The sequence below is a fragment of the Euprymna scolopes genome, chromosome 34 (genome assembly GCF_053919585.1).
Source record: "Euprymna scolopes isolate OS-2025 chromosome 34, ASM5391958v1, whole genome shotgun sequence".
NCBI lineage: Eukaryota > Metazoa > Mollusca > Cephalopoda > Sepiida > Sepiolidae > Euprymna > Euprymna scolopes.
In genome coordinates, this window is record NC_136515.1 from 77,120,506 (window position 1) to 77,183,112 (window position 62,607).

The 62,607-nt window shown below is 34.9% G+C and overlaps 3 protein-coding genes and 1 pseudogene across 4 annotated transcripts in view; 3 read left to right on the top strand and 1 right to left on the bottom strand.

The window, feature by feature from the left end:
* The window catches only part of LOC145259298 (uncharacterized), a 24,496-nt gene extending 23,399 nt beyond the window's left edge, over nt 1-1,097 (top strand). Inside the window, exon 3 of one of the 2 annotated variants that reach the window (XM_080117171.1) lies at nt 854-1,097. In XM_080117171.1, coding sequence (XP_079973297.1) covers nt 854-964 — 111 coding nt within the window. In that variant the 3' untranslated portion in view covers nt 965-1,097. Of the gene's footprint in view, nt 1-509; nt 817-853 lie in introns of those variants that run through there. The other variant, XM_080117170.1, reaches the window with a different exon arrangement.
* Nucleotides 1,098-14,715: 13,618 nt separating this feature from the next.
* LOC145259299 (uncharacterized) lies at nt 14,716-24,354 on the top strand. The gene is made up of 3 exons (XM_080117173.1): nt 14,716-15,366; nt 20,055-20,095; nt 23,998-24,354. The coding sequence occupies exons 1-3, from the start codon at nt 15,054-15,056 to the stop codon at nt 24,145-24,147; spliced, it is 504 nt and encodes a 167-aa protein (XP_079973299.1). The 5' UTR covers nt 14,716-15,053; the 3' UTR covers nt 24,148-24,354.
* An 841-nt stretch (nt 24,355-25,195) lies between these two features.
* On the bottom strand, nt 25,196-25,312 carry LOC145259433 (5S ribosomal RNA; annotated as a pseudogene).
* An 11,171-nt stretch (nt 25,313-36,483) lies between these two features.
* LOC145259300 (uncharacterized) lies at nt 36,484-46,165 on the top strand. Its single transcript, XM_080117174.1, has 3 exons — nt 36,484-37,285; nt 43,186-43,217; nt 45,841-46,165. The coding sequence occupies exons 1-3, from the start codon at nt 36,868-36,870 to the stop codon at nt 46,069-46,071; spliced, it is 681 nt and encodes a 226-aa protein (XP_079973300.1). The 5' UTR covers nt 36,484-36,867; the 3' UTR covers nt 46,072-46,165.
* Nucleotides 46,166-62,607: the final 16,442 nt, after the last annotated feature.

Here is a 62,607-nt window from a genome sequence, read left to right on the forward strand (position 1 = left end):
AGCCGATTTCGCAAAAGTCTTCAATTTTAAAACAGAATTTAACTACATAAGGATGAAAAGAGAAAACCTAAACTAATCTTTTTTTTTTTAAATAGAAAACGGGGATCATCAGTTGCTTACCATGTAGCTGTTTCGGAGATTTAAAAACAGGACAGCTGTTAAATACATGGCTCTCCAGTGGATAATACCACTTCCCCAATAAAAAATAAAATAATACGGTTACTATTTTTAATAATATATGAAAGAAAATATACGAATTAAATGAAAAATAAAAAGATGAACTATTAATAAGTAATAATATATATGTGAACAGACGGCTTGCTGTTAAACTCCATACAGTCCCTTGTTATACACGATCCCAAATAGTAGCTCTTTACTTTCTAAGTATCAGTACGCTTTGTTTCGTGTAAAAAGAAAACAGTAAAAACAAAAAGGAAGCGTTGTTAGTCGTAGTGGCAGTCTTCACTCTCTCTGAGTGCAGTTAACTTGTCTTTTTATTTGTTTTGTAGAGTGAAAACTCCGACAGTCCTTCATGTGGCAAGTCTTGCTGCAGTAAATGCAATCAGCCTTGCCAACTCTGCCCATCTTGTGCGTCGAATGATCAAGACGAGTTCAACAATTATATTCCAAACCTATCGACCCCGAACAAAATCGTAATGTCAGTAAAAAACACGGAATTATAGCCCAGGAAGAAGACTAGACAGAGGACAGCGCCCTCAGCTGATAGAGTCCAATAACAAATTTCGAATATCTAATGGCCAAGTGATTACTCTATTTTCAAACTTTTAAGCAAGAAATAAAGTTTGTAAAACCTAACACTTGTTTTTTTTTCTTTTATTTTTTCCCCTTACAGGAAAATGTCGACATGTTGACGTCGAATGATCAAGACGAGTTCAACAATGATATTCCAAACCTATCGACCCCGAACAAAATCGTAATGTCAGTAAATAACACGGAATTATAGCCCAGGAAGAAGACTAGACAGAGGACAGCGCCCTCAGCTGATAGAGTCCAATAACAAATTTCGAATATCTAATGGCCAAGTGATTACTCTGTTTTCAAACTTCTAAGCAAGAAATAAAGTTTGTAAAACCTAACACTTGTTTTTTTTTTCTTTTCTTTTTTTCCCCTTACAGGAACATGTCGACATGTTGACGACGGTATCGGGAGAGATAATATGTTAACGGAGATTGAGATATTTTTAGAACAGAAAAGGCAATGTCAAAATGATCCAGACAAAATGACGTTGTAATGGTATACAGATATAGATAGGTTGTAGAGTGATTGTAGATTGTAGATGAGTAGGGTTCAGGCAGTTGACATTTGGTGCAATCAACCGGCGTGGGAACGTTGATTTAAGGTAAAGTGACGTGGATCAACGGATATGAACGGGCGAAATCGGTCAGCACGAAGGAAACGTTCATAACTTTATTTTTAATTTTTTTAATTTTGGAATATATTGTGGTTTTAAATTTTGAAATCGTGTTTTTCGAAAATTCTATTTTGTAATCATTTTATTATATTATTACCCGGGCAACGTCGGATGTCTCGGGAAGAGAGGTGACTGACAGGCATTGGAACTGGTGGCAATGTTATGGAAATAAAAAAGTGTTTTGATAAAGTAAGAATGTTCTGAAATAGGACTTGGATTTAATGTAGAAATATGTAAATCAATAAATTGTTTAGAAAGATTCACCCTCAAGAACCATAAATTTCATTTTTATGACAACCCGCCCATCAGATTGATCTGCCCATCTAGCGCTGACTTAGGCGCGGTGAGCAAAAATATCCTTGATAGAATTATCCTTTCCATTAAGGAAAATGTTAACTTCTCTCTTTGGCAAAATTTAGATTCCGAAATTAATTGGTTTCTTTCCCCTAAAAAATAAACACTTCCTTAACTTCATAATTTTTAACATCAACAACTATTATCAATTAATTTCTCCGATTCTCTTAAATAAGGCTCTAATCTTCGCTAAAATAATTCTGACTCAAATTATTTAGAAATGAAAAAAATTCTCCTAGCTGTCATGGGATGATATATTCTCCACTTTGATTGAAGAAATTATGATTTGTTACACAAAAGGTAATATCAATTATCCAAATAATAGCATATAAAAATAAAATATAATAATAAGTAATTATTAATATAATTAATAATGATAATATTAATTATCAAAATAACAACATATAATGAAATAAAATATAATAAAAATAATTAATAATATTATTATTAATTATAACAAAATAAAAATACTTAACATATTATATGATAATAATAAAAATAATAAATTACTTAATTAAAAGGAAATAACAATAAAAGATTTTATAAAATAATATAAAAAGTATTATTTAAGAATTTGAATGTAAAACGTTGTTTAGCGTCTGTGGAGACTTTAAAAAAAAGAACAAAAAACATTTTACACCGTTTGTTCCCGAACCTTCTCTAGCGATAGTTATAAATAACGAAAGATCGTTATTTTTAACTTAGTTATAACACGACGTTGGGACGCAATGAGAGGCGACCACCTATTATAACTCCGACCGAAGGAAAACACAAGAAAACTCGAGTCGTTAAACTAACAGATGAACCAAACAAGATACAGAGAAAAATCTTTCATCAACAAACTGGTAAATATAGATTTTTCTCAATTATATTTGACCAAAAAGCATTTATGTCTAAAAGATCCAAAACAAACATTACTAAAAACCATTTACTTCTATCAAAAGGGAAATAACTAGAAAACAGAGTTACTTCCCTTATAATCAGCTTATTAGACATTCGTTTTTCTTTGTTATTTTTGATTTTGTTTCTCTTTTTCTTTGTTAATAAAAATTTGTTTTTCTTCTCAAATTATCTTTTTTTACTATTTTATTTTTTATTGATTTGTTTGCGGTTTTCCATTACCCCATAGACCAGGAACTAATTCGTAACACTAACAAAAAAAATCACTAATACAATTTAACAATAAATATTGGGCCAGATAAGGCACCCACAATAAGTTGGATATTTTAATGGGTATTGTACTCCGCAGAGGTCCAGATTTAGTGAGGATCTTCTTACTGAAAAAACTTAAATATCAATTTACACATATTCAAGGGGGCCTTTATAGAGAAGACGCACTATTCACGACAACAGTAAAGTCAAGCGAGTACAACAAAACATAAAAAAGAAAATTATATAATTTTTAAAAAATAACTTTGGCCTTTCCATAGTAATCAAACCCAACAAAAAACTTCAAACTTTTTAGACGCGACATTCAACCTTAACACCGAGACATATAGCCCCTATCATTTATCCAACCTTACACTTTTATACGTTCATAAGTCCACTAACCAACCCAATTCAATTATAAACTTTAAAGTACCATCCGTCTATTCTTTCCGTTGACAAAAAAAAAACTTTTAATCAAAATGCTACTTTCTTCAACAATGAATTCCGGATACAAAGAACATATTAAATATAGCCATTATACCTCCCCTGTTAGCTGTCTTAAATCTGCAATCACACACAATATGACTCGTAACAAACCAATTCAAATAACAAGATCTACCGCTACCGCTATCAATAACAATGAACCACACAATCACTATACTCCTAACAAACATGCTAATCGTAACACCTCTAACCCGCACAATCGCCTAAGCAGAAAGAAAAATATTTTGTTTAATCCTCCATTTAGCGAAAATGTCAAAACCTATGTACCCAAAGAATATTTTTTAAAATATTCTTTACTCTTTGCTTAATTCCTGAAGTCTCCGTTTGAGTGTTTGCGTGCGAATATAGTTTTCTATCTATCTATCTATCTATCTATCTATCTATCTATCTATCTATCTATGCAGTTATATTGTTGAATGGATGTTTGATTACATGTATATTTGTGTATGTATATGCATTTTTGTTTGCAATTTTTAATTTATGCGTTATAGTGGAGCCTATTGTTGGATGCCGGCAAATTCTTCCCTCTATCTGGTGTTTAAACCCACTTTAAATTTTTTTTTATAATCTCTCACCATTTTAAGTAGCCCTCCCTATCTATTAGATGGAGACATCTCCCCATTAAACTCATATCTTAGAAGCAATCTTTAATTTAAATCTACCCATTCCACAATGGATCCTGTGACACCTGCTGATAATTTCATCATGACTTGTCTAGTTTAACTTGACCCCTTTTTCTGCCTTAATACTTGCACCATTACAATGTCATTTTGTCTGGGTCATTGTGACATTGCCTTTTCTGTTCTAAAAATATCTCAATCTCCGTTAAATGTTACTGTTTTCGTTTCTAATTTTCAAATTAGCCTCGCCAGTAGCGTAGTGAAAAACCTCCACAAATCCATTCTCCATACAATTTATTTTCTTTTAATAATAATATACACTTTTTATACCCATTTGTGAATTATTTCACAGAATTCTGTTTTTTTTTTAATGAGATCTTAATATTTACCAGTAACAGGATGCTTTTGGATTCTTTATATCTGGCTATTCCAATTTTACGAACACTTTTGGATTTTACTGTTCCTGGATCTTCCACTTTTCAATCGAACATCCATTCACGTGAAATCATTTTTCATTTTTTCCCATTCCCTCTGCTTCACTGTTTTTTATTTTAAAACATTTAGCAAGTACGCCCTATAGCTCACTTGCAGTTTCATTAAATACTTTATCAGCAAAATCTGATTCCCCATTTTGCTAATTAATCCCCTCTGATGAGAAGAATAGTGTTTCTTTCGAAACTTCACGGATTAAGGACAATCATATGCCTTTGTGTTTTCGTTTTGGAAATTAAATATGTTTTTAACTCTTGTCAAAGTGATTTGTAACTTTTTATTAACTCTTTGTATATATATATATATATATATATATATATATATATATATATATATATATATATATATATATATAATAAATTCCACAGCCAAACAACGTCGCAGCCCACAAGAGCCATGACAGTCAAAGAACCGGAAGTCCAAGACTCGAGTTTCGCCCTCATTTGGGCTCATCAGTTAGACACATCCGAACTCAGGATTCGAAACCCGAGCCTCTTGCATGCAAGGCAAGCACTCTACCAACTGAGCAAACGCCCTGCACACAAGAATTCCAATTAACCAACACAGATCAAGCAAACCGCGCCGAAATCCGACTGTGAAATGAACCTACTTGGTTCTTTGACTGTCATGGCTCTTGTGGGCTGCGACGTTGTTTGGCTGTGGAATTTATTATATACAATCTCTCACATTCTGAAAAATCATATATATATATATATATATATATATATATATATATATATATATATATATATATATATATATATGTATATTCAACATTTATTTTAAATAAAAAATAACAATGGCTTATTACATTTAGAATACCCTTGAAAGGTTAATTTGATTAATGTTTGCAGATTGTTTTTTTTTATATTGCAAGCGAATGTTGCTCGTTTTTTGGTAATCTTCTCTTCTATCTTCTATTCTCTCTATATAAATAAAATGAAGTCATTTTTTCCCGTCTGATTTTGACATTAATAGGATTAAAAATCAAGATATTTCATGCAAATATAATATGCACAAACGGCAGAACAATATCTGAGGTGTGTTATAGGCTTATTATTTCTCAAATTCCTCGATAATCTTAGATTTCTATACTTTTTCTGCTGAGAAGTCACGGCCAAAATCGGTTAAGATCAATGGAAGTGGTAAAATATTTTCTCTCTTATAAATTCCTCCTCCCCCTGCCACCACTTAACACCGTTTGGGGATCGTTCACAAGGAACAGTTGAGAAGAGAACACCGGTTTGGATTCGTAGTTCTTTCATGTGAAGTTATTTAAAATCACTAAACTAAGCTGCAGTGCTCTGTGGCGTAGTGGTTAGCGTGCTGGACAATTCACATTATATTTTCACGTTCGCGCCGACCTACCGTAGTCTTTTTTTTTTTCCTAAACAACTGGAATGGACTTTTCTTTGTGGCCGAACTGTTAACGTTGCAGATGTTTTTTTTTTTTTTTTTCACACTTTATTTTCCTACTTTTACTCATGACTCCGGGTTTGATCTTTCCTACTTACCTACCATAACATTTTTTAAAACTCCTCCCCCCCGTCCCGGAAACAAACACTCGGGCAACGCCGGGTACCCCCGCTAGTAGTTGAATATTTTGATTTCTTCAGAATCTATTTGAAATAGATATCTCATTTAAAACAGAAGGGCTCAGCAAAAAAAGAAAAGTTTGAAGAAATTATTTTTAATCTGATTTAAGATTTTTTCGAGATGTGTGAATTTTGAGCGATTTATTTGAATACGGCAGACGATTTTTTTTGGGGGGGGGCCTTCTCCGTAGCTGTTTTGGGTGACGTGATGTAAACAAAGAAAACCGAAGTTTTCTTGTTGAGTAAAATTAACAAATATAATCAGATTGGAAAATTTTTTCCGAGCTGTTCAGTTCGGCTATTGTGTAGACTCCGGGGAAACATTTATACCTCTTTTAAAAAAGTTTTTTTTTTTTTTTTTTTTTTTTTTTACACAGTGATCACCACTTATCAAGGCCCGGAAGCCACTCAGGGATAAGGGTTATTGCAAGTACATTACGTTAGTGTGGAGATTTGATGAAGTGTTTACTTAAGGGGGCGGTTCATTAGGAATTTGTTAACATTGGACTTGAAGACATCCAAGTTGTAGTCCGGAGGAAAGCAGGTAGACGGAACAGAGTTCCACAGGCGTGCAGTTCTAAGAAAGAAGCTTTGTTCATGGAATCCGCGTTTTGATTTATGCACAGATATAGAGTGGGGGAAATTTTTCATAGTGGATTCAGCTAGACGGGTGTTTTTCGTGAAAGATTGGCGAGGGGGGACCAGAGATTGGAGTTCAGACGAGCACCTGCCATGAAAATAACGATAAAGCAAGGATAGGCTCGCAACGTCTCTTCTGTGGGAGAGGGGTTGCAGGGTAGAGAAAAGGGCTTCCCCCACTAAATCACGAAGTCTATTTTGTACTCTGTCAAGGCATGATAGGCTGTTTTTGGCAGCTCCTGCCCAGATATGGCAACAGTATTCCATCCTTGGACGTACTTGGCTTTTATATAGATAGAGAATTGCATCAGTAGTGAGATATTTTCTGGAGCGGTAGAAGGATCCCACCATCTTTCCAGCGACCTTGGCAACAGACTTGATGTACGTGTTCCATTTCAGATCAGGAGTAAAGGTCAAACCCAGAAGCTTGTGAAAACACGGGGCCTCACCCAGACGAGAGCCATCCATCACAATTGATGCCAGATGGGGATCAGAGCGTTGAAAATCTTCATAAGAATGTTGTAACAGGTCGAAACGATTGATCTAAAAATTTATTGAGCTTTGATATCCTTTCGTAAAGAAAACAACTTTCTACCGGGACGTGGACCTGGGTAAAAAATTAAACATTTTGACAAAGTCAAAATATTAAGAAGAATTGCTCTATTGCAATGTTTGTTTTAAAATATTTTGGAAGAGATCCAAAATATTGAAAATATTTTCAGTAAACTTTGAATGGAGGTTCTTTTGGATAGAAATTCGAAAGTTAATAGTCTGTGTGACTAAACTGTTAAAAACAATATTAATTATTTATCGTAAAGACAAATAATAATGATAAAAAAGAATATAAGATAATGAAGCAAGAAGATTGTTTCAGAATATTCTCTAAAAAGGGTTTCTTGAGCTCAAATGATTTTTAATTCATAATATGAATTCAAATGATTTTTAATTCATAATATAAATTCAAATGATTTTTAATTCATAATATAAATTCAAATGATTTTAAATTCAAAATATAAATTCAAACGATTTTTAATTCATAATATAAATTCAAATGATTTTTAATTAATAATATAAATTCAAATGATTTTTAATTCATAATATAAATTCAAATGATTAATTCATAATATAAATTTAAATGATTTTTAATTCATAATATAAATTCAAATGATTTTTAATTCATAATATGAATTCAAATGATTTTTAATTCATAATATAAATTCAAATGATTAATTCATAATATAAATTCAAATGATTTTTAATTCATAATATAAATTCAAATGATTTTTAATTTATAATATAAATTCAAATGATTTTTAATTCATAATATAAATTCAAATGATTTTTAATTCATAATATAAATTCAAATGATTTTTAATTCATAATATAAATTCAAATGATTTTTAATTCATAATATAAATTCAAATGATTTTTAAGTCATAATATAAATTTAAATGATTTTTAATTCATAATATTAATTCAAATGATTTTTAATTTATAATATAAATTTTAATGATTTTTAATTCATAATATAAATTCATATGATTTTTAATTCATAATATAAATTCAAATAATTTTTAATTCATAATATAAATTCAAATGATTTTTAATTCATAATATAAATTCAAATGATTTTTAATTCATAATATAAATTCAAATAATTTTTAATTTATAATATAAATTCAAATGATTTTTAATTTATAATATAAATTTAAATGATTTTTAATTTATAATATAAATTTAAATGATTTTTAATTCATAATATAAATTCAAATGATTTTTAATTCATAATATAAATTTAAATGATTTTTAATTCATAATATAAATTTAAATGATTTTTAATTTATAATATAAATTCAAATGATTTTTAATTCATAATATAAATTCAAATGATTTTTAATTTATAATATAAATTTAAATGATTTTTAATTCATAATATAAATTCAAATGATTTTTAATTCATAATATAAATTTAAATGATTTTTAATTCATAATATAAATTTAAATGATTTTTAATTTATAATATAAATTCAAATGATTTTTAATTTATAATATAAATTCAAATGATTTTTAATTCATAATATAAATTCAAATGATTTTTAATTTATAATATAAATTCAAATAATTTTTAATTTATAATATAAATTCAAATGATTTTTAATTCATAATATAAATTCAAATGATTTTTAATTCATAATATAAATTTAAATGATTTTTAATTCATAATATAAATTCAAATGATTTTTAATTTATAATATAAATTCAAATGATTTTTAATTTGTAATATAAATTAAAATGATTTTTAATTCATAATATAAATTCAAATGATTTTTAATTTATAATATAAATTCAAATGATTTTTAATTTATAATATAAATTCAAATGATTTTTAATTTACAATATAAATTCAAATGATTTTTAATTCATAATATAAATTCAAATAATTTTTAATTTATAATATAAATTTAAATGATTTTTAATTCATAATATAAATTCAAATGATTTTTAATTCATAATATAAATTCAAATGATTTTTAATTCATAATATAAATTCAAATGATTTTTAATTCATAATATAAATTCAAATGATTTTTAATTTATAATATAAATTCAAATGATTTTTAATTCATAATATAAATTTAAATGATTTTTAATTCAGAATATAAATTCAAATGATTTTTAATTTATAATATAAATTCAAATGATTTTTAATTCAGAATATAAATTCAAATGATTTTTAATTCATAATATAAATTCAAATGATTTTTAATTCATAATATAAATTCAAAGAAAAAGCTATATTTACTATATTTAGGCTATGTTTTTCAGCATTTTTCCCTTTTAGATTCTTGAGAAATTTTTTTCCCGAGAAAAGGGCGCCCCTGAATTGTTTTTCATAAAGTTTCCCCAGTCTGGCAAGATTGTCGAACAGAAGAAAAAAAAACCCAAAGAACTATTTTCAATAGACTTTCCGTCAAATTTGAAGAAGAAAAGAAAAAAAAAGTTTTTTATAAAAGAAATTGTTTGCGTCCGATACTGTAAAACCCAAAAAGATCTCTATGCAAAAAAGTCGTCTGCATCTTAAAAAAGAGAAAAGAACAATGCAAAGAAAATAAATAAACGTTCGCTGCATTGATCCAGAACTGTTTTTTCTTTCTGTAAAAAGCTCGAACTGTGAGTAGTATGTTTTTTTATGTTAAAAAGTTTTTTTTTATCGCATATGGACTTGTATGCATTGTCTTATTTATTTTTTGTTTTATTTATTTACTTATTTTTTAAAATAAATTTCCTGTTCAACTTTTGCAAGGATTATGTAATTATTTAAGGGAATATTTTTTTTAAAATTATAATTCAGAGAAACAATAAACGGACTTGTTTATTGCAGTAAAAAATAGTTTTCTCACTATTGTGTTTTTACAAAAAGGTAAAGGGCACAATAAAATCATTTTGTGACGTAAACCATTTTCGCGTAAATGCGTGAATGTATTATTGTATCATGACAATTCTTTAAAATTCCTATTTTGCTTGCCCTCCTCCCCAGGAGGAAAGTTTCACGTGAAGTATATATGAGTCCGTTTTCGGTATTAAAAGCTATTTATAAAACAGTATACGTTTTGTATACATTAGCCAAATTGTAAATAAATTAGACAGGAATACAACTTTATTATAATAAATTCGATTCCTTTGGCATTATTCTTTCATTTAGGCAGGTCTAGTTGAATGTTAACGATAAACGCTGCATTAACGTTTTTGTCTATTTGTTCAATATGTCTATATGTGCATCATCTGATTAATCATCTTACTAATGATTATCCACTATACCACAGTGTCTGAAGACTACCTGTGTGGGTTGAAAACGTTTGTACATTTGGTGAAAACACGAGAAAGTTAGCCCGCCATATTGAAAAAAAATATGCCGAGCTTAGCGATATTTAACTAGATCTATACACACACAGAAACACACACAAACACACGCGCGCGCATATATCAGAGAGGCGGTAGCACTCTCTATATAGGGATGGCCCGTACACGCTTATATACGCCTACAAAACAAAACTATCCAAATCTCAACTAAAATCAACTTATAAGTTTCAAAAAGCACATATTCTTACAGAGAAGCGTCTTACGAATCCAGCGAGTGTCAGAACGTCGGTTAAAATGTCAAAAGAGAGCAAAAAAGAAGGGTACAAAAATGGCCAATTGTTCTTCTTTCTTCTTTCTTCCTTCTTCTTCTTCTTTCTTCTTTCTTTTGAGACGATGTATCTCGGTGTACGAACGGTCTCTGACAACAGTTCAAGCATCAATCGACTGCTCTTTACACGGAGAAGTGCAGTGACCCATCGCTTTTTAGCTAACTCCATAATTAAATAAGATTACGTGTAATAACAAGTTTTAAACACTATATACCCAATGTAGACAGACCACTTCGAACACGGAACTTCTCTCAAAAGGGACAGCTCCAAATAATACACCGGATGATCACAGACGTTCCAGTTTGCCAGTGGCCTATATTTCTTGGACGTTGAATATTTGAGGTGAACGTTAAGGTTTTTTCTTTAAACAGTAACCCACCAGCGTTAATGAAACCACGAAATCTTTATCTCAGTTGATCAAAATTGTTATAAGAGTAACTTATCAGCAAGTACGACGTCAAAAAACAATGTTATAAAAACAAATAATTCTTCAGATTTTGGACTGTAAAATATGTACAAAATGTCAATGCTGTGACCAGGATTCGAACCTAGGTTAGCTCGGCCACAACGTGGGGTCCTAACCTCTAGACGATCACGGCTAACACTGACGTCTGTCGCTCTTGGCAGAAAGACACATGACTACTGTCAAACTATTGTAAAATAAGGAGGAAACTTGAAATTCTCACGCATGCGCAAAAATACACTATAGCAACCATTGTTAAATGCAGCTGAATCTCTTCGCTCGCTAAGAAAAGTAGATCAGACCAGTTCTTCTAAGAACTCACCAAACGCCAAAGGAAATAAGTTAAATTAACCGCAAAAGAAACTGCAAGAAAGTCATCTTCTAAGAACTCACTGGAAGCTGACCAAAAAGAATCAAAATCCAAGCCTTAGCCACAAAAATAACTAGATATTGTGGCTACTATACACAATCTACTAATAAAAACAAGTAAGTTTTCTAAAATAAACTACAATAAATTAACCAAGTAACCTCACACTGTCACTGATTAGGACTTCATATAAAGATAACAACTACACTATTGGTGTATATACCGTTCCACACTTTAACTATTGGTGACGGGGCAGTATCTCAATTCTACGAGAGTTATCTTGCTATAAGATAAGTGATATTATAGTAAGATACACATAAGTGTTATATGTTTACATTTAATAAAAAATGCCAAAGTCAGCACGTAGTAAAAAAGCTCAGAGAAATATAGACTATGAAAAAAACAAAGTCAAGGTATTATCTGAGCAAAAAGAATACTATCAGAAAAATGCTGAAATAATAAAAATTAAGTATCATGCAAATCCTGAGGCAAAGAAGGCTGCCTCACGTGCTGACTCAAAAGCACGGTATAACAGGGATCGTGAGGGGAAAAACTACCTCACGTGCTCTTTTTAACAAAGAACCAGAACAAAAGAAGGCTGTCTCACGTGCTGACTCAAAAGCACGGTATAACAGGGATTCTGAGGAGAAAAAAAGCTGCCTCACGTGCTTTTTATAACAAAGAACCAGAAAAAATAAGGCTGCCTCACGTGCTCTTTATAACAAAGAACCAGAAAAAAAGAAGGCTGCCTCACGTGCTGACTCAAAAGCACGGTATAACAGGAATCCTAAGGGGAAAAAGCTGCCTCATGCACAAACTATTATAAATATAAATATCAAAAACTGCCAAATCTTTGCCAAAACGCCAAAGAATGAACCAAGAAAAATTTAATAGTGAAGGTATGAACATTTTAGAACTTTATAATACTCTAACTGTTTTATCAGAGAGGCGGTAGCACTCCCTATGTAATATAGAACCGATGGAGGACCAAGAGGCAACTCCTAAGGCCCAAAACCCAAAGACCTAAAACCCAGCAGGAAGCGACCTGCTACTAATGGAGGCGGCAATGAGCCGCCTCCTAAAAAAGACAATACTATCACGAATGTAAGTTTAAAAATAAGACTGTAAGTAAAAATACTAATTAACAAGAATAAAAAAGCATTGGAAATGCAAAAGGATATAGGGATGGTATGCCAAAAAGTATACAAACAAGATAGCTATGAATGGCTAGACACATGGAAATAGAATTGCATCCAAAGTATAGCCCTATAGCTTTTTACAACCGTAATGATGGCACGGAATGAAGATTGGAGAAAAGCTATAGGGCTATACTTTGGATGCAATTCTATTTCCATGTGCCTAGCCATTCATAGCTATCTTGTTTGTATACTTTTTGGCATGCCATCCCTATATCCTTTTACATTTCCAATGCTTTTTTATTCTTGTAAATAACTACAGACACTAGTGTATTATCCTTTCGGGAATCATCGCTGCAGCGTGTCACCATAACCGCCAGTCGGGAGATTTGAACCCGGCGACGAAGTTATCTCTGACATCCATTAGCAAGGAGCAAACTCACACAGCCAACTTTAACCGCGAGAAATATCGTTGAAATTTAAACATTTATTCTTAAATGTCGTAACGTCTGTCAAGAGTGATCTAATGATTATAACCTCATGATCGACGCATGCGAGCTTAAGTGACCGACTTTCATTTAAACTGTGAAGTTCTCAACAGTGCTCGAGTTGCTACTATGATTTAAAATGATCTGAAATCATAGCAATGGGAGACTTGATTCCAAATATTTCTTATATGTTATATCTCTCCTCTTTTGGAAATTTCCAGTATCCAATACTTTTTATACACGGTGAAATTTACTTCATGTACGATAACTAAGGAGTGGAGACATAACACATGACAAATATTTGGAATCAAGTCTCCTCTTACTATTGTTTCAGATCATTTGAAACCATACCAGCAAGTTTTAGTCTCCCCTCCATCAATGACAGGTGTTTTGGGTATATATATATATATATATATATATATATATATATATATATATATAGAGAGAGAGAGAGAGAGAGAGAGAGAGAGACAGCTATCATTTTTTATTTTTATTACCTTGATTTTGTGAAAATATTATACATATGCGCGAACACACACACACACACACACACACATATATATATATATATATATATGGATATATGTATGTATGTATGTATATATATATATATATATATATATATATAATTATTTTCACAGATAAAGAACGCCGCAGCCCACAAGAGCCATAACAGCCAACGAACCGGAAGTCTAAGACTCGAGTTTTGCCCTCATTTGGGCTCATCAGTCAGACATATCCTGACGAGCCCAAATGAAGGCGAAACTCGAGTCTTAGACTTCCCGTTCGTTGGATGTTATGGATCGTGTTGGCTGCGGCGTTCTTTTGCTGTGAAAATAATTATATATAATATCTCATATTTTGAAAATTATATATATATATATATATATATATATATATATATATATATATATATATATATATATATATATATATATTGAATAGATTCTTTTTTGGTCTGATGAATTATTATCCTTGAATTGGATTCCACTTAAACATGTATGCACGTATGTAACCAATAATGTTTACGTCTGCCTAGCACTCTCTTCACCGGTATTTACTTGTTTCCCCACGAAAGGAAAATGTGACACTAGGTCATTTTTAATGTGGGGTAAAACAAGCTCCCAAAAAGGGACACTCTGCCAGTGTGCAAAAATGCGAACAGAAACGGTGAAATGTTCGAAGGCAAGGCGTACTCGATTTTTATAGTCAGTCTCTTATGACGTCATACGGTATGCATGGAAACGCATTTTTTAGATATAGATGATATTTCTTTTTTTTTTTTTTACTTTTGTAAAATTTTCGTTGCATTAAGCAGTTCTGTCCACCAAACCTTTATTTTTTATTTATTTATTTTTTTTTGTTAAGTTTTCGTGGATGTGGCTATCTAAAAAGGTTTTGCCCACATTCGCGACTTCCTGTTATAAACACCAAATGGACGCCGTCAAAGTAAAAACAAAAAAATAATACCCCCCCCCCAAAAAAAAAAACAAAACAAACAACAACAACAAAAAAGAAAAAGAAACAGGACGCGGGTAGTTTTGCGTTCTTCAAGATTTCGTGGTGTGTTGCCAATCTTCTGAACAATAACCCTACCCCCCCACTCCGCCCCCTAATAACAACAATGAAAGAGGAGACAGAAACCTTGCACGTCTGTTCAGGCAAATGCTTTTGTCACAAAACGAGGTCGCCGACTGGGCCTTGCTGCGACTGCAAACCGAAAACACCGTGTGCGCCCTGCACTTGCCCGAATCCAACGCCGTCGGGACCAAGCATGAACATCCTCCTGAAACAACAAGCGAAAACTTCTGCTAAGCAAGCGCACGTGTCGAGTAAGCAAGCCCTCGTGGCCGCAGAACAGGCGAGAATTGCGGTCCTTTTATCAGAGAAGTGTAAGAATCAACCACCAATATATCATTGTCAGAATTGTGAATGTGGTAAGTTTTTTTATATCACCACTTATTAAGCACGAGAGGCCACTCGAGGATAAGGGTTAAAGAGTGCACAGTATAAATTGGACAATATAGTAATCGTTAGTAATGGAAATTCGGTAAAATTTGTTAACTCATATGGAACGGCTCATCAAAAACTTGTCGACGTTAGACTTGAAGACAACCATATTGTAGTCAGCTGGAAAGCAGGAAAACGGAAGACAATTCCATAGGCGTGCAGTTCTAAGAAAAAAGCTTTGTTCATGGAATCTACGTTTAGGTTTAGGTACAGATAAAGAGTGGGGGAAATTAGTGATAGTGTTTTCAGCTAGACGGGTGTTTTTTGTGAAAGTTTGGTGAGGGGGGACCATAGATTAGAGCTCAGCCGAGCACCTGCCATGAAAATAACGATAAAGCAGTACATGTACAAGCAGTACAAGTAAAATCTATCTATCTATCTATCTATCTATCTATCTATCTATCTATCTATCTATCTATCTATCTATGGTACGCGTTAAAGATGCTGTATAGGCTTTAAAAATAGTTTTCTGTTGTTTTTGTGAAATATTAATGAATGATGAACCATTTCGAGTAAAAATTCAGTAAGTATTGCGCATGTAAAATTTAGTAAAATTTAGGAAAAAAACCGTTTGAAACGAGTCAACATTGTATATAAAACGAGATCGCATGACATCAGGTCAAATTCAGTCTTTTAAAATTTCATCATATCGACGCATTCAAGCGTGTTTTTCTAAATTTTACATGCGAATACGTAATGGATTTTAAATGGAAATGATTGCTCATTTAAAAATATTTACCCCCCCCCAAAAAGCAACAAGAGAAAACCATTTTTAACACCTATAGATTTTTTTTCGCATTCTGCTATAGCCGCAATTTTTAATAATTACCATATATATTTGTCTACGGACTACTGACTTCCTTGTGACACTGCATAACAGTTGTGGATATTGTTGTATAATGAAACGTGTAAATAACTTCATTGGACCATCTGTAAAAAAGTTGAATATCAAATGCAGCAGCAAGTCATGAGAACATGTTTACCAGAAACAATAGTTGGAAATAAGTTATACACCATTCACTATGACTATGCAATTCCTACAGCTATTAAACTTGACATAGTTATATGAGAAGAAATAGAAAGAAGTAACCTTAGTAGAAGTTAGTGTCCCCAATTATACTGAGTAAAATGGATCCGAGAGGGTAAATATAACGGAGTACCAAGCCCTTCTATACGACATGAAAAGAAACTGGAATCTCAGGAAGATTTCTATCATTCCAGTAATTATAAGGGCAATTGGATTCATGAAAAAAAGAATTTAAAAAAATATCTAGTAAATATACCCGTTGAACCAAGTGCAAGAGAGATTCAAACAATTACATTTAATGGTATGGTTAGAATCTTAAAAAGATCTCTTGGTTGCAATATATGAGATAGCGGATGAATGTCTGGGATCCGGTAGGATGTCCCATCCCCAGCTTGAACAAACTGAAAAGAAAATTGAAAAATTACAATAAAAAGTAACATTATTAGTAGAAGTCAGTGTCCCCAATGATGCTGGGTAAAACAGAGGTGAGAGGGAAAAGTTATATCCAGCGTGCAGATCGCCGAGTTCGACAGAATGATTCCCGAGTTCGACAAGATACGCTCGCGGATGATCAGTGGTTACATCGGCCAATAAAATTAAAGAAGTGTGAGTCCAAATAATCCAAATAATAGGCCCTTATGCACTTATGCACTTATGCTACCGTGCTGAAATAAGAAGGTTTTTTATTTAGAACGCCATTCTTAACAAGGGAACGAGAGGGTGTTTTGTAATTATTCTGTAAGGTTACCTTACAATTTAATAATAAAAAAGATATAATAAAACTTGAATTTAACTTGAAAATACTATTAACACAATAGCACGGTAACATAGGTGCATAAGCACCAAATAATGCAATGTAGTGAATTTCCATTTCACCCACTCCGTCCAGTTTCATGTAAATTCTTATTATGGTGTCATCTCATTATTGTTTAATGCCTGTCAATTCATTTAAATGCATCTCGACTTACGAGGGGCGTACAATAAGTAATGCCCCTGACCTACTTCCCATAGCAGTAGAGCAACGAAACTTGGCACAGTTATTAGTCTTTCTCTACATAGGAACAACCCAGAGTTATGCATTTCTCCCATCGTTTCATGCAGCTCTGGAGACCGTTTTGTAGAACACCCCAGGTTGGTCCTCCAACCACGACGTGACTTCAAAAACCAAGGCTGCATCATCTGGGAAACGCTTTCTTTTCAAAAACAACTTCATGGCTGGGAAGAGGTGAAAGTCAGAGGGTGCAAGGTAAGGAGAGTAGGGAGAATGGGGGAGAATTTCATAACCACACGGCCGTGCTTCTGATCTGACGACATGCGAGTTGTGGACCGGAGCGTTGTCCTGCAGGAGAAGGGTACCTTTGCTGATCTTGCCCCGCCTCTTGATTTTGATAGCTTCCCGTAATTTCCTCAAAAGTGAAGCATAATAGGCTCCTGTAATTGTGGTACCCTTTGCCAGGAAATCTGTCATCACTACTCCGTCCTGTTCCCAGAAGACTGTGAGCATGACCTTGCCAGCGGAGGGCTGCGCCCTTGCCTTCTTTGGAGATGGTGAGCCCAAGTGCTTCCAGTGCATTGACTGGGCTTTGGTCTCTGGATCATAGTGATGGACCCAAGTTTCGTCCTGTGTAATCAGTCTTTTGAAAAACTTTGACTCATCTTCTTGGCATATCTTCAAATTCATCCTCGAGCACTCGACGCGTTCTCGCTTCTGGAATGGTGTGAGCAACCTGGGAATCCATCTGGCAGACAACTTTTGCATATGCAAATGGTCATGAATGATAGTTTCCACAGACTCTGTACTAATCTTGACATCTTGGGCTATTTGGCGAATAGTAATGCGCCGATCTTCCTAAATGGCAGCCCCAACTTGACGGACAGATGTCTCATCAATGGCAGAACGGGGGCGACCAGGTCTGGGAGATGTTTCCACAGACTTCCGGCCATATTTGAATTCATGATGCCAGCGTTTTACAAGGTCATATGATGGGGCATTATCACCATAAGTTTCTTTCATTTCATCAAACGTTTCCTGTGGTGTGCGTCCTTTCAAATACAAAAACCGGATCACTGCTCGACATTCAACAGGCTCCATTTCACACCTGACTCAGTTCAAACATGTGTAAAACAAAAACCACAATTAGTTCAGAGCTGTAATTTGCCACATAACCCGTAGAGATATAAATCATTGCACTTGCAAATTTTCAGCCAGATCAGACGACTGGAAGTGGGTCAGGGGCATTACTTATTGCACGCCCCTCATATCAGGTTCTTTTTTTTTAATGAAGAAAGATTGCTTTTTATATGAAAAATTAATTACCAGACTAACATAAAATTATATTAGAAAAATGCGAGGATGAAAACTAATATGATTAAGTTTAAAAGTTTATGGTTAAGTAAAGGGCTAGTTGTTAAAACTGGAAAAGAAAAAGACCAGATATTCTAAAAAGTATATAATAAATTTATAACTTAAATATTGTAGCATTAAGAATTGATTATATAATGTTAAATTGAATTTAAGAAGAATCTTTATGCTGCAATATTTTAAGTTACAAATTTATTATATTTTAGTAGAATATCTTGTCCTTTTCTTTTCCATGTTTACGCTTAACCATATTACTTTTCATGCTCGCATTTTTATACTGTAAACCATGATTTTTCCAGGCTTTCAGTAAATTAACTTGTTCTTTGTTTAATTTCAGTCTTATTTTTTTTTTGCCTCCATAAACATAACATGTGTGCATATATGTATATAGATGCATATATATGTATATGTATATCTGTATATATATTTATATACATACACATATGTAATGAGAACTGCTTTCATTATCTCTGCTTCACATGTTACTTCTCTTTTCGCGAGAGCGGTGAATTAGTAGCAACACTAGTCACTGAAGCGACGTGGTTGCATTGGGAATCAGTCATAAAAACGTCGCTCACATTCTTACGAACTTTTACGATTTTGAACAATAGTAAATTCATCATAACTTTTGTTTTACTGAACGAAAATTGAAATTTTTTTCATAGTATAGCTGAGAAGGTGATGTAATAATTGTTTGAAATTTGGTCGAAAATTTGTAATAATTGTTTTAATTTGATTGAAAAAATGATAATAATTGTTTGAAATTTGGTCGAAAAATTGTAATAATTGTTTCAAATTTGGTCGAAAAATTGTAATAATTGTTTTAAATTTGGCCGAAAAATTGTAATAATTGTTTGAAATTTGGCCGAAAAATTGTAATTGTTTGAAATTTGGTCGAAAAATTGTAATAATTGTTTGAAATTTGGTTGAAGAATTGTAATAATTGTTTGAAATTTGGTCGAAAAATTGTAATAATTGTTTAGAATTTGGTCGAAAAATTGTAATAATTGTTTGACATTTGGTCGAAAAATGAGTGAGCGGTGAAGCTTTAAAGCAGTTCGAAATGACTAAAACTGCCACTTAGCCATATATTCAAACACGGTAGTGTTTGAATGATGCGAAACAAAATTAACTTTGTTAGGAGGTTATCTAAATTAATTTTCGTCTATTTAAACTTTACTATTGTTAATTTGAATGTTATAAGATTTTTTTCGTGCATTCCACAGATCTTAAAGAAAGCAAAAATAAGAAAAAAACAAAAACCCAGGTAAGAGATTTTATTTAACCCTTTCAACACCCGACAGCATCCTATATCTCTACAAAATGGAACGGATACGGCACTAACCCTAGGCGGGTTTAACCGGTTCCCTCCAAAGGATGAAGTTCCATGGGAATATGAAATTCACAAGCGGTCCCCAGTCGCATGTATATCCCTGTTAATCTGAAATTTAATCAAAGATCAAGAGTAATTAGTATCGTTAGAAACTTTGAGTGCCAACTATTAGGAAGGATAGGGAAGTTTGGGCGTTTAAAAAGTAAAAACTTGCCCATTAATTTATTTTATTGTGGACTATTATCCTCATCTTTCTTAGTTGTTGTTTCGTCAGGTGGTAACCGCGACGGGTTAGGAACTCCGAATCTCCTAACCGCATTCTCAGCAATTACTGACATCCATAGTTGTTGTCGTCTCACCACGTTTTGGCCAAGTAAGCCTCTGGCCGGCTTCGGGTAGGATTGAAACCGCTATCCTCAGACAATTCTCACCTGGAACTGTAGAGATTCAACATCTCCATCCACTGCGCCACGGGTCCCAAAAGCCGGATAGAGACTTACTTGGCCAAAGCGCGGTGAGACGACAACAACTATGGATGGCAGTAATTGCTGAAAAAGCAGTGAAGTAATTCGGAGTTCCTGTCCCATCGCGGTTACCACCTGACGAAGGCCAGAGGAATAGTTGGCCGAAAATTCGTGAAACAACAACTAAGAAACTAAGAAAGATGAGGATAATAGTCCGCAATAAATGAATTAATTCATCCTTTTGTCAGCAATATATATATATATATATATATATATATATATATATATATATATATATATTAATTTATTTATTTCGGACTATTATCCTCATCTTTCTGAGTGTTTGTTTCACGACGTTTCGGCCAACTATTCCTCTGGTCTTCGTCAGGTGGTAGCCGCGACAGGATAGGAACTCCGAATCACCTAACTGAATTCATCACGTTTTGACCAAGTAAGCCTCTCAATCCTACCTAAAAGCCGCCAAGAGGCTTACTTGGCCAAAACGTGGTGAGACGACGACAACTATGGATGGCAGTAATTGCTGAGGATGCAGTTAAGAGATTCGGAGTACCTATCCCGTCGCGGTTACCACCTGACGAAGGCCAGAGAAATAGTTGATCGAAAGGTCGTGAAACAACAATTAATAAAGATGACGATAATAGTCCGAAATAAATAAATCAATAAATAATACTCATCTCAATAATGAATTCCAAATAAGTAATATATATATATATATATATATATATATATATATATATATATATATATATATATATATATATATATATATATATATATGAATGGAAATGTATAAAAAGGAATACGAAAAGTATAAAAGCTTATAACTTTTTTATTCGTTTTCAATTGGTGACGTACAGGAATACAAAATAATATTATGGAAAAAAATTCAAAAAAACTTTTTTGATAAGTACATATTTTCGACCGATCCTTCAGTCTTTAGCGGTGTAGTATATATATATATATATATATATATATATATATATATATATATATATATATATATACATACATAGTAAGTTATACAAATATATATGGCGATTAAGCTACACAGAATATTCCACGTTTCATTCTCGTGAGATATATATATCTATGAAACCACCATTCGTTCATGCATAGAATATTGTTGGTGCATCTGCACTAGGTTCTCACCCCTTGACAGGGTCCAAAAGATGTTTTCGATCTAATAGATAGTAAATTTTAATGCTAATAATGTAACGCTGTCGTTAATATGTAGGGAATAACCCGTTGTAGACTCAGTCGCAAAGGAGACAAAGAATAGGAAATAACTGCAACTCCTGTTTCAGGTTTTAAGAAAAGGGTTTTCTTCTTCATTTTCCCGCCGCACGTGACTTCTCGTACGACTGTGAAGTCACCCACGCGTCTAACGTAATCGTTTTCTCTAACGTGCTCGCCGGTCTATGCACGCATTCTTTTTATAGTCTTTTTCTTTTTCCTTACCGTGACGTCACTTCACACAGTGCTTGGCATTTGCATACAGTTGCCATACGCGGCGTCCGGGCTCTGTTTCACTAACAATAACTGCTTTCCTGTAACAATTACAAGAAACCTTCTCAACTACCGATTGTTATGACTAATAGCAATCTACTGAGTGCTCATCGGTCAAACTCCTCGGATTAACATTCACGGACAACATTAATTGGAACAAATACATTAAATACAATAAACACATTAAATACAATGCCAAGGCTGCAACAAAGATGTTGGGCTTCTTCTACCTTATTCACAAGTACTCGCATCTGCCTGTATCATGTATCTCTACAATTGCCCATGCATGGAGTATTGTTGCCACATCCGAATTTGTATATATACAACTAGTCTCTCCGAAACAGGATCCTCTATCTAATAGGTCTCAATTATGATCGAGAATATTTTCTAAGTTAACAGGATTCTCGAAATTAGACCTAAAAAGTATTTGGTGTGAGTGATCGATATTTGATTCTCCCAATGTAAACATTTTCAGTCTGTTTTTTTTTTCACTTAAAAAAAATGAATCGCTTTTATAACTTAAATAATCTATTCAACCTGATAATTTCATCTGTAACACGTCGGTGTCGGGCATACATGTATTTGTGCGTCTACCAAATATAAGGGGGGGACGATAAAAGTATCGCCCTAAAGAAAACAACACTGGAGCTTTATTTAAAAATTTGTATTGAAAAAAAAATCAATTCAGGTAACTTGATTATGTAGTAGAGCTGACATGCATTCAATGCCTCAATCACCGCCTCTATACAGGTCCGGAACTGGGAGCATGCCTTTTCCACAAGCGCCGGCGGGAGCTCTGCGAATACTCAGCGAATGGCGGCGATCAGACTGGCTTTGGTGTTGTGGGAGGTCATGCTGGTGATGTTCTCGACATATGACCAAGCGAAGTAGTCCAACGGGTTTAGATCGAGGGATGAGATAGGAGTGGTAGAGTGATTTTTCCAGCAATGTTGGCAACATATTTGATGTATGTGTTCCGTTTCATATCAGGAGTAAAGGTCAGTCCCAGAAGCGTTTCAAGACCTGAAGCTTCATCATGGAAATCACTCCAGACAAGACATGAAACCACTTAATGTTTTCCTTTGTCCTGTAAGCATATGGCGTACAATAATTTCTCACTTCTTTATGTAAACATTTCACATGATTGTTGAATTCTGCAAGATCTTACAAGCTGTATCAGTTGTGCAGTTGAGGGAAAACAGTATTGCATCGTATTGGGCCCCCTCTCCACAATCGCAGATGATTGGATCAGTTTTGTAGGCTCATCCAATCATATCAATCTTTTATTGTCCCATTCCCGCTCTCCGGCGGTTTAATGAAGTTATCAGAAGAGAAGATTTCTATGGAGTCATTATCTCGTCGTCTGGTCTCAGTTTTGTACACACATTTGATTAGATTCCCATGTCTGTTCTCAGGCAGTTGAATGTTTGCCACTGGAGTTAGGGTGCTCCTGATGCGGGAGGGAGTGTCTCAGAAGAGGAGATTCCCATGTCAATCGGAGGTGAGCCATTATCTAGCCGTCTGGTCTCAGTTTTGTAGTTACATCTGATTAGATTCCCATGTCTGTTCTTATGCGGTTGAATGAATCCAGGATGCTTCTGAGCAGGGCGAGGGTGAAATCTCAGCAAAGGAGATTTTCATATCAGCAAGAAGGAAGCATTCTCGAGCTCTCTAGTCCCCAGCTATAATGTGGTCTTAAATCAGCGCTTCCGGAGAGAAATGTAAAAATTATAAGGAAGAAAAAAATATTTTGCTTGAAAGAAGTTTACCGTGGTGGTTATCTTTACTCTCTGAGTGCTTCTGTCGTTTACTTATTTGATCTTTTTTATTGTTCTTTTTTTTTAGAATGAACCCTTTTGCAGTTGCTTAGTTTGCAGATCTTGCTGCTATCCGTGCGGTCCTTGTGTGCCATGTGAACCCTGCGGGCATTGCGGACTTTGTGAATCCTGTGGACCCTGTGGACCTTCTGAACCTTGTACCGCATGCAACTCGTGAATTTGCTACTGAGCGCCTGCACACCCAACCTACTTCACATCGCAATATCAATAAAGAACTATCGGCTCCCAGCTGAATAACAAAGTTTGAAAGGGGACAGAACACTAAGTTGCTGGGGGCCGATGCCAACTTTCGTATATATAATGGCCGAGTAGCTTCTTTATGTTCTAAACATTTTTGGTAGGGAATATATTTTGTAAAATCTGACGCATGTCTTTTGTATCGTTTCACCAGAAAAATGTCGACACGTTGTCGAAGATAGGAGAAAAAAATTATATCGTACTGACAAGGTAAAACGGTTACACACACACACACACACACGCATACACAAACACAGACACAAACACACACGCACACAGACGTATATATTATATTACAATATAATTTTTCTCTCCTATCTTATATATCTCTTATCTACTTATATACAATTATATGCATGCCCATTTGTGTGTGTGTGTGTGTGTGTTTGTGTGGATTCGTTCTTTATAGATTCCGAAACGACTGAACATATTTTCTTTAAAATTTACAGAACTCTAATGTATAATTCTGGGAGCAATCTTAGTCCATTTTTGTCTCAGAATACCCCCGATAATTGATAATCAAAACCGCTATTTTAATTCATCTATCACCGATAAAGCCATTTTTCCATGTCGTCGCTTAGTAACAGTGATAGAACAACAGGCTGTGGAAATTCTACTGTGGATAAGTTGATAGCGTGTTTCTTTTGCTACACGTCGTCTGTAGGTTCAAACTCCGCACGTAAATTTCTGAATTTTTTACATTAACTGCAAAGAAAGACTTGAAATTTTTTTTTGTTGCATGGCGTGGTATGTAGGTTCAAACCCCGCACGTAAATTTCTTAATGTTTTATGGCTTCCTTCAGTCTTGACAGACCATGGATACCCACTGCAAGGGTGCCTGCGCGTGAAATTTGTGTGGCAAGAGTTGCGCAATCTCCAACCACGCCTCTCCTGAGTCAACATTGTTGCATACCAGTGGCAAGTTGAGGTACAAGACGACTGGAAACAATGCCGAGATAAGCGGAGAGCACATACAGCGCCTAGAATTCCCAAATGGTCACCCATCTGGTATTAGCCAGGCTCAACGTTGCTTAACTTCGGTGATCTGACGAGAACCGGTGTGTCAACGTGATTATGCCGTATATTATGTTTTATCAATATATTATATGTAAGCTAATTTACGACCGGAAAACACCGGGCGGCCTGCTAGTATATATATATATATATATATATATATATATATATATATATATATATATATATATATATATATATATATATATATATAACTTAGAATTTACAACAATAAATTTTTCCACAGGAAATACGAATTGAAAATTGAAAATTTTACTTATTCAATGGAGTTTCAAAGAATGGCTCTTATCCTCAGATGAAAGTTGTTAGCAAAATAATATTGATAAGCAAGCTTTAATTTTACTGGTTAGCATATAAATTGAAGACTACAAATTATGAGAGAAGTCATGTATCAGAAATATATATATATATATATATATATATATATATATATATATATATATATATATATATATGTAGCTGAAATTAAAAGTCCGATGTTTTATTCATCTTACCAATATTTTTTATCCAAAATAAAAGCTTCGATACATTTTACAGATTTGTTTCATTCACGAAAATATCGATATTTTATGTCAACATTGAACTCATGAGGAAAAACGCAGATATGTAAAAATGTAAACTTTAGGAAAAATCAAAATAACTGATTTCGGCCTGTATCCGGCCAGCAGCCATCTTGTCTTCTGATGACCGTATCGACTTAATTTCTATGAGATTCATTTTTGGTTGCAGGTTACAAAAATTAATAAAGAAGAAATACATAATTAAAACTTGAAAATTCGGTCAGCTAGGCCTCCATACAACCCTCGAGAACGGAGTCGAAATTGCAAATGCAAGAAGCTTTTCCTTCCTGGTGACAAAAATGAGAGAGAAAGACAGAGAGAGAGAGATAGAGATAGGGAGATAGAGAGAGAGAGAGAGAGAGAAAGAGAGGAGGAGAGGAGGAGAGAAAGGGAGAGGAGAAAACATGGACGCATATTAAATAAAAAAGAATAGAGAAAAACTTAATTCACAAGTTGCAGATGACAAGTGATATGGTTTCAGCCTCCATGACATTTCTACATTTCTAATCGAAAACGCATATATCATCAAATCTGATTGACGCCACGCTTTTGTGACCTAACTGTCTCTATAATGATTGAACATCTTTCCGATTCTACGTGTCTCGACACGAGATCTTTAAAGTTAAATATAATGCCCCCCCCCCAATTATAGGGAACTCCAAATTTCACAGAGGAGTTCTTATCGTTGTACCACAATTAGATCCTGGTGTTTGTCTCCATTCCATGCATCTTTTTCATTTATTTGTTTTGTAGAGTTATAAATATTGTTGAAAATGTCTCTGCTACACGTGTGTAGGCTTTGTTGACCTTACGGACCGTGTGTCCCCGATTTACCTTGAGTGCTTTGTAAGGAATTTGCTCGGTGTAACCAATGCATGCATCTTCGATCCATGCACATCACATCTAAAATAGGCCCGTCGCCAGGATCGTTCGCAAGTTCATCCAGTCTCAAAAAAGAAGCTTGGAATTTCTTTTAAGACTATACACATGAAGAAAACGTCCAACAATAAGAGAGCTTCACAATTATTGGATCATCATCATCATCATCATCATCATCATCATCATCATCATCATCATCATCATCATCATCATCAGCATCATCATCATCATCATCAGCAGCAGCAGCAGCGGCAGCAGCAGCGGCAGCAGCAGCGGCGGCCTGTTGTATTTTTTAACAGCGTCGGCGACCACAGCTCTCCAAATTATATAGCCATGGTGATCTCGGAAACACAAGCCAAGACGGTAGTTTCCCATTGCTTACCGTCTTTATCCGGGGTTGCATCTCCTCCAAGTGAGTTAAACGCACCCTCAGATACCAATCTGTAAATTTCTACGACTCGTACATACAGCGCTTAGCCTTCCCAAATAGTCACCCAACTGGTACTGGTCAGGCTCATCGTTGCTTAACTTTGGATATATGTCGAGAACCAGGTGTGTGAACGTGATTATGCCGTCTGTTATAAGGATGTATAAAATAGCAAAGTGGTGAAAACCACTAGATAAACGAGTCGAACGAGCTGAGACAAAGGAAGCAGGGAACAGATCAGACAATTCTGAAGAACACTCGCCATAATAGTATTTGTAGAAATGACTGAGACTAGCAACATCATATCTGAGAGGAAGTGAAAGAAAGTGTGTTTGTGTGTGTGTGTGTGTGTGTGTGTGTGTGTGTGTGAGAGAGAGAGAGAAAGAGAGAAAGAATGCAAAGAAAATGTTTTTGAAGTTTCTGAAGAAATCTCAAATGTGATGGAGATTCACCAGCTCAAATATGATAACATATGTAATATGTAAGTATGTAAAAAAAGCTCTGATAGATTTGTAGAAATGGCGAATAGCTTCAGATGAGACAAAAGGCATGGATCGATATGAGAAAAAGAAAGAACAATTTGTCTAATATATATATTAATATATATATATATATTAATATATATATATATATATCCCAAGAAATATTTGATGAGGAAAAAAATCAAGAAGTTTCAGGGTCGATTTCGCACTAAGAGCTGGACCATCACCGAGAATCGCAAGAATAAAAGGGAAACACCTACGATTGAACAAACACGAGATTTAACAGAGTTAAACGAAACAAGCCATTTCGAACTTCAATTTACAACTCAAGCCAATATAATGGAGAGACAGTGATTTAGCGCATGTTAAATGGAGATCTATTCTCCAACATACATTAAAACATTTTGGCCAAACTTCCAACAACATTTTTCAGTCGCAATCTGTGTCTTGGCACGTTATAAATAAGGCTGGGACAACAGCATATTCTTTTCATTGTTTTTACTCTCGAGTGTGTATCCGTTGATATTTTATATGCTTGATGAGTGATGTGGTTCTTGGTTGATCAACTCTGTCTACCTGTGTCGGATATATACCCGAAAGTCAAAACAATGATAAGAATATTCTGTTGTCATAGCCCTAGTTATAAATACAAGGTACTTATAAGGAAGGGGCATATTCCAGTCAGGTTACTTAAACCGATAAAAACATTGTGGAAAATTCAATAAGTCATCATTAATTGGGTAGAGTTGGAGAAGACGCTGCAGTCTACGGAAGCAAATATTGGATGTTAAACATTGAGAGAAACAAAATCTAATCCTAACTTTGACCGATATTAGGTATGGTTGAAAAAGGACTAGGCAAAATAAACCATAAAAAAATCATTAAAAATGTTTACTATCAAACAATTAAATATTTAGTCATGAAACTTTTGATGATAATTGTTTTATTTCCTTAAAAATTGGCATTAATTTTTCGGTGCTTACCGATTGTGCGACCCGCGATTTCAACGAAATTACTCGGATTCATCCACGTCAATAATCGGAAAAGGCTGATCTCAATGTTAGGAGTGAACGCGCTGTCGATTTTTAGCTAATACGAATCTAAGCAGACGACTTTTGCATAAATTGCCAGAAAAAAATTTCCATCGCGCAAGTTAAAGTTTGAGTTAGGATTTGGGTTTAAGATTAGGGGCTAGAGGTTATGGTGGGCGGTTAGATAAATGTTTTTATTCGTAGTGTTTTAAAAATTGAGGCACGCTCAGTCGGCCTTTTCTGGTTATTTCCGCAGATGCCGAGCGAATCCGAATCAAACCATCTAATATAGTTAGTCTTATTTTCAATTATATTCGAAATATAATACAGTGACATTAGCAAAGAAAAAGTTACCTATGAAAACGAACCTCCTAAATTAAAACCTTGAATAATTATCTAAACTCGAATGTAAATTAATATTAAGCCGACTTTACAAATTGATAAAAGTTAATTATTGGATTTTAATTATAAGGTAAAGCTCCAATGATTCAAACTCGATAGATAACGACAAACTTCCACCCATTAAAATGGGAGGGGAGATTATCATCAAAAGTGTCCTGAATTGATAACTTAGCACCGGACTTACTACTTAGATATAAATAAGTCACTTGTAACCATTCCCCTCCTCCCCATTTTTTTTAATGGATAGTAGATAATACAGTGGATGTGATATCGGCAGCTTCAGTAACTCTCGCTTCTCCTTTTTTGTCCCTCAGTTCTCATTCAATGAGTGATTTTTCTGACAAAGGGTGAAGAAAAAGCTGCTTAAAGGTCGGTGGTACTTGGTGAACAGTATCTGAGATGTCGGAAATTTTTCTGTCTCTATGTCTGTCCTTGTGGCCATGTCACTAGTAAGGGTGCTGGAGGTAAACGTTTTTTCTGGGCTGACGTTATCCGCCTGATAGTCAGGGACCCGGACCTTGGATTAACCACTAAGGAGGCTGTCCTATCAGCAGGCGCAAAGTACTGGGACTGCAGTATTGCCATTTGGTGAGTGGATCTGGACCATGCAGTAGTCTCTGGTGGGGCCTCTCGATGCCATACTAGTAGGTAATTGTTAAGGCTTTACCTTTTAATGTGGTACAAAAAAAATCCTATCTTTTTCTCTCTTACTTTCCCTCTCTATCCTTCTCTAACCAATTATGCGGACGTGTTCCACAAATCCCAAAACCTCAACATGAAATGTCTCCAGAATAAAAACTCGAATAAACCTAGAACCCCATCTTCCAACCTAGACCCCTACTACAATGTCTCCTTTTCCAACATCAGGAGTCTGCGTTCCAACCTTCCAGAGGTTGAAACCCAATTACAGGAGACAAAACCGGGCCTATTCATTTTAAGCGAAACTGGAATAGGGCCGACCACTTCCCAAGATGAGTTCATAATTAACGGATACTCTAACTTAACAGCTAAATCTGACCCCCAAGATCGCATGGGCATGGAATATGTGCCTACATTAAAGACGGGTTCCCGTGTGGCAGGGATATCTCAAGAGAAGATCCTAATTTACCCTATATGTGCTTCCGAGTTGCACTTGCTTACACCACTGCATTTATATTTGCCCTCTATCGGCCCCATAACAGCAGAGTCACTATCTTTAAGAGTATATTGGAGAAAATAGACAAGATCCTGTCTGCACATCCCTCGGCTAACATCCATCTGTGGTGACTTCAACGGCCATAACGTGGAATGGCTGACCCACTCAAAAAAGACAGACGATGAGGGGAGGTTTTGTCATGATTTTGCCATTGCTTATGACCTCACTCAGATTGTTCGCGAACCCATCCGTGTGCCCGATACTACTGGTCAATATGCAAGCCTCCTAGACCTTTTTCTCTCAACTTCCCCTGAGCTATGTTCATGTTCCGTTCATTCTCCTCTAGGATCCTTCCACCACTCCGTCGTATTAGTTAAGATAAAAATAAAATGTAATAAGTCCCCAGACGTACCCCTCCACCGTACTGTATACCGATACTCTATGGCTGACTGGGATAGCTCCGTACATTCATATCTGATCTACCTTTGCATTCCATGCTTAAAAAGGACGTGTCCTCTATAGTATCAGATCCGACCGAATAGTTAATTGTAGGCATAGACCGATTCATATCATCTAAAAAATTCCAATAAAAACCTAACAGCCAGCCATGGTTCTCCCCAGAATGTGCTGCTGCTATCACGCACAGAAATAACTTTTTCCATAACTACCAACGTAATAGATGCATTGGAACTAAAGCTGCTTTCAGGAACGCCAGCAACCACTGTAAAAGAGTAATAAAAATGCAAGAGAACTATATACCCAGTCTGTTAAATCCAAGGTAGCTGATCAGCGGCTTAGTTCCCACCAGTTTTGGCAAATAACAAATAGGATATTGAACAGAAGTGTGCGTTCTATCCCAACCATTATCAATGGACAAGAGGTCATCTCGTCAGCATCAGACAAGGCCAAACTATTTGCAAAGAACTTTGCAGCTAATTCTACCCTATGCGACGAAGGCCATTAACTCTCCATATTTCCTCCTATAACACAGAACACGCTAGGTAACATACAAATATATGTGCAGGAGGTCGCCAAGCTAATAAAGAACCTTGATTCCAGTAAAGCAACTGGCCCTGACGGCATCCTCATTACAGTGTTAAAAAAGCTTCAACCAGAACTTGCTCCCATACTTACGAGAAGTGCTTTTCGACTCCCTGGAAAAACTCATCAGTATGACCTGTATTTAAGAATTCAGGTGATAAGTCATCTCCCTCTCAGTACAGACCAATAAGTCTCCTGTGTGTTATGAGTAAGTTGCTGGAATCCATATTAAATAGAGAAATAGTCAACCAGTTCAGCAGAAATAACCTTCTTCGTGACACACAATATGGTTTCCGGTCTGTAAGATCTACAGCAGATGTGCTAACGGTTATATCTCACAGGATTAGTGAATCTCTTGACAAAGACTTCCTTTCTAGGGCAATTGCTCTTGACATATCAAAGCCCTTCGACAAGGTATGGCATAAGGGTTTACTTCACAAGATTTCCAGCTACGATATAACTGGAAATGTTTTCTCAATCATTTAAATCATTTCTCTCCGATAGGCTCATAAGAGTAGTGGTCGATGGACAAAAATCAGAGGCCTGCAGTATTAATGCTGGAGTCCCTCAAGGGTCAATCCTGGGCCCAACTCTCTTTCTGATCTACATCAATGATCTCCCTAAACAATACTTACATCATTCGTTGACATCTATGCTGATGACACGACCATCTACGGCAACACATCAAAGGCTGTAAACGACAAAACTCTCCCTGATTCTCTCTCCTCTGATATCGAGCGCGTGGTTCAGTGGGGGAAGACGTGGCTGGTTACCTTTAATGCATCTAAAACCAAACTCCTATCTTTACATCATCAGCGATCTGATTCCCACTGGCATCAATTGAAATCGATGGCTCTCGTCTAGGAGAAGCCCCATGTTTTGACAAGCTTCTGGGTTTGTCCTTTACTCCTGATCTGAAATGGAACATGTACATCAAGTCTGTTGACAAGGTCGCTGGAAAGATGGTGGGATCCTTCTACCGCCCCAGAAGATATCTCACTACTGATGCAATTCTCTATCTATATAAAAGCCAAGTACGTCCAAGGATTGAATACTGCTGCCATATCTGGCAAGAGCTGCTAAACACAGTCTATCCTGCCTTGACAGAGTACAAAATAGACTTCGTGGCTTAGTGGGGTATGTCCTTTTCTCTTTCTTGCAACCCCTCTCCCACAAAAGAGACGTTGCGAGCCTCTCTTTGTTTTATCGTTATTTCCATGGCAGGTTCCCGTCTGAACTCCAATCTCTGGTCCCCCCTCGCCAATCTTTCACGAAAAACACCCGTCTAGCTGAATCCAGTGTCAAAAGTTTTCCCAACTCTTTATCTGTGCCCAAATCAAAACGTAGATTTCATGAACAAAGCTTCTTTATTAGAACAGCACGCCTGTGGAACTCTGTTTCGTCTGCCTGCTTCCCACCTGACTACAACCTGGATGTCTTCAAGTCCAACGTAAACAAATTCCTAATGAAACGCCCCTTAAGTAAACACTTCATCAAATATCCACACTAACGCACTGTACTTGCAATAATCCTTATCCTTGAGTGGCTTCCGGGCCTTGATAAGTGGTGACTACCGTGTAAAAACAAAATATAACTGCAAATTGCTTAAAACTTTCACCCGGTCATGGCATGCGAGAGCATGCAACCTCCGTGGATTAAATAAAGGGGTTCGTTTGCAATTTTGCGTGTTTCACAGAAAGATTCCTTACTTGAACAAGACACACACGAAGAAGTTCGGAGGATACACCGGCTAAAACGTTGTGAGAAACATACTCCAGATGAGAACAGAAGTACGAGCAATACATACAATACACATTATTAATCCTTATCTAAAAACATCAGGAAACAAAGGGGGAGCAATTTCAGAGAGAGACAAGATAGGAAGAGAGAGGGAAAAGGACAGTTTGAGAGAGAGTTGAAGAAAGAAGGGTTGTTGGAGGAAAATGTAGGTAGGTAGGTAGGTAGGTAGGTAGAGAGAGAAAGAGAGAGAGAGAGAGAATGGAGAAACAGGTATTTGAAGGGAAATTTAATGGGGAGCAGTTGGAAGAGATAGGTAGAAAGTGGGTGTAAGAAAGAGAGAGAGAGAGTGCATTTATTAGCCCTAAAAGAGCCCTTGGGGCGCATCCAAGAGTTATTGCGAAGTATAGACAAGAATATATCGCAGTGTTATTACTAAAACGTTTCGGTCTCGTAATTCTTAACGTTGCGTACTGACTTTTTTGGATATAGCCGAGTGTATTATAGTGACTATAAGTATAGATGCAAAAGATAATTAAAGATGCTGGATGGTATCGTCGGCATGCAAAGGCCACGAATGTGCCTAAATAAATATAAGATAACGAATGAAAAATGGCAAACCCATCAGTACAATATCCGTGCCTCTTCAATCTTTGAACCTTTATTATTTTTGATATTCATAAATGACCTCCCTGCTAAATTTTTCTCCGAGGTAGGAATATTTGATGATAAAACCACCTTCTATACCAGACACAAGAGTAAAACGAATGAAAACATATCGAAGGAAATTTCTAAAATTCTAGAAGAAGACCTCTAGACTCTAGGGGAATGAGGACAAAAATGGTTGGTAATGTTCAATGCTTTCCTTTACTAATTACAATAAATCTTCTCAACCACTGATCTCCATGGCTAATGATACGCTGTATGAAAATACTTCCCTCAAGCTCTGTACCTGTTTTACAAGTATTTCAATGACAAGTGCTCCTGGGCAACTTTTGGTACCAGTACTCCCTCAACAACAATACCCTCGACAAACCCGACAAGCGGCAAACTCCCACTCCTACACTATAGAGATCCCTAGATGTCATAAAGCCTTCCACTCGAACAGATTTTTCCCACAGACTGCTGCACTTTGGGATTCCCTGACATTACTGACATGCAAAAATTTTAATGTAATGTGAACAGACATCTCGTTGCCCAACTCCATAAATAGTATCCCTGCAAATCTGGTCCGAAATAGCAGCCCCTCACGACTAAGTGGCCTTGTGCCATGTTTGGAGTGAAACGAATAAAATGTGTCGATTTACAGTGAATATAATTCATCATCCCTTTCTCCCTTTCTCTATTATCCCCCTCTCTCTCCCCTTTCTCTTTCTCTCTTCTTTTCCTTTGCATTTTGTCAAATATGGGGTTTGAATAGGTTTTCACATGCCATGACCTTTATTTTTTGGTGATTGTACAAGAATTTTCTTTCATCCACTACTTATCGAGACCTAAAAGCCATTCGAGGATAAGGGTTAATAAGTATAACGTAGTCGGTGAGACAAGATGTAACAGAGCGCATATGATCGCGTATGAAAATATCAGCAGCAGCCAGCCAAAGAATCGATGGGAAGCAATTGTATTAGTAGCAGTAGCAATGTTTGGACGCATATGCAAATTAGAAAGTGTGCGCGAGCTGGCGTCTAAAGAAAAAAAAGGAAAAAGAGGAAAAAAAAGGACAAAAGGGGGAAAAATGAAAAAAGGAAAAAAAAAAAAAAAAAGGAAAAACGAGGACACTACCTGGTTGGGGAGAAACCAAGTCGGCACCGAATGAGATGGACGTGTAAAGTGAAGGTGAGAATGGCCTGGCTGTGGCAAGCGTGCGGTTAGAATAAAGAGGGCGGTCGAAAAAGATGGACGTATTGTGTCTATCTCCTTCTTGGATTACCACCTTGTCGCAGTGAAGAAGCTAGAGCGTTTCAATGATCCCTAGAGCTATGCTGGGGCAAGTCCACCCTTGCCAGAAAGGTCGACGGATAGAAACCAGACAAAGAGTGATCCCTGGTCCTCCAGGTTAGGACGAGCATAGGGCTAACGACACTTTCTCGTAAAACAAGTATGTTATGAAAACGGCAACAAAGAGAAAAAGAGAACCCCTGCTTTCGCGTGTGGGAGCCTTCTGAGTCAAGTGAAACTCGTATAAATGCTGGTGACCAAAGCCGAGAAAGGGAGAGGAAAGTTATGCAGCATTCTTGGGGTTCACTGGTTAGGCTGGCCAAGGATAGACGGAAGTGGAGGAGATTTGTTGTTGCCCAACACCCCACTGGGTGTAATGGTTGATGATAATGGCTGTCTACGTCCGGCGTGTAGTGGAGCAGAAGCGAGAGACTTTTAAACTGGTGTCAGGACGGGAAAAAGAAAACGGTAATAAATGATTTGAGTTAGAAATGAATGAAAAGCCGACCAGGATTTTTATTTCATTTCTTTCACGTGTTTGTTTGTTCTAGCATGGTGCTCAGTAGTGGAGTGGGCAGAATTTAATCATTTAAGAGGACGGCTTGATAAGAACTTGTTTACATTGGACTTGAAGACGACCATGTTGTAGTCAACTGACAAACAGACTCGCGGTAGAGAGTTCTACAGGCAGGCAGTTCTATGAAAGAAACTTTGTTCATGGAATTTGCGTATAGATTTAGGCATAGATAGAGATTAAAGGAAATTGCTGACAGTTGTAAGGATTGAATGCCGTGAATGTCAGCAGGTTACTCGTCGTGGCCACGCGCAAAAATGTTACATATCTTTAGTAAAACTTTTATCCGTTAACCTCTCTCTATTTAACACTCTTTCTACCCCCCGTCACCTCTCTCTCCCAAACGTCTTTCTCCTTCGTTTAGCCCATTTATTTCAAGTAGAACATACATACAGACTACACTCTATTATATATTAGGTTACTGACAGTTTTAGTTAGAATTGCTTTTCCTAATAAGAATATAATATTACTGAAATCCCCTCCCCACTGACGAAACCTGGCCCAGTTGACCATCAAAGCAAAATTATTTATTTTCTACATTTTAAGTATTGTTCATCCGGGGCAACGCTGATCAAGAAAATGCCAACTTTGTGGGTATTTATTTTGTAATTTTTTACTCTTGTTCTCTTTCGGTGGAGGAGAAATCCTTCACGACTGAGACAATTTTTATTTTTGTACCTTTTCTCCACGTTAAAAAACGACCCTGGTGTCTAACTCTGTCCCGTGGGGAGGCATAGTAAATAGGTACATTACAAACACACATACACACAGACAATTACCCTTTTTTCTTTTACTCTCTCTTAATTATTTATGTCGTCTACTTTTCCGACTTTTTCTTAATCGTGCTTACAATTAAGTAATTCGCATTTTGTGACGTCATATAGTGAGCGCGGCAACAAGTTACGTCATCAGATCTCTCTCTCTCCCCCCCTCTCTCTCTCTCTCTTTCTCTCTCTCTCTCTCTCTCTCTCTCTATATATATATATATATATATATATATATAAACTTTTCTTCTTTTGTTAAGTTTTCGTTGCTGTAAGGACTTTAGATACAGTTCTCGCCACTAATCCTTTTTTCTTTGTGTTTTTTTTTTCTGTTTTCGTTAATTTTACATTTTTGTGGCGACCTAAAACGGTACTGTCCACAATCTCGAATTATATATATATATATATTCTTTTTTTATATAAGTAATTTAATTATTTTAAAAGAAAACAGCAAAAAAAAAAAAAAAATAAATAAATAAATAAATAAATAATAAATAAAATAAATTAAAAAAAGAATAGGCGCGTGCATCGTTTCTCTTTCGAGATCCTACCTTGTAGCGTCGATCTTCGGGACAAATTATCTAAGCCAAAAAAAAAAACAAAAACAAAAAAAAACGAGAAAAGAAAAGGAAAGGATGGATGAGAAGTCAGTATCTCCAAATGCATCTTTGGGAAACTGCCGTTGTCACAAATCGAAACCCCAGTGTAAGCCCTCCTGTTCCTGCTGCTCCTGCTGCTCCTGCTGCCACAAACCGCAGAAACCGTTCAAGTCATGCAGCTGTTGCCACAGGTCGAAAACAGCGCCTGAAACCTGCTGCAGCAACTGTAACAAAAAGGTGAAACCACCGTCATCATCCGGGCCCTGCATGTCTTGCCTTCTGAAACAACAAGCTCGAAATTCAGCTAAGCAGGCGCAAGTGTCTTCCCAGCAGGCCCTCATGGCAGCAGAACAATCGAGAATTGCGGCCTTTTTGTCAGAGAAATACAAGAAACAGTCATCACTATCATCATCATCACAACATCATCATCATCATTGTCATCATCATGAATGCGGTTAGTTTTTTTCTTCCTCTCCGAGGGTTTTGTTATTTATTTCCTTTTTCGTCTTTTTATTTTTGAAAATAATTGTTTTAATGCAAATTGTTCCAGACAAGGCATGAAGCCAATCGATGTAAGGAGGTAAAAGAAAAAAATAGCCAACAATAAATGTTTCGAACATAGATTCCGATTCAGAATTATCTTTGAAATTCCACTTAACTCCCACTACTATTTAGAGACCGGCCTGTTAGTTTTCAGATTACCTGAAGGACAGTAGGCGGTCTACGCTTAGCAGATGCTTGGGAGGGTCTTTACTAATCGACAATTTTGTCTTTTTTTTTAATAAAATACCACAAATATGTACCATCCTAACGATGATTATTTGATAAACGTTTTGGAATATAAAATATATAAAATTAGGAATTAAATAAATAATATCTACCCACAAAGTGAATGGGATATTTTGGCGCGAGAGTCGAGGATTCTTCTACATTTATCAACACTGGATTTCCACGAATTAATCGGGTGTGCTCAGCAGATGACAGGAAAAACAGGAGACGGTCGACAAGTAGTTTTCTCGATAAGACATATTTTTCCAGTGTATTACTTAATGAATTTCAGTGTTCGTCACCATTCTTAACATGGGGAGGTGGGTTGTAACAATTTGTGTTTATTGTAATAAGGCTCGCCTGGCCGTTTCCGGTTATTCCCGTCATCTGCCGGGCACACCCGAGTAACTTCGTGGAAATCGCTAGTCGATAAATAGCGAAGCACCGATTCTAGTATAGAGAAAGTAAAAAACGTATCAATAAGTCGTATAACCCCTACCCCCTCACAAGGTTATGACTTCATATTTAAGGCAAGAAGTGGACTCCTGTAATTTATGTAAAAAGTATAAATTGTATAATTATGTGAAAATTCTACACGCATTATTATACGTGTACAGTCTTTTTGTCTTGGTAAAGATAAGTGACGCTGATCTAGTGGATACCGATACGGACTGACGATATGGGTGTCTTAAGTTCAAACATAGATTCCGATTCAGAATTATATTTGAAGTTCTACTTATCTCCCACTTTTATTTAGAGACCGACCTGAAACACTCGTTTATCTGTAAACACTATCAAAAATTTCCCCCACTCTTTATCTGTGCCTAAACCGAAACGTAGATTCCATGATCAAAGCTTCTTTCTAAGAACTGCACGCCTGTGGAACTGTCTTCCGTTTGCCTGCTTTCCAGCTGACTACAATATGGTTGTCTTCAAGTCCAATGTAAACAAGTTCTTGATGAGCCGTTCCACTTAAGTTAACAAATTTACCGAATTTCCATTACTACCGATTACTATAATGTCCAATTGACTACTGTACACTCTTTAACCCTTATCCTGGAGTAGCCTCTGGACCTTGATAAGTGGTGATGCCTATCCAAAAACAGTTCAAATCCAGTTCGATTTATAAGTATCACTTTTAATTAGGATGTTGGCAACCTTCACGCGGTCCGTTCCCTGATCCCTGATGTCTTCTTAGAAAGAATTCTGATTAGAAAAAATATCGGGGAAATCAATGCCAACGACCTTGTGTCGTATTTTGTTCTCGTGGGGAAGCAGATAAAGGTCCTTCTGCATTTATCGACCCCCGGTTTCCACGAAGTTTCTCGAGTGGGCTCAGCCGCTGACGAGAATGAGCAAAAGTGTTAAACAGCTACAAGAAAATTATAATGATAAACAGAAAAAAAACATGGAAATACAATAAATAAAATTACAAACATGTAAACCAACCCAACCCAACTGTAATTCGCGCAATTAAAATTAATTTTTCATTTCTTGCAATTTATAAAAATTAGACTTCATAAATTCGTATTAACTAAAAACAAACAACGCGTTCGTAAAAAATTAAGGAACGCTCGGCAGAACTTTCCTGTTCTGTTCATCAGCAGGCGAGCGAGTTCAAGCCAATCTCATGGAAATCGCGGGTCAATAAATGTAGAAGCACCCAAATAAATAACTACAGAATCTTCGGATTCATACGATATGTTGAGGATGCTTAAATAAAATTGCTCATGGCATATGAGAACTAAAGGACATAATAAGTTAGGTAAATATATGACAGGCTGGCGAAAATAAAGCCAATATCCCATGTCTGTTCTCCTTAATCAGGGATCTCCAAAGTTTTCGAACAAGAGTCCATTATGTTGATTTTTTTTTTTTTTTTTTTTTTTTTTAGAGAAAATGACCTAAAACGTGTTTTAGACAATTTTGACCACTAACTTTGGTTTTATTGAAATTGGTTCTCCAAAACCTCATTCTTTAAATCTGAGAAGAAAAAAAAACAAACAAAAAAACAAACAAACAAAAAACAAACAAACAAAAACAAACAAAAAAAAAAACAAACAAAAAAACAAAAAACAAAACAAAAAACAAACAAACAAACAAAACAAACAACCCCCCCCACTATGTTCATACATTTCCATTTAAAAATATTTCCTGCATATTTTTATCTTTTCTATAAGATTTCCGCGAGTCGGATTAAAATCTTTGCCGGACCGAATCTGGCCCGAGGGTCGTAGTTCAGAGACCCCTGTTCTAAATCAACGGTTTATTTTAAGATTATTTACTACCCAACACAAGCTGAGAGTCAACAAAATAGCACGGAGATATGTAATATATCGTCGGAATTAATCCGAATATTTACTATACGAGGGGCGTGCAATAAGTAATGCCCCTGACCCACTTTCCATTGCAGTAGAGCAACGAAACCTATTCGTCTGTCTCTACGTAAGAACAACCCAGAGTTATGCATTTCTCCCATCGTTTGATGGAGCTCTGGGTACCGTTTTTGTAGAACACCCCAGGTTGGTCCTCCAACCACGATGTGACTTCAGAAATCAAGGCTGCATCCTCTGGGAAACGCTTTCTTTTCAAAAACAACTTTATGGCTGGGAAGAGGTGAAAGTCAGACGGTGCAAGGTCAGGAGAGTAGGGACAATGGCGGATGATTTCATAACCACACGCCCGTGCTTCTGATCTGGCGATATGCGAGTTGTGGACCGGAGTGTTGTCCTGCAGAAGGAGGGTACCTTTGCTGATCTTGCCCCGCCTCTTGATTTTGATAGCTTCCCTTAATTTCCTCAAAAGTGAAGCATAATAGGCTCCTGTAATTGTGGTACCCTTTGCCAGGAAATCTGTCATTAATACTCCGTCCTGATCCCAGAAGACTGTGAGCATGATCTTTCACGACAAAACACCTGTCAGTAATTTTCCCCACTCTTCATCTGTGCCTAAATCCAAATGTAGATTCCATGAACAAAGCTTCTTTCTTAGAAGTGCACGCCTGCAGAACTCTCTACCGCTTGACTGTTTCCCACCTGACTTCAACTTGGATGTATTCAAGTCCAACATAAACAAATTCCTGATTAACCGCTCCCTTAAGTAATGACACCTTATCAAATCTACTCGAGTGATAGAAGAATTCCACCATTTTTCCAGTGACCTTGGCAACAAACTTGATGTACATGTTCCATTTCAGATCAGGAGTAAAGGTCAATCCCAGAAGCTTGACAAACAGAGCAAATTCTCTATTAATTATTGTATTGTACACAATTTATAGTAGTGATTTAAAAATTAAAAAAAAAACGACCGTGATATTCGCTACAATCTGAGCCAAACTGACATGCATATTTTACGAACTAACCTACTAAAACTCACAAATGTATATTTGTGCATGCATAGAGAAACGTATAAAGTTTGCTTACGCAAGCCAAGTGCCGATTTTTTTCAATTTTGACCCCTTACCAACTATTTTACCGAAATAAACGAAATTGAATTTGTTCCACAGGTTCGAATATTCTATATATCAAGAATTAAGTCTGTAGACCAAATATTAACAGATTAGTTTGGTATGGACTGTTCTGCATGCACAAAAACACACGCACGCGCGTGCGCGCGCACACACACACACACACACACACACACACACACACACACAGAAAACGCCACACCCCTTTTGCATTTACTGACCCGAGATTTCCACGAAGTTGGCTCGGACTCGCTAGGGAGCTGACGGAAATAACTAGACAAGGTCGACCGAGCGTACCTCATTTTTTAATGAACGTGTTGTCTGTCTGTATGAAGATTACTTTTTTTATAAATTGAAAGAAGTAAAAAAATCATTTTTATCGCGCAGGTTTTGGTTGGGTTGGATACATTTTTGTAATTATATTTATTGCAAGTATATGTCCTTCCTGTTTATCGTTGTAATTTTCTCGCAGGAGTTTAACGTTTCACGATCGGCCGCTTCCGGATATTCCCGTCAGCGGCCGAGCACACCTAAGAAACTTTATGGAAACCGTGAGTCGGTAAATGCAGAAGTACCGATATTTTTTATTAGCCTCATCACTCTCGCTTTCCTTATTTTGTCCTTTAATCCTAACATTTCATGAGTGATCTTTCTGACAAAGGAGGAATAATTGCTGTTTATAGGTTTATTGTTGGCTTATATTAAAAATTTTTTTTTTTTTTTTAGCTTTTTACATCAAGTAGCTTTATACCTTGTCTGGAACGATTTCCATTAAAAAGAATTATCCACTTTTTGCAAAAAATAATTATTTTCAAGAAAGAAATATATAATTTTTAATTAACAATGGAAGACGTCATAAAAGATGAATTGCATACGCTAAAGCTACTTTGACGCCATAAAGAATGAATGGGAGTCGCCAAAAGCTGTCCAAAGTGTGGTATCTGTTCTGATGCTACACTTTGGCCAAGATCAAAGTGTAGTATATATTCTTCAGATGCGGCATTTCCATTTCTTGTTCTCTTTCAGTGGAGAAGAAATCCTTCACGACTGAGACAATTTTAATTTTTTGTTCCTTTTCTCCACGTTAAAAAACGACCCTGGTGTCTAACTCTGTCCTGTGGGGAGGCATTGTAAATAGGTACACTTTGTTAATTCTGGCCTTATTCAATGGAAGGGGGGTATTTATTGACTAAGGGAATTTTTTAGGGAGGTGGATGTTTTCAACATAAAAACGACTTTATGTCTCATTTTGCCCCCCCCCCCCTCCGTGCGGAAGCAAATAAAAAGAAACAAACCTATGTTTTTGAAACCTTAGGAGATCGTCAGTAATCATCAGCCTCCAGTTAGAAGATGCATGGTTAGACGATGGGATATAATAGTGGAAGTAAAACCAATGTAGTTATTAAACTAATTATTATTATTATTATTGTTATGGGAGTTACATCACACACACACACACACACACACACACACACACACATTAATAGCATTGTTCTTGTTAATCATTGTAGTAGAAATTTTTTATTCATAAAAAAATTATTAGCTACACGTGCGCATATCTGTTTCAGCTGCGATCTTTTTCGAGATCCGACTTTCTTAGACCTCAGATAGCTTGTTAATTCCTTAAGATAAATAATTTATTTGGTATACTGTAATACTATAATCATATTTCTAGTTATAAAGCCACATTATGATTTGATTACATCAACCTTTTTTCCTTCTTTCGTTTCTCTGTTCTTTCCTTTTCTTTTTCTTTTTCATTTTCCTTTTCTTTTCCTTTTATTTCTTTTTACCCTATTAAGTCTTGACGTTCTCTTTCCCCTATCGCTTTCTATGTTTTGAGTCTAAAGTGTCACTTAACCTACGCCCCTTTTCAATTTTAAATTTTATAAAAATATATGTTTCCTCAATTCTTCCATTTGAGAACCAGACACTTTCAGTGGTACACGGACTTTATTACGTCACCTGACGAGGACTTATGGTTATTACAGACCAATATATATCATATTTTGCTCTTTATATTGAGCACTTTCAATAAGTTCGTTTTAATTTACAAGTTCTCCCTCTTGAATACCTTTAACTTGGTGTATTTATATACTATTTTTTCGTCTACTTAACAGCTCATAAAAAAATGAAAAAAACAAAGGTCCAGGTAAGAGCATTTCTTTCCTCTCCATAAAGTATGAGTAATATAAAAATAAATAATCATAGTCGTATATGTGGTCAAGGCTCTATGGTGCTTTTTGAGCTGAGATCGTATACCCCATCTTGTAGAACATTCACAGCAATAATTTGAATTATCTACGACTACAGCGAATACGTTTTCTTTTATCTGTCTCTCAGAGTGTCAACGTAATTTAAACACACAAATAAACACACACACACACACACACACACACACACACACACACATATATATATAATTTTTATAGGACTACTGTTTTCATCTTGAGCGTAAGTTTCACAGCGTTTCGGTCGATATAACCTCCGACCTTCTTCAGGTGTATCGTGTCGAGCTCGGGAATGTTTCTGTCGAACTCGGGGAATTTGGACGGAATTTTGAACTGAGCACTTTATTTACTTAACGGGGGTAGCATGTTCTTTTTCCGTCAGCCATGATTATTGGATAGAGGTCCTAAGTAATTCGCATTTGTATTTTTTCGGTCGCCCACACTGAGGATTGAACCTTCAACCTTCAGGAGAATATCACTTTTTGCAATTGATTTTTCCAAGTACTTTAACCACTGCGCCACAGGTCAGTAGAAGGAAAACTGCCGACATCTCGTTCTGCAAGATTTGACTTGATATTGTCTAGATAACATGTTAAATCCGAGCATCCGGTTTAGAATAACAGAAAAACGTCGTCCATAGAAGGATTCTTTTACTTACACTCTGACCCACCCACTTACAGCATCACCGAATGCCAAAATATATAACAATATTTGACAAGCTTTTGAGTTTGACCTTTACTCCTGATCTGAAATGGAACACGTACATCAAATCTGTTGCCAAGGTCGGTGGAAAGATGGTGGGATCATTCTACTGCTCCAGAAGATATCTCACTACTGATGCAATTCTCTATCTATATAAAAGCCGAGTACGTCCAAGGATTGAATACTGCTGCCATATCTGGCAGGGGCTGCTAAACACAGTCTATCCTGCCTTGACATAGTACAAAATAGACTTCGTGTTTTAGTGGGGGATGCCCTTTTCTCTACCCTGCAACCCCTCTCCCACAGAAGAAACGTTGCGAGCCTATCCTTGTTTTATCGTTATTTTCATGGCAGGTGCTCGTCTGAACTCCAATCCCTGGTCCTCCCTCGCCAATCTTTCACGAAAAACACCCGTCTAGCTGAATCCACTGTGAAAATTTTCCCCCACTCTATATCTGTGCCTAAATCAAAACGCGGATTCCATGAACAAAGCTTCTTTCTTAGAACAGCACGGCTGTGAAACTCTGTTCCGTCTGCCTGCTTCCCTCCGGACTACAACTTGGATGTCTTCAAGTCCAATGTTAACAAATTCCTAATGAACTGCCCCCTTAAGTAAACACTTCATCAAATCTCTACACTAACGTAATGTACTTGCAATAACCCTTATCCCTGAGTGGCTTCCGGACCTTGATAAGTGGTGATCACTGTGTAAAAAAAAAAAAAAATTAACCAATTTTAGGAAATAATCAAATACATTGTTTATGCGTACATAATTGTTGATAAAGTTTACATTTGAGAGATTGGTACTCCTGCAGTATTTTACCCACCGATTTCACGATCTTAGCCGAGCGTTGATCGACATCCGTCGGAAAACGCCGGAACATGGCGAGCGGTACGATACTCTATCAGCCAATCAGGGCGCTTCAAACGAACGCGCAGAAGACGAATAATTTTCATTGAAATTACACACATAGCGTTTCATTTCAGTTATTTTATTGTTCAAAGTAAAAATACACAGCCTTTCATTTCAGCTATTTAATTTAGCGATAAAAAAAAAAACCGGGAGCTGTTGGAAACATATTTATGCGAATTTATGTGGAGACAAAAATTTGGGCACAACCCTTTTGTCTCCATAATAAATCAAATCGCGGAAGGCTACTCGGTTGGGGAAGGAGCTTCTTCTTTCCACATCCTCTGAAAACCCTTTGCTCCCTACTTTGCCTCTACAGTCAGTAGAAAATCTTCCAGTCGGAACTAAAGATAAACAGTAATTGTTGTCCCCCCCTCTACAAACATTACTGTAAAAAAAAACAAAAAAACATTGTTGTTACTGTTTAATAACGTTTTGTTAAAAACAAACAAAAAAAAACATTGAAGTGTTTATTACTGTTGCTTACCCCCCCCCCAAAAAAAAGCTATCGGAAAACAAAATGAACCAAAAAAAAAAAAAAATATTCAACAAAATAAATTTATTTTACTTTAAAAAAAACTTACGGTAAGTGTTTGTGATTTATTTTATCCAAATTTTTTGTATTAATTTTATCCATTTTGTTGTGTGTGTGTAATATCTTTTCCTTGTAATGTTGTTACTATTCACATACTTTTAGCGTTCTTCTTGCACCGTAGCTCCGAATTCTCGGCTTTCGTCGGCGTTAACGCCGAAAGCGTTCGTCAACGCTCGGCTAAGATCGTGAAATCGGTGGGTAAAATACTGCAGGAGTACCGAGAGATTTTACATTAATTATTCAAATATGGAAGTTTAAAGACGTCGTTTGTTGTGGCGGGTGTTATTTTTCTCTGATTGCTTTAGTTCATGTTTTTCTTTTATGTTTTATTTTGTAGAATGATAACTCATGTAACTGCTCTTGTGGAATGTGTTGCTACGGGGCGTGCATTCCTTGTGAGCCATGTCCACCGCCCTGTGCATCGTTTTCGCCTCGAGGACCACCTCAACCCTGCGAGCAATGTAAGCCGTTCTCTTCCAACAAAGTCATGCACATACAACCAAACTCATACCGTAATTTCAATAAAGAAACCTCAGTCTCGAACATCAAAAGAACACTCAGCTGCTAGGAGTCGATGGCAAGTTTCAAATATATAATGGCCAAGCTGTTTTGTTTATTCAAAATATTTAGTCAGAAAATAAACATTTTATATAAAAAACTTGTATGTGCCTCATTTATTTATTTATTTATTTTTACTTTTTATTCATCGCGTTGCGATCCAGTTGTCGAACTTTTATATTTTTTTGGAAGCTGAAATGAGTAAATTATTATAATATATTTTTATTTAAAATACTTTTCTACTTTTTTATTAAAAAGTGCTAAATTTTCAGTCGGTTGTTGTCCTTTAGCACAATGCCGCAAATAGGTCGAGATTATAAGTTCTCTGGAGAGAATTAATGATAAATTCTCTGGAGAGAATTAATGAAGCCGCCCTTCCATCAGTTTTTAGTAAAAACTGATGGCAGAGCGGTTTCATTATTTTAAAATTTTTAGGTAGAAAATAAACATTTTATATATGTAAAAAAAAAATACAACACCTTGTGTCTGCATTTTTATTGTTTTTCCTTTGTCGCGATATGTTAGTATACAGAGAGCTGAAACAGGTCATCATTATAAAGACTGATGATGAATACCAGAATTGGGTGTAATGGAAATGTAATCCAGCAAGAATAAAATTACTTGGCATGAATACATGAATACACAAATTATTATTAAAATTAAATCTAATTGAAATTCATAACTGTTTGTGGGGGACTCACCCATGCACTAAAGATTAACTCTTCTTAGCTGTAGAAAAAACCGAGAGGTACAATTCGCGGTGTGATCATTGTATTTTCGGGTACACATTAATCGAGATTCCGACCTCAACGATCAGTCCGACATAAACAAGACCATTTTAGTGGCCTTTTTGCTGTCAGACTGATGCAAAATATTCTGTGTATGCCTAAGATGTCCACGCTTCCCAGGCATTGACTTCCGGCTTTCGGGAGGAGTAAGTTTATCGCTTATTGCCTAAGGCGCCCTTACCGCTGAATGTTGGCGGGGCTACTCGAGCACATTTTTGCAGGGCCGAATTCTCTTGGGGCACTTACTTATTATCCCACCTTCTGACCTTGCATCACATCCTCTTGCAGTAGGAGAGAGAGGTAAATATCGGTCGGTGTACTTGGCGGTACGTGCTGTGACTGTTGCTCTTTGTATATGCTTTCAATATATTTTATCTTTTCTAACTCATCTCCATGTCTGTGTTTTCCTTAGTGATCCTTCCAGGGCCACAACAATAACCGACTGACAATTTGGCACGAGAAAAACCCTACGGTCGATTATTTTTCCCCCTATAAACATTGTGATGGTCCTACTTGTCATGCCAGCCTAACATTGTTGTTTGCGCTGTCACAAGAAAATTTTCCGCCATAAAAAATACAAAAAAAAAGACACAATATAAACAAGTAATAGATGGCACACTCTCTAATAAGGAAAAACCTGCATTCGTTGTTATTGTTGAGACCACTCATCCTCTAAAAATCATTGGCCCTAAGCCTTTATCTTCGGCAGCCATTATCACCCTCTTCCAATCATAATAGAATGACAATCTTTTAAGCAAGTCTTCAGAGCCTTCCCTATCTATATAATCATGTGTCCGTTTTCTGACAAATACTTTGTGCGGTGTTGATTAGCCCATTATTCTAGTTTTTTTTCTTTTTTCATTTTTTTTTGCAATGGAAAATATTAATGTATTTTTTTCGCGGTACTTGTATTAAAGTCTGTATAATTTGAACAACGCAATGAAACTTTATGTTAGTATATTATTTTAACGACTACCTTAATCTTTTTGTTAGATTCGCAGATATATAAGACGCTAAAAGCATTAAATATATGATGCTAAATGCATTAAACAACGTACGGATGGCTACATACATTAAATGAAATAAGAGATGCTAAAAAGCATTAAACGACATATGAGTATCGAAAAGCATAAAGCGATATATGAGACGGTATAAGTATTAAACAACATATAAGACGCAAAACCACTAAAAGACTCATGAGACGCTGTAAGCATTTAACAACAGATGAGACACTAAAACCATCAAACAACATATGAAACGCTATAAGCATTAAACATATGAAACGTTAAAACCATTAAAGAACATATGAGACCCTAAAACTATTAAAGAACATATGAGACGCTCAAACTGGATGGCTCTCGTCTTGTGGAGGCTCCATGTTTTGACAAGCTTTTGGGTTTGACCTTTACTCCTGATCTGAAGTGGAACACGTACATCAGGTCTGTTGCCAGAGACGCTGGGGAAATGGTGGGATCCTTCTACCGCTCCAGAAGATATCTCACTACTGATGCAATTCTCTATCTGTATAAAAGCCAAGTACATCGACATCTGGGCAGGAGCTGCTAAAAACAGCATATCCTGCATTGGCAGAGTACAAAATAGACTTCGTAGCTTAGTGGTGGATACCCTTTTCTCTTCCCTGCAGCCCCTCTCCCACAGAAGAGACGTTGCGAGCCTGTCTGTTATCGTTATTTCCATGGCAAGTGCTCGTCTGAGTTCCAATCTCTGTCACCCCCCTCGCCAATCTTTCACAAGAAATACCCGCCTGGCTGAAACTACTGTCAATAATTTTCCCCACTCTTTATCTGTGCCTAAATCCAAACGTAGATTCGATGAGCAGAGCTTCGTTCTCAGACGTGCACGACTGTGGAACTCTCTTCCGTTTGCCTGTTTCCCACCTGACTACAACTTGGATGTCTTCAAGTCCAACATAAAAAATTCCTGAGAAACCGCCCTCTTAAGTAAGACACTCTATCAAATCTCCAATACTAATGATTACTACAATACTATCTCATTGATTACTGTACACCCAATAACCCTTATCCCTAAGTGGCCTCTGGGCCTTGATAAGTGGTGACCTCCATGTAAAAAAAACAGCAAAAAACTATTAAACGACATATTAGACGCAAAAGGCAATAAAGAATATTTCAGCCGCTAATAGCATTAAACCTCTTTACTACTAGGATTTTCCATTTCAACATTTAGCATTCATTTTGGATTTAAAGTAAAATACCATTTTTGTGCCTCAAATTTCAATTCCTTTTTGAAATGTTTTAAAATCTTTAATTTCCTATGTTAGCAAATAAGGTGCAAAGCAATAAAAACATTTGCTAATATTTTTCCTCTGAGGAGATGATAAGCATCGAAAACTCATGTGTCAAGGAAAGAAATTTATTACATTGTATTCTTTATTTTCAAATAATAAAACATTCTATATTTGGAGATTAACCTTTTCAAATCATAAAATTTAAATACCTAAATTTTGATTCATTTGCTCTATCTTATACATTGAGCAATTTTATTTAGCTGGGGATTGTCCTATTTAAAATATAAGATCGAAAATCACTGGATTTACATACCAGTAGATATATTTCGTTTCATTATTTTGTAGTATATTATGAGCTGTACCTTGCTACGCGCTGCTGTAGCTCAATTTTGTGTAATGGAAAATTCTAATAAAAAGAGAAAATGCATGTTTCTTATATTCTTAGTACAGCAATCCACTCCAAAAGTGTAAAAAAAAATACGAAAATAAAAAACAAAACAAAACAAAACAAAACAAAAAAACCGTACTCTTGCAGAATCTAACCCGGATCCTTAGGAGTTTCCATCAATCATGGCTTGGGCTCGACCAGCAGTCATTGAATTAAGCCGAATGTTGAAACGATTAATCGAGTGTTTTTTGTGGTTTTTGTAATCAAAAATGTTACTTTTCAATTAATATTTTGGTAAGAGGTGGGTTACTATACACAGATTCGAAAAGTTGTCCGAAAACAAATAAATGAAAGCAAAGGTAAGGTAAGTTACGTTTCTACATAACATGATAATTCTTTATTGTTTTTATTTAATGTAAAAGGCTTTAATCAGATCGGAAAAGCACACAGTGTTTATCGATGTATTTGTAAAAGATAAATGGTCGTGGACTCTGTTGAATATGTTAAGTTTGGGAAAATAAGTAAAAACTATACAAAACGGTGTAAGAAAGCCACCGAACATATGTGACAGTGAATAAACACCCTCGACCTCCTAATATCAAGAACGGGTTTTGGAATAAAAACCGACAATCTCCCCATGTTAAGAACGGCTTTAGGAATAAACACCCTCAATCTTCCCATGTTAAGAATGGCTTTCAGAATAAACACCCCTAACCTCCCATGTAAAAAAACGGCTTTTGGAATAAATACCCCCGTCCTCACCATGTTAAGAACGGCTTTACGAATAAATAACCCCTACCTACCCATGTTAAAAATTGTGGAGGTGGACCTAAAGTAAAAATGTACCTTTGTTTTCAAAAAATAAATTGTTATCTGCACAAAGAAAAAGCAGGATTTTTTTTTCAATTATAAAAATAGGATGCACACAATAGAGAAGAGAAAAACAAAAACAAAAAAAAAGATAAAAAAGTGAACAACACCGCTAATTGAAAAAATAATATATAAAGAAAAAGGCAGGCTGCAAAAAAAAAAAAAAAAAAAAACGAAATAAGGCAATGGTTTATATATAAATCTGGTATACTTATTGGTGAGGAAGGCAGATTCAATATAAATCATCAAAACCGCTAAACACGTGTAGTCATAATCTTTATTTTTCGACATTTCAAGATGGTAAACCGGAAGTATTTCCAGAAATAGGCTCGGCTGAAATCGGAAACTTTTCTAGACGAATAAAAGTTTTGTTTTAATATGGAAATATTTTTTACTTTTTTATATTTAAAAACACAGTTACATTATAAATACTCACTGTTAAAAAATTTCACAGAAAACGGGCTTGTAAATTTCCAGTTTATCGATTTTGAACAAACCAGATGTTTGATATATATATATATATATATATATATATATATATATATATATATATATATATATATATGTGTGTGTGTGTGTGTGTGTGTGTGTGTGTGTACCTCGCGGAGTGCTAGACTTCGGAATTCCCCCCCTTCTTTTTGCTTTCCTGACATACACAATTTCTGTACTAACATATACAAATTTAAATGTAATGTGAACAAACATCTCGCTCATCTCCTCACATAGTCTCCTGTAGACAAGGTCCCAAATAGTATCCCCTTACGTCCGAGTGGATTTATTTCTTGATTGGGGTAAACAAGAGTTTAAATAAAAATAAATTAAAGTTTTAAATCAATTCTTTCGAATTTCAAATAAGCAAACCAGTTTTTTTTCTTAAATTTTTTTTATTTGATTTTGTTTCCAAAAACAAAAACAAAACAAAGTAAAAGAAAATTGTCCATTAAATTATTGAACACTGACAGCGAAAACATTAAATCGAACTGGTGACTTGAATTGATTTCATAATTGTTCGGAAAATAAGCTGAAGAAAAAAAATAAAAAAGAAAGTTGATTACAGACAAGAAGGTGTTCAGTTCGGAGTTCATAGAATCAGTTCGGGTTGCTTCGACATCTTCCGTAACCCGGAAGTGACGTGTGAGAACGTTCAGAAACAAAAGGAAAGCATTAAATATAAATATTTACAAAGTTTATCATAGTTGAATAAAGCGCCAAGGAAGACTGTGTTGCGTCAGGTGTGTGGGTGTGGTCAGGTACCAATCTTTACGAATCGCACTGAAATAATTGTCTCATAAATAGGCTTGGAATATCACCACATGGAGCAGGTAAGTTTTAAAAGATCTAACCAACTAGACAACGAGGCATCCCAAAACGTTTAAATGTTTATTTTCTCAAGATTTGTGAAAAAAAGTTATACAGAATAACGAAATAATTGTGTCATGTTTCAATTAAAAATGAGAGTTATCTCTCTTGTTGGTTTAGATTTTTCGGTCATAATTAGAAAATGTTTCCATGTTAGTATTCGTCCGAATAGGACTAAATAATTAAAAAAATAAAATGCATCGAAATACGATATTCAATTATATATATATATATATATATATATATATATATATATATATATATATATATATATATATATATTAAGAGGTATATGTGGTAAAAAAATTGATAAAATGTGCTCAATACTTTAGTAGAGCCAAATTTAACCTCAATTACGTTAATACACTTGAGGTTATAATAATTCAATATATATATATATATATATATATATATATATATATATGTACATATGAATAAAGATATATGAACATTCATATATAAGCGAGCATATATATATATATATAATTATTTTATTTTTTTTTACTATAATAATTAAATATATATATATACTATAATAATTAAATATATATATATATATATACTATAATAATTATATATATATATATATATATATATATATATATATATATATTTCTATTTCTGTGAGAATATTTTTTTCAATTACATTTCACCTTTTATTTATACCAATCTTTAATTTATGCAACTTCTCTCTCAACTTTTGGATCTAGTAATCATGCCCAAATGCATTTTCTTTTCTTTTAATAGATTGATAGGTGCTATTTCTTCTGAGGAGTTAAGGGCAGAATAGATTCATTGATATAAAAAACTAAATGAAGGATTTTGCGCTGTGAAACAGTTACTGCCAATAATTGTAAATGTCAACGTACTTAAAGGGATAAATTGTAAGATGGTCAACATCTTAAAATTTGACATATAGACTTTTGTCGTTTGTTATATATATATATATATATATATATATATATATATATATATATATATGATTCAAAGACCAAACGTGGTTTATTCACACTCTTAAAGTATTATCTTATTTTTTATATTTCATACAAACACCTGAATTATTCTTTATAGTACGTCTTACACGTATTTCGTTGAATGACGGAATAATACTAAATAACACTTTGGAGGCGAATTAATGTTCCTAAAAAGCTGCTTAAAAATATCAAGGAAATAGAAATGTGTAAAGTTTGAGAAAAAAATTTCAAAAGCACTTAGTGCAGAGTTTCTATGCGCCCCCCCAATAATTTAATTCTCAACGTAGGAAACGTTTTATGTCGCCATATTGGATTACAGAAAAATATGTATATTTAGGCAGCATTGTTTCCTTTAAGCATGTTTCATTAAATAACATCGACAATTGCTGTCACTATTTTTTAGTTTTGATCCTTCCCTGTTTTATTATTAGCTTTCTATTTTCGACAAGAACTGGCTGATGTAACTGCCATGATCAATTTTGAATCGGGTACTTTAATACCCGTGCAGTTCCATCGTCAGAGATGATAAACGGTAAAAAATGTTAGATTACTTATGAAAATGAATTCTTTTTACTGTAAATCATCCGTGAGGATCGGCCTGGGCATAAAATACTGGAAAATGAAAACAACAACCCAAAATTTACATGTAGAATTAATTTTTTGACAGAATACCTAGAATATGTATATATATATATATATATATATATATATATATATATATATATATATATATATATATATTTTGAGAAAAATAGAACAACCGAATGAAATTATTAAAATAATCAACGTTTCGTCCTTATTTCAGAGGACGTCTTCAGGATAATTGAAGTAAAAATGCAAGACAAGAAAAAGTCATAGATCGTACGAAAAAGAGGACAGTTTTTGAATGATACGCACACATGTTTGTCCTTCCCGACATGGGTAGGATTCAAAAACTGCCCTCTTTTTCGTACGATCTATGACTTTTTCTTTTGATGCATTTTTACTTCAATTATCCTGAATATGTCCTCTGAAATAAGGACGAAACGTTGATTATTTTAATAATTTTATTCGGTTTTTCTATTTTTCTCAAAACATAACGTCAACCACCGCTGGTATTTTTACATTCCATATATATATATATATATATATATATATATATATATATATATATATATATATATATATATATATATATTTATATCGCGGAATTCCAAAGAATGCAAATTTTTCTCTTCAGAGGAAAGAAATAAGTTAGCAAATTCTAAAAAAATAGCAGAGCTTAAAATTTGCTGGTTTTCGCATTTTATGAAACTGCATAGAATGCAAAATAATGTTTGTAGAATGTTCATCAAGAGGAATAAAGAACGAAGAGAAAAATAAAAAAGAACAAAAAAGACAAACCGGAATGGACGATTCCAAAATGTAATTGTCTTTTGTAAATATCCAGAAGCGAAGCGTGTATATATTTGTTTTCGGAGCTTCAAACAGTTCAAATAAAATGAAAATTAGTGATAGTTTTCATTTATGCTTCTTGTATTAAGCTCTACTTACCACTGTCGTCGTATCGAGCTTTTTATTTGGTTGGGATGACTGAAGTTTATCTTTTGCATTTGCCAAGTAAACATCTTCCTATCTATTATATGATCGAAATATATCAATATCTATATATATCTATATATCTATATATCTCTCTCTCTCTCTCTCTCTCTCTCTCTCTATATATATATATATATATATATATAGTCATCCACATATATATATGCATATATATATATATATATATATAGTCATCCACATAGACTACTGTTTTGCTGTTTCACAGCGCATCAGTGCGGCTAGACAGGCAACTGCCTCAAGTCAGGATATATATATATATATATATATATATATATATATCTCTATATATATATATATATAGTCATCCACATATATATATGCATATATATATATATATATAGTCATCCACATAGACTACTGTTTTGCTGTTTCACAGCGCATCAGTGCGGCTAGACAGGCAACTGCCTCAAGTCAGGATATATATATATATATATATATATATATATCTCTCTCTCTCTCTCTCTATATATATATATATAGTCATCCACATATATATATGCATATATATATATATATATAGTCATCCACATAGACTACTGTTTTGCTGTTTCACAGCGCATCAGTGCGGCTAGACAGGCAACTGCCTCAAGTCAGGATATATATATATATATATATATATATATCTCTCTATATATATATAGTCATCCACATATATATATGCATATATATATATATATATATATATATATAGTCATCCACATAGACTACTGTTTTGCTGTTTCACAGCGCATCAGTGCGGCTAGACAGGCAACTGCCTCAAGTCAGGATATATATATATATCAGATAAAATGGAGAAGTGGAGGTCCAAAACTTACGAATACACCTAAACGTTTCGCCCAACACTTTTAATGAGTTTATCAAGAGTGACAAGTTAAGAAGTTGTAAGGGGCATCTTTCATCACTACATCGAGATGTCACTCTTGATAATTTCGTCTACGAGTAAAATATAGTATCTGTCTGATACTACAAGTTATCATTTCTCTTCCCGATCAGTGAATGGGAACTCCTACAAGACAAAGGTAATTTGTATATGTGTCAAATCCAGAATATCAAAGTTTGCCCACATTAAAATCCAACCTTCTATCGCCGTGGAAGTGAATAGGAAGTTGCCACTTTTGATAAAGCCCTCGTAACATCTGAGCGAAACGTTTACATGCATTCTTTTCGTTTTGGCTCCCCCCTTTTGTATTTTATTCATCCCGTAGAATTTATTTTATCCTTTTATTTGTCATATATACATATATATTGCATATTATTGCATATATTGAATGCTATAATGCATATATACATATTCGATTTATATATAAATGCGCCTACGTACATGTCTTACATATCAAAGTGTGCATTTTTTTTTTTACGTAATTGCTCTATCAGGGCTTGAAAATAATAATTACACAGAAAGTTGTTTTATGCCTATTTTCATACCATATTACTACGTTTTAAATATTTCGATTTTGTTAATTAACAAAAATAAAGAAGAAAAACGTGACTTTATGGCCTGTAAAAACGCGCCCGTCTTCTTAAAAAGTTAAAAAGTCGTAGACAGTATGCATGACTGCTGGAAAAATTTTCAAGTCGGATAGAATATGTAATTGAAGAAATCGATTAAAATTTCTATTTTTACAAAACAAAAACGATTAAAAAAAACATAATTTACTGTCTAGCCAGAATCAAATATCGATTTGTCAGATGCAATGCTAAAGCGGTAAAAATTCGAAAATCAAATTGTTTGAAATTTATTATTCAAAATTAAGTTCAAAGATTGCCATTGCAGAGAGGGATTTAAATGGGAACAATTTTTATTTGCTAACGTCTCTATCAACTTATGACAATAAGTTCAGCCTTTAGCTTTGTGGTGTAGTTTAGAAACCCGGCGACACTATTACCAGGTTAGGTTGTTCGCCCGTCGGAACGATGAAGCCCATCAAATCATCCTAGGGATGACGAATGACACACGCTGGGAGTTTGTTTAAAGTTAAGCAGGTTTCACTATCTCGTCCCAAACAGCTTGATCTAGCGACAGGACATGGATGAGACAGCTGGAGGCCAGGTGGGATAGTGTAGCCGCCGGAAGTATCGACTATCTCCGCCATACAGTGCCTCGTACTGTAACGAAGCCACTGACACGTATGTAAATAACCAAGCCCTGGTGCGAGCGTGACGTCACAGAAATAAATGGATCTATATGACACCGAGATCGGAAAAAGAAGAGAAAAAGAAAACAGGAAAAAAGCACGTGGCGGTGACAGAGACTTTCAAGCATGTGTCGACACGGCAGAATTTCTATTAACCACGTAACGGTGCGACAGGAACTTTATAACAAGATGCGGTCCAAACTTTTAACAAAATTTTCTTACGGCCGTATGCAGTAGAACGAATTACACATAATAGCCGGTTTTTCGCCGCAGTCTAAGCAAATAATTGATCATATTGTTGCCAGCTTGGAAAATACGTGTCAGTCGGCTTGCTGTGGAAACGACCGGTTATAAACGCCTTTTTTTTCAACAGAAAAAAAAAAAACTTGCATCGAATGTTTTTCTTTTGTTCCGTTGCGAGGCTTTCATACATTAAGTCTAGTCATTGATAACATGCAACTACCACGTTACAGTATTCCCAAATGGTCACCCATTTTGTACTGGCCAGGCTCACCATGACATAACTGATTATGTTGTATATATTGATATTGTTAGGAGAAAGAAAACTGATTTTGATAGTGAATTTGGAGAAAAAGGCAAATGAAACTGAAAACGGCAATGTTCTGGCAACTCCTTCAACGGTGTTAGAATTGTGTATCGGCGTCCAATTTTTACTAGGAATCGTTCTAGTGACTTGAGGCGATTTCTGCTGGATGTTATGAATACTTAACTTACGCTTGTTTTTCCTCTCTGGAGTTAAGAACAACTCCATAGTCTTTAGAGACTGAAAGATGTCTATCTGTTAGATATTGGCAGGCAATCCCGGGGAGAAAAAAATTGATCCAATGTGAAGAATTCGGAATTTTCAGCCATTGTCTAACGGAATGCATAATTTGACCAAGAAATATGTGAGGATATCGGTCAAATGGTGAAACAATAGAAAATAAAAATATTAAACATTCCAATAAGAAAATATTTTTTTATATAAAAAAAACAATCGTCACAGAGAAAAAGGCGGTCAGTCGGTCAGAGAGCGCGAGGCTGCGTCATCATTTCTTCACCATCCGTCATCCGATACAATCACGCTTCTCACTCCACGCGACTTCCAGAAACTTCAAAACAAAGTAATAATTTATCATCAAAAGCTGATTTTTCGGTGTGTAATAAAAGCAATATATTTTTTGTAGATCAACTGTGTTGTGATTTTTACTTTGCTGTAAGTGTGTGCATATATTTATATAAGCGACAAAGTAGATGCCAATGTTTATATAGACTGGACAAACACATTTTGAACAACCGGCCACGGCGAATGCGTAATATATCGGAGGCGTAGATATTAGTGTTGGTTATTTGGATATTTCAGGATCCTGGGTCGGATCTTTTACATTTCAGTCATCGGCATCGATCGTTTGGGTATCGCTTCCAAAGCCATGTTAGTTTGTAATATGGAACGCAATTGTAGTTGTTTTGGGTGGGTTGAGTTGGAGGGAAATAATGGTTCTGCTAACTCGTTACAGTCCGCTGTTAGACATGCTCTCAACTAGTAGCCCCTTACGTTCCAAGTGTCAACATTCATTAGGGTGAAAAAGAGTAAAAAAAAAGAGGTGGTACCTCTCAATTAGATTTTAACAAAGCCTTTCCTTTTGTCACTGGAAGATGCGAAGTAAACCCGATTGTTTCACACCGATTAGAGAAGTAATTTTCTTCTTCTTCAATATTCCAACCACAGACTATGTTTTTTTTCTTATTAAAACAAAAATTGAAGTGTACGTAGTCAAAATAGCAAGTTAGAGATTCGTAATTGTGAACATCATTTTTTTTTAACATACAGTATTTTTCAATACCGTATTCGCATAAAAATGTTCACGTGAGCTAGCAATCTCCATTAAAAGTCATTTTTTTCGTCTTTTGTGTTATACTTATGAATCTAAGTATACAATGATTGTATTTCTTTCTTCAATATATCGTTTCATATATAAAAAAACAAACAAACAAAAAAAAAACGCCTTTATAAGACAAATTTCGGTGAAAATTAGAATATATATATATATATATATATATATATATATATATATATATATATATATATATATATATATATATATATGTCCAAGGAGTGAAAGTAGGTGGCGACACCTAGTGGTCTGACGTGCAAAAAAAAAAAAAAAAAAATAACATGCTTATTGAAAAATTATTTTTGAGTTGTACACATTTAGTCATATAAGCGTATATATATATATATACATACACATATATATATATATATGTATGTATATATATATATATATGTATATGTTAAAACATATTGAACTCAAAACCAACATTTTTGAAAAGAAATTTCAAAATTCTTTAAGAAGTGCTCAATGCACATGAAGAGTTATTATAAGTAACTTTATATAAACATCAGAAAAAACAACGCAGATTAATCTACGTTTCGACGGTATTAAACGTCTCCTACAGGTTTCAGATTGACTCTTGCTTTTTTTTTAGTGTCAGTCTGAACACTGTAGAGACGATTGATATCGTCAAAACGTAGATTTATCCGCGTTGATTTTATATGATATTAACATAATTTCATATATATATATATATATATATATATATATATATATATATATATATATATATATATATATATACATACAGTGTGCGTGTGTGTCCCAAGGAGATCAGGTAGTTGCTAAAGGAATTTAAAGGCTGAGAGTTCAATGAAGAGCAGAGAATATATAAATGTTAAAAAGAAAAAAAAATCCAATACAAACTTTAGTTAAATCTCATTGTAAACTTATTTCAACCAAGCACGGACCTCATCAAACAAGGTGAACTAGTAACGTTTAAGTCAGCTACAGACCAAACTAGTTCATTCGTCTGATGAGGTTCCGTACCGGATTTAAAATAAATTTATAATGAAATTCGACTAAGTTTTTGTTTGACATTATTTTACACACACACACACACACACACACACACACACACACACACACACACACACACACACACACACACACACACACACACACACACGTGCGCGCGAGCGCGCACACACACGCGCGCGCGCACACACACATTATTTTTTACACACACACGCACGCGCGTGCGCACACACACACACACGCGCGTGCACACACACATTATTTTTCACACACACACACCCACACACACGCGCGCACACACACACGCACGCGCGTGCGCACACACACACACACGCTCGCGCGTGTGTTTGTGCGTGTGTGTGTGTGTAGAATTCATAGTTCAAATATGAATTTTTTAACGAAAAAAGCTTTTTCAATGGCTCAATAGTGAAGGACTTTAGTTATAAATGTTTGATATTATATAAAATAACTTGAATACAGATCAATAAATTCTAACAATTCACCAAAAATTATTTTATCATTTTCCATCTTGGGCGTACATTTTTTTTTCAGCTTATCGCCAAAATATTTGTACCGTTGATACTGTATGATATATTTATCTTTTCTTTGCTAAGGTCATCCTCAGTTCACACGTAAATAAATAAAACGCCAACCAACTGTGTTGCATCCCACATTCATTTAATAATTTGTATCATTGTATAAAGATTTTATTATAAGATTCTGTACACGCAACTCGCAATTAACTATATTCAAAAGAAAGTCTTTTATAGGGTAATCCGAAAGTAACTCCCTATTCTAAAATAACACTAATATATTTTTTAAAGTATAATAAATATGTGAAGAAAGTATATTACATTGACTTATATTTCGAAACCAGCTTTTCATGTCGACCATCAGCCGCATCAACTGATTTCGCAAGAAACTCTTACGAGATGGAACTAATAACTTCGCGTTTTCTTCCTTCAAGATTAAAAACCAAATTCATATAACAGATTTGAAAAGAAAACAAACGCATAAATTTAATTACCACACATTAAGTAACATACGCACAGAAATTGAAAAAAACATATGACAGCATTAGAATGAATTATTGTTCTTTTACAATAAACGAATTCTTTTCGGATCACCCTGTATAATAACATGAATTATATAATAAATGCGGAATGCAACTGTACACTCAGAATGAGAAATAACAATGCGTTGTGAATTAGTAAGAATCCTTTTCCTGCATATGTATATATATATATATATATATATATATATATATATATATATATATATATATATATATATATATATATCATAGCATACCATATCTATCACTATATGTATTGCAATATAGCTGTATTTCTGTCTAATTGTTTGCCTGTTTGTTCACAATATACGTCATATAAAACGTCATAGCAGCTGGCGTTATATATGATGACGCCATAGCAGATGACGTCATATATGACATCGCAGATATATGACGTATATTGTTCCGACCTAGCAACGCCGGGTATATACAGCTCGTATATATATATATATATATATATATATATATATATATATATATATATATATATATATATATATATATATATATATATATATATATATATATATATATATATATATATATATATATATATATATATACAGTGATGATCATATTTATTGGCACGGTAAAATAAAAGTTAAATTTTGTCTAATAAATTCTAAAAAAGGGATTAAATTAAAGAAAATAACAAAGTATATTATGTATTTTTAACTGGCCTTTCCGGTGCAGCAATCGCATTTTAGAAAAAATAAATAACAAAGGAACAACAAACATAATTGCAAAAAACCCTTGTTCAAAATTATTGGCACGATTTATTTAATAATCAATTGTATAGCCTTTGGCCTTGATTACCTTCCTCAGTCGCTTTTCATAGTTTACAACCAAGTTGTTGCACTCTTCAGTAGTAATTTTAGCCCACTCTTCCTGACAATAATCCTCCAATTGAATAAGATTCTTAGGCTTCCTTTGCATTACCCTCAATTTTAATGTTCTCCATAAATTTTCAATTGGATTAAGGTCTGGGCTTTGTGATGGCCACTCCAAAACATTAATATGATTGTCCTCAAGCCATTTCTTAGTCAGTTTAGCCGAATGCTTTGGGTCATTATCTTGCATGAACCACCAACGACGACCAAGTGAGAGCTCTTTAGCAGAGTCTTTCAGGTTTTCATCCAATATTTTAACATAATCTTCCTTTTTTATGCTACCTGTGACCTTAACAAGTCGCCCTGGTCCAGAGGCAGCAAAGGATCCCCAAAACATCAAACTGCCTCCACCGTGCTTCACTGTGGGTATGGTGTTCTTAGGCAGGAAAGCTTCGCCAGATTTTCTGTAAATATAAGACACTTTATTATGGCCAAATAACTCTATTTTCGTTTCGTCAGTCCATAGAACACGTTTTCAGAATGCAACATCTTTATCAATATAACGTTTTGCAAAGGCTAGCCTTGCTTTCAGGTGCATAGGCTTCAATAAGGGACTCTTTCTCGGACGACATGCTTTTAAACCAGCTCTCTTCAAAACTCTACCAACTGTATGTCGAGATACATTCACTCCAGAGGTGCTCTGTTCATCAACAATCTCCCCAACAGAGATCCTTGGGTTTTGTTTTACTTGTCGAACAATTTTCCGTTCATCTCTTGGGGAAAGAATCCTTTTTCCGTTCATCTCTTGGGGAAAGAATCCTTTTTCTCCCTCTACCCTCTAAACTCATAACGTGGCCTTGCGATTTGAACTTGTTTATTATGGCTCTAACAGTGGATTTGGGAAGGTTTAGCTTCTTTGAAATCTTATCATAGCCCTCCCCATTGGTATGGCATGCTACAACAAGCTTCCTGACGTCTTCGCTGTGTTCCTTAGTTTTAACCATGGCGATTGAAAATTATAATTTAGTCACTTATAATAGTTTAAATAAATCGCTATCTAAAAATTATCTGAAAAAAATTATTCACTGAATTAGCGTTAAACAAGCATAATATGGCTATAAAAAAGTTCAGAAAGCACGTAAACCGGAAATTGATTGATATTATACTGATACTAAAAGAAAAACAAAGCCGTGCCAATAATTTTGAACAAGGGTTTTTTGCAATTATGTTTGTTGTTCCTTTGTTATTTATTTTTTCTAAAATCCGATTGCTGCATCGGAAAGGCCAGTTAAAAATACATAATATACTTTGTTATTTTCTTTAATTTAATCCCTTTTTTAGAATTTATTAGACAAAATTTAACTTTTATTTTACCGTGCCAATAAATAT

Bases quoted from the DNA above. Each gene is read 5' to 3' on its own strand.
- LOC145259300 (XM_080117174.1), top strand. From the start codon at position 36,868: ATGGATGAGAAGTCAGTATCTCCAAATGCATCTTTGGGAAACTGCCGT. The intron at 37,286-43,185 runs GTTAGTTTTTTT...TCTACTTAACAG, and splicing joins TTGTCATCATCATGAATGCG to CTCATAAAAAAATGAAAAAA. The intron at 43,218-45,840 runs GTAAGAGCATTT...TTTATTTTGTAG, and splicing joins TGAAAAAAACAAAGGTCCAG to AATGATAACTCATGTAACTG.
- LOC145259299 (XM_080117173.1), top strand. From the start codon at position 15,054: ATGAAAGAGGAGACAGAAACCTTGCACGTCTGTTCAGGCAAATGCTTT. The intron at 15,367-20,054 runs GTAAGTTTTTTT...TGCATTCCACAG, and splicing joins TTGTCAGAATTGTGAATGTG to ATCTTAAAGAAAGCAAAAAT. The intron at 20,096-23,997 runs GTAAGAGATTTT...CTTTTTTTTTAG, and splicing joins AGAAAAAAACAAAAACCCAG to AATGAACCCTTTTGCAGTTG.